General features: G+C 46.3%; 1 pseudogene and 1 gene segment (V, D, J or C); both read left to right on the top strand.

Moving 5' to 3' along the window:
• Positions 1-16,728: 16,728 nt before the first annotated feature.
• On the top strand, positions 16,729-68,905 carry LOC124963123 (immunoglobulin kappa variable 2-30-like). The segment is given in 5 exon segments: positions 16,729-16,781; positions 17,166-17,469; positions 61,801-61,809; positions 65,573-65,610; positions 68,448-68,905. Coding segments are annotated over 5 exon segments (723 nt in total).
• Positions 21,112-22,547, top strand: LOC124963121 (Krueppel-like factor 4; annotated as a pseudogene).
• Positions 68,906-72,089: the final 3,184 nt, after the last annotated feature.

Below are 72,089 nucleotides of genomic sequence, written 5' to 3'. Positions count from 1 at the left end.
CTTGTATTTCTCCAGGTAACAGCAGACACCAGAAGCTCTGCATCTTCCTCAACCTCATACTGTGGCTAAGAGAAAACTCAGAAGATCCATAGTTCTGAGTTGGGACAGGTCTCCTTGACTCCTTAGCTGGGAGGGAACCAGCAGGGTGGCCACTCTCTTCCCTGAGGCTGACCTGCAGGCAAACTCTATATATTTGACTCTGTGCTGTCTCAGGGGGCAGGCCCTGGACACCATGACCCCCCACATACACAGGCTTCCATGAAGTCCACACTACAGGCAGCTGGGGCTGTTCTACTGTATTTGTTTAAAATATACAACACACTTGATGTCCCTAGCCTTACAAGGCAGCCCCACCTTCCCTCACTCTCTCCACCCCACCACCCACCAGGGCATTTGCATGCTGCCCCTGGGGAGGACCTGCCTGCAAGGCTGACATAAAAGCTCAGCTCTAACCTGGCCTTCACTCACCAGGACTCCTCAGCTCACCTTCTCAAAATGAGGCTCCCTGCTCAGCTCCTGGGGCTGCTGATGCTCTGGATCCCTGGTGAGGACAGAGGGGATGAGGAAGTTGAAGGGGGAGGGAGGTGAGCCCTGGACCCCCATTCTACCATCTGTGCTCTGTCCATGTGAGATTAGATAAACAGGCCTTGTTGTCCAGGATGGGGCAGGTGAGATTGATTAATGTGAGAGAAAAGATTCCAGAAGAGGCAAGCGAATAGGCTCTGATGGATAAAGTCACTTAACTACAGGGGAATGTGGTAGGTGAATTCTACAGAGGATCTTATAGCTTAAAAAAATTGATTACTTTAAAAGTATGAATATTTTTACTATATACATCAAAATCATGAAAATCATTTAGCCTAAAATAAGCAAAGAAGGACAAATACAAGTATTATACTTAAAGTTTATACATAACTTTGCATTGCTCTGTGATTATTTCAGGATCCAGTGGGGATATTGTGCTGACCCAGACTCCTCTCTCAGAGCCCATCACCCCTGGACAGCCAGCCTCCATCTCCTGCAGGTCCAGTCAGAGCCTCCTACACAGTAATGGAAACACTTATTTGGATTGGTTTGTACAAAAGCCAGGCCAGTCTCCACGGGGCTTAATATATAGGTTTCCAATCGGTACACTGGGGTCCCAGACAGGTTCAGTGGCAGTGGGTCAGGGACAGACTTCACACTGAAAATCAGCAGGGTGGAGGCTGAGGATGCTGGAGTCTATTACTGCATGCAAGGTACACAACTTCCTCCCACAGTGGTGCAGCCCCGAACAAAAACCTCCTGCCTGGGTGGCCCAGCTGCCACATGTGCTGCTGGTCTGGCAGCAGCTCAGCAGATGCTCTGAGTGTGTGAGAGGAAGATGCTGGGGACTCAGGGAACAGGGTGCAGCTGAGGGCTGTGGACCATGACTGCCTCAGCCACAGCTCAGGCCAAACCCATTCATGGCCCTGTCAGCTGCAGCAGCCTGGCCTGGCACATGGAGGACAGGAGCAGAGGGGTCCAGGCACCTTCTGATGAACAGACAGGATGAGCCTGGACACTGCCCATTGAGCAGGACCTGGGCCATGGGGGAGACTCTGGCACAGGGGGCGATGGTTCAAGGAACACTTATGGCTTCTCCATGCTTGGTAAAGCTTTTCTTTGTGAAATTGGGATTCAAACATATTTACAGACACCAACAATGTTTGCAGTAATTAATAAAAGGAAAGTTATGAAAATGGCTTTTAGCTTGGTACTCAAACTTGCATTTCTCTTACTATTGCAGGATTCAGCTCAGAGACAGTGATACAGGTTCCAGCCTGTTGTCTGTCACCTCTGGACTGCCTGCCTCCTTGGGAAGGATCAGAGTTGGAAAAGTGACTCAGCCTTTTAGAAGAGGGACGGTCGTCCCTGGTGCTGAACGTGATTTGTAGATAATAGGGCATCTGGTGAATGCAATGAAAGTCCAAGGTAGTGATTTTATTCAGGTTTAATTTTATATAAGAATATTTATTAATGTGGAGCAAAAAGTATTCACAATTTTTTCAATTTGAAAAGAAATCTGGGGTAAGTCCTTTTTAAAATATTTGGAATCCCAGGTGAAGGAAGACATTGTGGCAGAGGAAGACTGATTGAAAGCAGGCAGCTGGATGTCCCTGCTCTATGGAGGAAACACTGAGGACCTGCTCACAGAGAGGCCACCCTGATGGAGACACGGAGGGGTTTAAAAGGTGGACATGGGAAGGCACCCATCAGTGGGAGCACGTGAATCAGTGCTGACTGCTCAAACAATGGGTTAGTACCTTGTGCAGATGGAGATGAACAGAGACCTGGAGAGCTTGAAAAACTGTGTTAGAGAAGAAGCAGAATAAGTGTAATTAAAGGATGACACTGTTTCATAAAGTGGAAAAATTCATCCCTATGACTCTGGGAGGGAACCCGAGTTTGTGCCCACGAGGCACCTTCTCCACCACTGACCACCATCCCACGACACCCTCAAGACAAACCTGACCAGGACCACCTGAGGATGTACTAATTTCCCACTCATGGAAAGGTATTGGGGGAAACAAAGTCTAATAGCTTAGATGCTGGTTGCGGCAAAATTCTACACAAACATGCAGAGTGCATGCAGAGAAAAAGTAAGAAGTAAGAAAAAAAAACAGTGATGGCAAAGTTGTAGTGCCTACGGGCTGTGTGAAGCAACGCAGGTTCCCTGGGTGAACACACACAGTCAGGTACCTTACCTAATATTAGCATCATAAAAAATTGAGGATTTAACAGTTCCTGCAATGTCCATGAAGTGTAAGTGTGCTCATGCATATGAGTTATTTCTGGAAAAATAAAGAGTTGTTCTTTTGTTTTCTCTCTTCAGTGTTTGCCCTGGTAAAGTGTGGTTTGTGAAGAATCCAGTTTTCTGTAAGAGGTAAAAACAGTCTTCAGTACATCACCTGCTTTCCAGGCCTCCTTTCCAGCAGCAGCAGCTCAAGGCCATGGGCTCCACATGGTGCACACACAAGGGCACAGAGCCTCCCCAGCCTGGGCTCCTGCCTGCCTGTGTGCAGCAGCCCCTGCCTGGCCCTGGAGGACACAGCCTATGCAAGATTCTCTGGTGGATCTCTGACATGTGGGCAGAGGTGACCTCCTCACACCCTGAGTGCAATGAAGGCACAAAGGAAAACCTGAGTGGTTGCAGGGAGAGACCACGGTGTCCTCTTCACTTCCCATAATGCTGCTGTCTTACCAGGTAAAACTGTAAAACTACATTCATGCTTAAAACAGATCAGCTGTTCAAAGTCTGAGGAGTTGGTGAGGATTTTGCAGGTTCATGTTGCCCACTTGTGGTCAAGAAGTGAGACATCTTAGCACAGAATTGAGTGAAAGGAACCTGAAGGTGAACCATTTGAGGGTCCACAGGATCCTGTGCCCTCTGTTCTCCACACTGATGTTCTACATCACCAAGAGGACAGCTCACCCACCTGTCCATCTTGATGACACAGACACTCCAACCCAGAGAGGAGCTCAGAAACCAGCTGTCGTGCTTGGGAACCAGGGAAGAGGCCAGAGCAGAAATGTCTAGCCAGGTCACTCACTGAGTTCAGGAGAGCTGAGGCCAAAACCAGGAGTCAGTTGCTAATCTCCTGCCCCATCCTCCTTCTCCAGTCAAGTAGCCAGAAACACAGAAGGATAAAATACATCCAGGATAAACATGTAAAAATACTCTCAATTTATTTAACAAGATACGTTAAGATGAGGCTTCTTTTCTCCTCTAATATCAGTGTTAAGTAAGTAAACTCCTCCCTTTCACCACTCTTGTCTCTTGGACAAGTTTGAAAGTAAACTTGTAAAATAGTCTTTTTCTCATAACAAATAACGAAATTTGTGCCCTTTATTCTGAATGTGTGTGTAAACTTAACATAACACTTCCTCCATGAGACATTCAAGTGAAAGGTCACTCCAGAAAGATGCTGCATGAGGTTGCAAAGCTTCTCAGTGCCTAGTCTCTCCAACTTATGTGCTACAGCTTTACCCGCCCCAACTTCCCAAGAGCAATGAAGAAACCTCCCACTAGTGGCAGCATGAGGAGCAAGACCAGAGTCTGCAGCAGCATCCAGACTCCACCAGGAGCAATGCCTGGTGTGCCCTGCACTCTCCAGCTCAGGAGCATGGTCCAGACACCTTTCCATGCAGGTCAGAGCTCCCAAACAGCTGCAGGATCTGAAGGGAACTGTCAAAGGCCAGTGCTCACTGCTGCCACCTGCTGGGAAGGTCCCACACTGCATGTTCTCCAAAATGTCCCTCCTTCTTCCAGGAAGGTTGCCTTCCTTCTCCTGAGGTCCTCCTGTGATGCTGAGCCAAGCTGCAGAGCTGCTTCAGCATCTCAGGGTGTTGAGCTATGCAGAGCCCCACCCCTCACCAGTCCTTTGTCTTCATCTTCATGTAGGAAATGGGCTCACACAGAACTTGTGGCAGGGCTTGGTCCATCCTATGGGATTCCTAGTGCTCTGCCCTCATGGGAGACACACTCCTCAGAGCCCAGGGCAGATAGCGCCACACACTGGTTGCTCTGTGCACTGCAGCAGCTTGCTGTCTGCTGCTGAGATGGTCTTTAGCTACCAGCTGACCACTCTTCCCTCACCTTCCATGTCTGGCTGGTGATAGTAAAAAGAAAATGCACAGATGGAAGAAGTATCTTTTAAAACCACAATGCCATGGTCCACACCATCCCTTATTGATATGTCTGTATGCACAATATAGATCCTGTGTTTCTCATAATTCTCACTTTTTAATATTGAAATCATTTTGAATTCTTTTTAAATTTTTCAATATTGCATTAACATATATTTCATACAAATACACATTTAGGGGTCCTCCTAAAATTGACCTCCAAGGCAAATACCTCCCTGGCCTCAGCCTGTTCTGCAGCATGAGCTAGGATGCCAAGAGCACAGGTGCATTCTAAACACCAGACCCCTCCTTTCCTGATGAGGAGACTAGTCTGGTAGCAGGTCCCCCCTCATGGAAGATGCAGGGCTGCAGCTCCCCCTGGGAGGGACTGTGCTGTGTGCTCAGGTTCTGCCTTCTTATGCCACTGAGCTCCTCCTGACCTGTCCACAGCACACAATCCAAACTGAACTCATGTCCAGAAAGAAGAATGAAATGATGGCATTTGCTGGTGAATGGACAGAACTGGAGAGCATCATACTAACTGAAATAAGCCAGACTCAGAAAGTCAAGGATCCAATGTTGTCTCCCCTATGCAAATGCCAGAGCAAAGGAAGGGCAAAAAGCAGGGAATCTGATGTCATAAGGACAGAGGGAAGAACAGTGGAGAAGGAGACAGAGATGGAGGGATATTAGAGAACAAGCAAGGGAGGAAATGTGGAATGGATGTGACCACATCACACCTTGTGCATGGACACAGACATTAGTACTGACAGTCATAATCTGCCATGGCCTCAGCCTGGAGGTGCTGATGGTGAGAGTGAATGGTGTCCCTGACCCACTGCCACTGACCCTCAGTGGAACCCAGGCTGCCTGTGGGATGCCCAGGAGATGATCAGCTTAGGAGCCTGTCCTGGCTTCTGCTGGTACCAGGCCAAGTCGTCCTTATGATCAGAATCCCATAAGAGACTCTGGCTGGACTTGCAGCTGATGGTGACCCTCTCTCCTGCAGACACAGCCAGGGAGCCTGGAGTCTGAGTCATCATCGATGTCCCCACATACACCTGAAATTAGGATGGAACATAATCAAACAAGCACACACCATCATACACCATATCATAGGCTACTTAGAATGTGCTTTCTAATGATAATTCATGATACAATTAGACTCATATCTAGACATTGTTTCACACTAAGTCATAGTCTTTAAATAACATTATAAGTTATTGAAATAATTTTTATACCACAACGCATTTTCTGATCACATGGTGACACTTTTAAATTCCTCACCAGAGGCCCAGAGCACAGGAACATGCACACCTGGGTCTGGGACACCATCCTCCTGTCCCTGCCTTCCTGATGAGCTCAGGCCACATGCAATGTCTGCATTTATACAATGTGGGCAGCTGGGTGGGGCCTGCAGCAACCTGTGCAAAGCAGTCAGCACACAGGGGAGGGAATGGCCTGGACTGTGCAGGGGAAGGATCTGATGTCAATCAAGAGCCAAATGACCAGAAAGTGTCGAGAGGGGAGCAGAAAACATGGAACTCAATGTAGAAGATGAAAGAGAAACATGATAGATGTGTGAAGGAACAGAGTAGTTTGAATCAATATGTGTCTTTCTGCATTGAGTTCCACAGAACTGAGAGGCACTTACCTCACATCAACCATCTGGTGAAATGATAAAACATGCCAGAAAAACCGCAAATCACACAAAACAGCAAGATGAAGCGAGGGAGGGAGGAAGATGGAGGAAAAGGTAAAGAAGGAAGGGGACAAAGAGAAGTGATAACCTTGGGGCCAGTTTCCATCACCCGTGACCAGGACAGGCCTGGGCTGTGGGCACCTTGTCCCTGAGGCTCTGAGCAGCACTGCCCACACCAGAGCTCCAGGACCTGGCTCTGCAGCCACAGCCAGAAGGCTGCCCACCACCCACTCCTGGGGAGACCTGCAGGACCCCCTTCAGGCCAGGGGTCAGGCTCTCAGCTAGACTCAGTGAGAACAGGACACTGCACACCACCCTCCCAGGACTGCCAGGAGGGCAGCAGGCTCTGAGTAACTGGGAGATGGAGAGGGAGCAGCAGGACTTCCCTGGGCAATGGGGGCTGCCCCCACCCTGCCAAGGGTGCTCTTCCAAAGAGCTGATGGACAGGGGAAGGGCCCCAACCTGCCTCAGTCCAGCCTCACTGCTGAGCAGCCTCAGGGACCCTCTGAGGAGGCAGGGCCACCCCAGCCTCTCCAGTCCTCACACGTGGTTCTGGAAGGCCCCAGAGACCACAGAGTCAGAGCTTCCTGCCTCCAAACTCAGAGGATAACTTGAGTGGGAATGAAAACAACAGAAACAAGACAGTGGAGAGTCCTGCCAGGTGTCAGATTTGGATCTGTGAAAGCATATTGAAAAAGAAATTATAAAATGACATGATGGGCCAGGACATGAAACTAAAAATTAAAAAGCATTAATCAACTAAATATTATTGACACCTGGGGCATTCCCATACCAAAGCAAATTATTTAATTTGCTGTGAAATTTTACCAATAAAGAAGAAAAATTTATAGAGTTGTTGAAATTTGTCCATATATCTGTTGATTGCTTGTAGAAGTTTCTTCTCATTGTCCAAATGCAAATCAAAACTACCCTAAGATTTCATCTCACCCCAATTAGAATGTCTAATATCAAGGATACAAGCAACAATAGGTGTTGGCGAGAATCTGGGGAAAAATGTACAGTCATACATTGCTGGTGGGATTGCAAGTTGGTGCAGCCACTCTGGAAAGCAGTATGGAGATTCCTTAGAAAACTTGGAATGGAACCACCATTTGACCCTGCTATCCCACTCCTTGGCCTATACCCAAAGGACTTAAAATGAGTATACTACAATAATGCAGCTACATCAATGGTTATAACAGCTCAATTCACGATAGCTATGTTGTGGAACCAACCTAGAAGTCGGTCAATAAATGAATGGATAAAGATACTGTGGTGTATATACACAATTGAATATTATTCAGCTATAAAGAAGAAGAAAATTATGGCATTTGCAGGTAAATGGATGGAGTTGGAGAATATCATTTGCAGGTAAATGGAGGTGGTGAAATAAGCAATCCCACCCCCCAAAAAAAGACCAAATGATTTCTCTGATGATTGTACATAATGGTGGGTAGAAGGGAGGTAAGAATTGAAGAAGGATGGATTGTATAGAGGAAAATATGGAGTTTGGAGGGTGTGGGGGAAGGAAAAATAATAGAATGAGAAGAACATCATTACCCTATGTACATGTATGATTACACAAATGGTATGACTCTACTTCATGTACAACCAGAGAAACAAGGTGTACCCCATTTGTGTACAATGAATTAAAATTTTAAAAGCAGAAATAATATTGGGAACCAAATAAGTTTTAATTTTCTCATTTAGTCAATGTGATCTCCCATTTTTTTTACCCATTAGGATAGTATGGTAACATCACTTCTCAGTTATAAAGATGAAAATAAATACTATACTTTGACTCACACCTCTGGGACTGCTTGGTACTCCAACATGAGACCACACAGTCCCAGGCTAGAGGAAGTTCCTAATTTTCCAGAGAAATGAGGTGAAAGATCAGCTATTCTCCTTTACCCACTTCCAACCAAGCTGTCCTGCCCTCTGGACCTTGTCAAACTCTAAACTTTTGCTATCTTCCTCCAAAAATCAGCTCCAACCCATTTTCTTTCATTTCATTTACTTCTGCTCACTAAGAAGAGGCAGATGGAGAACCGTGTCTCCAGAATCCAGAAAGCCACCTTGCAAACATGGCTGCTCCTCACAGGGCTTGGAGGGAGCTGCACACTCAGGACAGGACAGCCACAGAGGTGTATTCAGACCAAGGTAGACCATGGCAGGGGCCTAAGCTGGTCAGGACCCACAATCTATGTTCCACACTGTGCAGAGGGTGTGTCAGATGACCTGGGCTTGGGAAAAGCAGCACATATTGTTGACAGAACAGCACAGGCTCACGCTCTACCAGCTAGGGAGGAGGAAGTGTGAAACCAACGTCCCTGTGCAGTTGATCTAGAACCCTGTCCCCAGTGAACCACTGCAAGGCCAGGAGAATGTCAGGGCAGATGGAATCACCCTGACAGAAGAGGAGCCTGGAATGATCCTCTTTTACCAAGGAAATCCTGGAATCATCCTCTTTTAGCAAGAAATCTCCTGTTAAACCAGGACTGTGACACCTGCTGCCCAGGGTCTCAGACAAAAAGCAGCAAAGGGAGAAATACATTCTCTCTCATCAAAGAGAAAGAACTAACAGAATCCTCCCTTGTCCACTCTGTCCAGTAGCCTCAAGGGGTTCTTCTATTGGGAAATATTCTGATAATTTTGTGTTACACACATGGAGATGACCAGGACTGGATGTCCTACAGTATACAGACCCAGCCCCTGTAATTTCACACTCTTTGCCTCAGCTGGACATGTCCCTTCTCCTCTGGCCTTGGGTAGGTCTGCTGGATCTGCAGCTGAAACACAGGTTTCTTTCCCACCTGCTTCTTTTGACCCCTGTGGTCTTCATTCATTCATGAGGTCAGGAAAGGTGATGTCTAACACCATCCCTGACATTCTTGTATTTCTCCAGGTAACAGCAGACACCAGAAGCTCTGCATCTTCCTCAACCTCATACTGTGGCTAAGAGAAAACTCAGAAGATCCATAGTTCTGAGTTGGGACAGGTCTCCTTGACTCCTTAGCTGGGAGGGAGCCAGCAGGGTGGCCACTCTCCTCCCTGAGGCTGACCTGCAGGCAAAATCATATATTTGAGTCTGTGCTGTCTCAGGGGGCAGGCCCTGGACACCATGACACCCCACATACGCAGGCTTCCATGAAGTCCACACTACAGGCAGCTGGGGCTGTGCTACTGTATTGGTTTAAAGTATTCAACATACTTGATGTCCCTGGGCTCACAAGGCAGCCCCCACCCTCCCTCACTTTCTCCACCCAGCACCCACCAGGGCATTTGCATGCTGCTCCCTGGGGAGGACCTGCCTGCAAGGCTGACATAAAAGCTCAGCTCTAACCTGGCCTTCACTCACCAGGACTCCTCAGCTCACCTTCTCAAAATGAGGCTCTCAGCTCAGCTCCTGGGGCTGCTGATGCTCTGGATCCCTGGTGAGGACACAGGGGATGAGGAAGGAGAAGGGGGAGGGAGGTGAGCCCTGTGACCCCTGATCTTTCCATGTGTGCTCTGTCCACATGAGAGATGAGCAGGTCTGCCCTCCAGGATGGGGCAGGTGATTTTGGTTAATATGAGATAGAAGAGAGAAGGCTGGGGTCTCAGTGAGTGATCCATTCCTCTGTAGGAGGTGACTTCACAAGCTTCATTTGGATAGGATGAATCTGTGCAGGGAGTCCATCCACCTTTATGGCCGTCAGGTGGTCAAGATGATGGAGGATCCTCTGCAGCTGAGTGTCTGTCCTTCCTTTTGGAATCCTTTGATGTCTCCTGGCTGGAACGAGTGTTGGAAACCAGTGGATCCACTGAATTTGTTCTCAAGAAGGAATTTACAAGACTTATTTGTATCTGCTGGAGAGACTTAAGGTAGTTCACCAGAGACAGCTGGCTGACTTCAGCCACATGAACATCAGACACCCAGGGGAGCAAAGGGGTGGCCTCCCACACAGGATTTCAAAGGAGAAAGACTTGCCTTGTAAGGGGTGTATTGGGTCCACAAAAGAGCAACTGGCAAAAGCATTAGTCACCTAGCACTGGTCTCTTTCAGACAGAAAGTCAGTAAATTTCTTCTTTCCCCAATGGGAAAGGTTTTCCTAAAACTTGGGGTATCCTTAGTCTGGAGTCAGGCAGGATCCACCAGCCTTCTGACTTTTCTCCCACTTTTCTTTATCCTTCTCCTCTTCTTGTCAATAGTGTGGGAGGGAAGGAAGGCTGGTGTTGGGATGTGGAGCAAAGGCAGCATGGTGGCTGGTTCTGGTTTGGAGTCCAGGGCCACTTGTTGACCTGTCCCATCAGCAAAATTATTGCCTCTGATGATCAGAGTCTGTTTGGTGACCCCAGGGGTGTATGACAGCCACCTGCTTAGGTCACCAAATCACCTCAAGGAGGGCTGATCTTTCCTCTTTGTTGTTGTGGACTTTCCCTCAGCAGTTAGTGGTCCCCTCCCCATCAATGGCTCCATGCACATGTAGGGTAGCAAAAGCACACCTGCTGTTGGCAGTGCTTGAGCCCAAATGACTTGTTTCCCTTGTGACCACAGCTCCCGTCTTCTGAGCCCTGTTTGTGACTTGGCTGCTGCCATCTGTGAACAGGATGGCTTCAGCCTCAGTCAAAGAACATGGGTCAGTCAGGCCTCCCTGAGCTCACCTGGTCAGGCATATCCTCACAGTCCTGGAGGGGCCAGTGTGGATGCTCTTGGGCTTCAGCCAGGCCTGTGTTGAGGGCCCTGTGGGGACAAAGGTGAGTCTAGGTGGTCAAGCAGCACTCTGACATTGAATAATGTGACTAGCCTTCCATCTACCTAGTGCTCCATTTAGGAGGGTCTCTGCACAGGGTGGGGTTGTCACTGAGAGGGAGTGTCCCAAGGTTAACTCATCCCCTCTCAGACCATAAGGGCAGTGGCCACTATGATACCTAAGTGGGAAGGCCATCCAGAGGCCACTGGGTTTAATCTTTTGGAAGAGATCACCATAGGCCTTTTAGGCCCTGGATCATTGGTGACAAACCCCTTGACAACTTTGATGTATTTTAGTTTTTGCTTTATTTTCCACAAACAAATTGAAGGACTTAATAATACCTGTTTGAAGTTGAATTGTGTATCTTTTTAATGTCATTTTATAAAGTTTACATATATTGTTTCCTGAGTCTATGTGAATGTTAGTTAACATAACATTATATTTAAAGTATGAATTAAAGAAATGTTGAGAGAGATGTTAAGATTCTTTTGTGAGTGTGAGTGCAAAACTGGCACAAAGTTTCCTTGGTTTATATTATAAACATTTAAGTTGAGCAGGCTCTCATTATCATTTACAAATACATTTACATTTTTACCCAATGTAAAAGGTAACATAAGGTTTAGCATTTGTTACAGAACATTAAATGATATAAATGAAAGTTTTTAAAAATTGTTATCCTTATAAGTCTAAAATCAATATTATAGACCACTTTAGTATGGAGAACACCAGCTTGATAAAATGTTTCCTTAGCCTTTTATGTTGAAGGTTTCTATGCATGGGAGAAATGAACATATTTAATATGCAAAGAAGAATAATAGCACCACAGTTACATTGATGTCTTTATACTAAGCAGGCTGAGTTTCTAAAGGAAAATTTAGACTTTGTAATAGAGCACAATACTCTAAAATAAAAGTTGTTGTTTAACCAGAATTGTACAAACCCTAATTTTTAAGACTACTATTTCAAGAAGGTAAAACAACACACACAATGTTAAGAGTAAATTAGTTTTAAGAAATCCTTATCATTTTAACATATAGATTTAACTGTCATTTATGTCAGTACATTAATATTTGACATTAGGGAAAAACCTTGAGTAGCTTTAACTGATTGTGATCCTTATATATAACTAACTTAGTTATGTGCAAACTATTTATCACTTAATTAAACCCTCTTGTTGTTTACCATTACTTTACCAGGTAAAAGACTTTCTTACCTAGGAATGTTTTCCTTTTTTTTTTTACTAAATATATTTTATATGTAGAACTCTTTATTTTTTTTATACCTTTGGCAACCTTCATTACCTTAGGGTCAGAATCTTGGCTGACTTGAGTTGTATCCTTAATACACTTTCACAACCATTTTGTAGGGTTCAAAACTACATCCAGCCATTGGACCCCATATGGGAAATGATCAGGATGGCCAGGCCCACCAGCTGCCGTATTTCACACCTTCTGGCTATTCAGAGGTCCCCAGTCCCCCATTTGGCCATCCCACATTGATGTGGGTCATTCTAATTCACATAGGGTTTGGAGGCCTCCCGGTGTTAAAGGCACCCCATAATCTACATGGAACTCTGATGAGAATGTGTTAACATACATTCCAGAGGGTCAGATGCCCAGCGAGACTGGTTAGATCCCATGGTAAGACTAAGTGTTAGAGCAAAGGTAGAAATGGGGTAAACTCACAGACAAAAATGTAACCAGACAGTGAGACAGCGAGTCACTGATGGGTCCCACCTGTCAGGGAGAGGAGAAGGTTTTCTCTCTGAAGCAACAATGAGGGAGCACCGACTCAGACAACAAGACAAACACGTGATCAACTAAAGACAATTTTCCAAGAAAAACAGAGACTCTCTCCTCCCATTCCAGTCTCCAGACCATCATCATCACCTATTTATCAGAGGGCCTGTGCCAAGATGGCCTCGTGTCAGAAAAGCAACTAACTGAAACACCTACAAGGCTTTACCATCAACCTAGTTGACACACCTCTGACTCTCCATTCACTGGAGATGAAACACCACAGAAGATTTAGCACCAACCTAGTTGAGACACCTCTGGGCTTTACATTCACACCAAATGGAGAGAATAAATAAGGAACCTCCCAGCACGTAGTCTCATCTGTCTCCTCTTCATGCCCTGGGTTCAAATCAGTCACCATGTCTGATCCAAACCACAGCAAAACCACAGTGGATGGCACTCCTCTCTGTGTGTGGGGTGAGGGTCCTGGGTTGCTAATAGCCACAACCTGAACTCTGGTTTATATCTTGACGTGACCTCCAAATCTTAAGGTGACTTTCCAATAACTTAAATAAAACTCTGGGTCCTTTTGAAATAAAGAACAAAGAATATATTTTGGTCGGGGTCAGGGAAGCAGAAAGCAAATAGTTCTGCAGTCCCCAACACCCCCATGGGGGTCAACTGCCCCTTATAAACTGGAAAACCACAAAGAAGTGAGGAGGGGGTGAAGTTAGAACCACAGGTTACATGAAACATCATTTCTCAGAAATCCTCAGCACATGTTCAGAAGGGCAAGCTCACGTTCCATAAGTCAAGGGAATGTGGGGACAGGAAGTGGTAGCTTCCATGGGAGGGGGCTCACAAGGAAAGGGGGATTGTTTCACACAGGATGACTTGTCTGAACAAGATAGGGCCAGTTTAGCCTAATGTTCAAATGAACCCATAACAAGCTTCTATTGTAATTCAAAAATAACTTGAAAAGGACTCAGTACCCAAATGGTGAAGCTTACATTATTAATACTAATCAATTAATAAAACATGCTGGAAAAAACAAAGTATGTAAAGAGAAGAAGAGAAAGAAGGAGGGAGAGAGGGAGACAGTTGAGGAAGAGGAACAGAAACAATGTTTGAAAATACTAAAAAGCAATTTTCAACCTAAAATCCTGTAGCCAGAAAATTGAGGTTTCAAAGTAAATGCAGAAACCTTTTCACACAAAACCTGGAGAACACATCCTTGGTCTTTGCATAGCACAGGAAATGACCCCATGACTCTTCCAAGCACAGGCAGGTGGCAGCACAGCAAGGCCTCCATTGCACAGAGGAGGAAAAAAATAAGGAAAGATTGACAAAACTGCCTTTTCTTATCTAAATGTCTTTAATATTCAGTCGACTGTGTGCTCACAACTGTACCAGGGCAGCATGGGGTGTGTAGCAGTCAAGAGTCAAACACCTGAAAACAGCACAATTGAAACCCCTTTCCTGCAGAATCATGGGGCAGAGAATGCTGAGAGGAAGCTCCAGGCAGGAGGCCTCCAGGGGAGAGTCAGGAACAGGCTCAGCCTCCCAGAGGCCCAGCACCCTGCCTCCCGAGTCCACTCCAGCTGTTCAACACTCTCCCTCCACACAGGACAGGGCTGGCCTGTTCCCAAACCAGTGCCAGAAAGTATCTGTGAGTGACCTGAAAGGCCAGGACACTGAGACTCTTGCCTGCTGACCACTCTGGGAGGGGGAACTGCTCCAGGGGAAGCCAGAGGACACCTGGTGAGGACCCCCAGGCAGCCCAGGGCAGGGCACAGTGAGAACCCCAGGCCCTGGCCAATGGCAGCATCCACTGGCCAATGTAGGGGAGGCCCCTGGAGATCCAGCAGAGAAGTCTCTCCATGCTGCACCTGTGGCTCACGTCCCACACACCTGAAGTCACACCTGGAGCCAGAACCATCCAGGAAGCCACTCCTGATTCCTCACTCCGAGAAACAGGGGGAGAGTGAAAAACTATGGTTTAAGCTACTGGTTGGGGCAATGTTTTACACAGAAACACACAGTGCATGCAGAGGAACAGAAAGAAGTTCCACAAAGTATTGACAACAGTGCTTCACTGGACTGACAAATGGTAGAAGGTATGAGAACCTTACGTAGGTTAGATTATATGAGTTTTTCTGACAACATCCAGAGTTGTTCTTTGTTATCTAGTCTACTGTTTGTCTTGTTAAACTGTGATTTTTTTTTAAGAGAAGGGTTTTCCTCACAGGTAAAACTCTTCTTCAATAATCACTCACTTTCCTCCAGCCACAGCGAAGGCCATGGTCTCCACATGGTGCAAACACAAGGGGACACAGGCTCCCCATCCTGAGTCCCTGCATGACAGTTTAAAGCAGCCCCTGTGTGACCCCGAGGACACAGCCTAGGTAAGATTAGTTGATGTCAACTGTGACACGTGGGACAGTGGTGACCTCCTCACTCCCTGAGTGCTATGAAGGCACAAAAGAAAACCTGAGTGGCTACAGGGAGAGACCAGGGTGTCCTCTTCACTTCCTATAATGCTGCTGTCTTACCAGGTAAACATGTACAACTACACTCATGCTTGAAACACATCAGCCTTTCAAGGGCTGAGGCCTTGGTGAGGATTTTTTGCATGTTCATGTCGCCCTCTTGTGGGCAAAAGTGAGACATCTTAACACAGAATTAAGTGAGAAGAACCTGAAGGTGAGCCCCCTGTGTCCACAGGATCCTGTGCCCTCTGCTCTCCACACTGATGTTCTACAGCTCCAAGAGGACAGCTAACCCACCTGTCCATCTCGATGACACAGACACTCCAACCCAGAGAGGAGCTCAGAAACCAGTTGTCATGCCTGGGAACCAGGGAAGAGGCCAGAGCAGAAATGTCTAACCAGGTCACTCACTGAGTTCAGGAGAGCTGAGGCCAAAACTAGGTGTCAAGTCCTAATCATGTGTCCATCCTCCTCCAGTCCCACGTCCAGAAAAGCAGAAGTGCAGAAGACGTTCAATGTGACTTGTGGCACCTGTGGTCCAGGGTCTCTGACAAGGAACAGCAGAGGGAGGAAGGAATTGTCTCTCATCTATAAGAAGAACTAACATAGAAACTTCCCTTGTCCACTCTCTCCAGTGGCCTCAAGGTGTTCTTCTCTTGGGAAGTGGTCAGATGGCTCTGAGTGTCACAGATGGAGATGACTAGGACAGGCTGTCCACCAACTTATAGACCCAGCTCCCAGGAATTTCACACTCACTGCCCCAGGTGGACATGTCCCTTCTCCTCTGAACTTGGGCAGGGCTCCTGGGTCTCCAGGTGAAGCACAGGTTTCTTTCCACCAGCTCCCTTTGACCCTTGTGCTCCAGTTTCATTCACTAGGACAGGAAAAGATGATGGCTAACACTGCCCCTGACATTCTTGTATTTCTCAGGTGACAGCAGACACCAGAAGCTCTGCAACTCCCAGAACTCCATGTTGTGGGCAGAAGAACTTCAGAAAATCAATACCTGTGAGGTGGGACTTGCCAGCCTGTCTCCTTAGCTGGGAGGGAGCCAGCAGCATGGCCATTCCCTCTGAAGGACTGTCCTGCAGGCAACATCCATATTCCTGGATCTGTGCTGTCTTAGGGTGGCAGGTCTAGGGCAAGATGAACCCCACAGAGCCAGGCCTCCATGATGGGCCTCCTGTCCACACCACAGGCAGCCTGGGCAGTTTCTGTACTGTATTTTCTCCAAATGTAGAGACATTATATGTCCCCTGGGCTCACAAGGCAGGACCCCACCCTCCCTCACTCTCTCCACCCAGCACCCACCAGGGCATTTGCATGCTGCTCCCTGGGGAGGACCTGCCTGCAAGGCTGACATAAAAGCTCAGCTCTAACCTGGCCTTCACTCACCAGGACTCCTCAGCTCACCTTCTCAAAATGAGGCTCCCTGCTCAGCTCCTGGGGCTGCTGATGCTCTGGATCCCTGGTGAGGACAGAGGGGATGAGGAAGGAGAAGGGGGAGGGAGGTGAGCCCTGTGGCCCCCAATCTTTCTATGTGTGCTCTGTTCACATGAGAGATGAGCAGGTCTTCCCTCCAGGATGGGCAGGTGATTTTGATTAATATGAGGTAGAAGAAGAAGGATCAAGGAACCTGCCTCTGATCAAGATTGTCACAATGAAAGAGAAAGATGCTGCAGAAAAATTAAAAAGAGTGTGTCATACTTACAAAACTGAAGTCCTTTTAAAAATTGATACTTGTGTTATATAACTCATATTAAAATTAACTCATTGGGAAAAAAGAAAGAAAGACAAATCTAATATGACTCATTATGAGACTACATAACCTTGAATTTCTCTGTCATTATTTCAGGATCCAGTGGAGACATTGTGCTGACCCAGTCTCCCCTCTCGCTGCCTGTCACCCCTGGACAGCCAGCCTCCATCTCCTGCAGGTCCAGTCAGAGCCTCCTACACAGTAATGGAAAAACCTATTTGCACTGGGTTGTACACAAGCCAGGCCAGTCTCCACGGAGACTTATATATCAGGTTTCCAACCTGGACACAGGGGTCCCAGACAGGTTCAGTGGCAGTGGGTCAGGGACAGACTTCACACTGAAAATCAGCAGGGTGGAGGCTGAGGATGCTGGAGTCTATTACTGCATGCAAGGTACACAATATCCTAACACTGTGATACAGCCCAGAACAAAAACCTCCTGCCTGGGTGGCCCAGCTGCCACATGTCCTGCTGGTCTGGCAGCAGCTCAGCAGATGCTCTGAGTGTGTGAGAGGAAGATGCTGGGGACTCAGGGAACAGGGTGCAGCTGAGGGCTGTGGACCATGACTGCCTCAGCCATAGCTCAGGCCAAACCCATTCATGGCCCTGTCAGCTGCAGCAGCCTGGCCTGGCACATGGAGGACAGGAGCAGAGGGGTCCAGGCACCTCTGATGAACAGACAGGATGAGTATGAACACTGCCCATTGAGCAGGACCTGTGTCCTGGGCAAAAATCTGGCACAGGGGGCGATGGTGTAGGGAATTCTTATGGTCCCTCCATGCTTGGAAAATCTATTCTTTGTGAAATTGGGATTCAAATCTAATTACAGACACCAACAAATTTCTAGAGACATATGCTCCTCCCAAACTGAACCAGGAGGACATACACAATTTAAACAGATCAATACCAAGCAATGAAATAGAAGAAGCTATTAAAAACTTACCTACCAAGAAAAGCCCAGGACCAGATGGATTCTTGGCCGAGATCTACAAGACCTTCAAAGAAGAACTCATTCCAATACTTCTCAAAGTATTCCAGGAAATGGAAAAGGAGGGTACCCTATCAAACTCAATCTATGAAGCTAATATCACCCTCATACCCAAACCAGGCAAAGACGCATCAAGGAAAGAAAATTTTAGACCAATATCCTTGATGAATATAGATGCAAAGATCCTTAACAAAATATTGACAAACCATATCCAAAAACATATTAAGAAAATCGTGCACCACGATCAAGTGGGGTTCATCCCTGGAATTCAAGGATGGTTTAACATCTGTAAATCAATAAACATAATCCATCATGTCAATAGACTTAAGGGTAAGAATCATTTGGTTATTTCAATTGATACAGAAAAAGCATTCAACAAAATACAACACCCCTTCATGCTCAAAACACTACAAAAAATAGGGATAGCTGGAACATACCTGAACATTGTAAAGGCTATTTATGCTAAGCCCATGGCCAACATCATTCTTAATGGAGAAAAACTGAAACCATTCCCTTTAAAAATGGGAACAAGACAGGGATGCCCTCTTTAACCACTTCTATTCAACATCATCCTTGAAATACTAGCCAGAGCAAATAGTCAGACTAAAGAAATTAAAGGGATATGAATAGGAAAAGAGGAACTTAAGCTGTCACTATTTGCTGATGACATGATTCTCTACTTAGAGGATCCAAAAAACTCCTTCAGAAAACTTCTAGACCTCACAAATGAATTCAGCAAAATAGCAGGCTATAAAATCAACACGCATAAATCTAAAGCATTTTCATACATAAGTGATGAAACATCTGAAAGGGAAATGAGGGAAACAATTCCATTTGCAATAGCCTCAAAAAAATAAAATATTGGGAATCAATCTAACCAAAGAGGTGAAAGGCCTCTACAATGAAAACTACAAAACATTGAAGAAAGAAATTTAGGAAGACCTTAGAAGAAGGAAAGATCTCCCATGTTCTTGCATAGGCAGAATTAATCTTATCAAAATGGCCATACTTCCAAAGGTGCTATACAGATTTAACGCAATTTCAATTAAAATCCCTATGACATTTCTCATAGAAACAGAAAAAGCAATCATGAAATTCATCTGGAAGAACAAAAGACCCAGAATAGTCAAAGCAGTCCTGGGCAGGAAGAGTGATGCAGGGGTATCACTATACCAGACCTTAATCTCTACTATAGAGCAATAGTAACCAAAACGGCATGGTATTGGCACCAAAATAGACAGGTAGACCAATGGTACAGGATAGAAGACAAAGAGACATACCCACATAAGTACAGTTATCTCATACTAGACAAGGGTGCCAAAAACTTACAATGGAGAAAAGATAGCCTGTTCAACAAATGGTGCTGGGAAATCTGGAAATCCATATGCAGTAAAATGAAACTAAACTCCTATCTCTCACCCTGTGCAAAACTTAACTCAAAATGGATCAAGGATCTAGGAATTAGACCTGAGACCCTTCACCAAATAGAAGAAAAAGTAGGCCTGAATCTCCATGATGTTGGCTTAGGACCAGACTTCCTTAACAAGACCCCCATAGCACAAGAAATAAAAGCAAGAATCAATGAATGGGATACATTCAAACTAAAAAGTTTTTCCTCAGCACAGGAAACAATCACCAATGTGAAAAGAGAGTCTACAGAGTGGGAGGAAAATCTTTTCCACACACACTTCAGGCAGAGCACTCATCTCCAAAGTTTATAAAGAACTTAAAAAACTTTATACCCAAAATACAAAGAACCCAATCAATAAATGGGCTAAGGAAATGGGCAGACACTTCACAGAAGAAAATACACAGGTGATCAACAAATACATGACAAAGTGCTCATCATCCCTAGTAATTAGAGAAATGCAAATTAAAACCACCCTAAGATTTCATCTAACTCCAATTAGAATGGCTATCATCAAGAACACAAGCAATAATAAGTGTCGGCTGGGATGTGGGGGAAAGGCACACGCATACATTGCTGGTGGAGTTGCAAACTGGTACAGCCACTCTGGAAAGCAGTGTGGAGATCATTCAGAAAGCTTGGAATGGACCCACCATTTGACCCAGCTATCCCACTCCTTGATTTATACCCAAAGGACTTAAAATCAGCATACTACAGTGATGCAGGCACATCAATGTTCATAGCAGCTGAATTCACAATAGCTAGATTGTGGAACCAACCTAGATGCCCTTCAATTGACCAATGGATAAAGAAACTATGGTATATATACACAATGGAATATGACTCAGCCATAAAGAAGAATAAAATTATGGCATTTGCTGGTAAATCAATGAAGTTGGAAAATACCATGCTAAGTGAAATAGGCCAAGCCCAAAAAACCAAAGGCTGAATGTTTTCTCTGATAAGTGCATGACAATATATAATGACAGGGGGTTGCGAGGGGAAGAAAAAAATTAAAAAATAAAAATAAATACAAGGGCAGTTCCCGGGCCCCAGAGATCGAGCGCGGCTGCGGGCGCACGGGGAACAGAGGCGGTGGCGGGCAGCGGCGGCACCGGAGCCGCTGAGTGCCCCTCCCCGCCCCTCTGGGCCCCGCCCGCCCGTGGCCTGCGCCCCTGGGCCCGCGCTCCGAGCAACCCCCAGGACTCCGCGCCCTGTGCCTCCGCCCAGCTCGCAGCTCCGCGCCACCGGCCATTCTCACCTGGCCGCGCCGCCCGCCCACCGCCCCGCCACAGCCCCTGCGCCCAGGACGACAGCCGCAGGACCGCGACGGCGGAGGGGGACGCTGCTGAGTCGAAGAGAACTCAGCCCGCCACCGGACCCACTTACTCGCCTTGCCGATTGTCTATTTTTATAAGAGTTTACTTTTCTAAAACTTTTGTATACAAAGGAACTTTTTAAAGAAAGACGTCTTCAATATACATTTAATCCAAAGAAGGATCTCGGACAATTTTGGGTTTTGTTTGTTTGTTTTTTGTTTGGTTTTTGGCTTTGGCTCCGTTTCTAAGCTTTCCCCCCCTCCTGGTTTTGGGGTTCGGATACCCCTGCTGCTTCGGGCTGCCGAGGACCCTCTGGGCCCCACAATAATGAGGCCGCCGCCTGGCGAGTCCGACACGGCTGTCAGCGACGCGCTGCTCCCGTCCTTCTCCACGTTCGCGTCTGGCTCCGCGGGAAGGGAGAGGACACTGTGTCCAGCAGGTGCCCCAAACAACCGCTGGCGGGAGGAGCTCTCCCGCGTGAAGCGACTTCCCCCGGTGCTTCCCGGTCGCGCCTACGACCTGGCGGCGGCGGCCGTGGCCACAGACCTGGAGAGTGGCGGAGCCAGCGCTGCGTGCGTGGTAGCAACGGCCCTTCTACCCCGAAGGGAGACGGAGGAGTCAACGACCTCCTGGACCCAGACTTCATTCTCTCCCACTCACTGTCCATCAGGAGTCGGTGGCCCCCACCGCGTCCTCGTGGGCGTCGGTCTCAGCCTCTTCTTTCCCGTCCAGTAGCGGCCCTGCCAGCGCGCCCTCCACCTGCTGCTTCAGCTGTCGGTTCCCGGCCGGGGCGACCCGGGCGTGACGCCAGGCGGCACCAGCGGCGGCCTCCTCTATGGCCGGGAGTCTGCACCCCCTCCCCGGCTCCCTTCAACCTGGCGGACATCAAGGATGTGAGCCCTTCAGGCGGCTTCTGGCCGAGCTCCTGCGGCCGAATTGGACCCAGTGTACATTCCGCCGCAGCAGCCGCAGCCGCCAGGGGGCGGGCTGATGGGCCACTTTGTGCTGAAGGCATCGCTGAGCGCGCCTGGCAGCGAGTCCGGCAGCCCGTCGGGCATCGGTGTTGCAAAGGCAGCCCTGACGGCAGCCACCCGGTGGTGGTGGCGCCCTGCAGCGGCGGGCCGCCTCGCATGTGCCCCAAGATCAAGCAGGAGGCGGTTTCCTCGTGCACGGTCGGTCGACCCCTAGCGCACTTGGGCGCTGGACCCCAGCTCAGCAATGGGCACCGGCCTAGCGCACGCGATTTCCCCTGGGGCGGCAGCTCCCCAGCAGGACTACCCCGACTGGGTCCCGAGGAACTGCTGAGCAGCCGGGCCTGTCACTCTGCCCAGCCGCTTCCCCCAGGATTCCATCCCCATCCGGGACCCAACTATCCAGCCTTCCTGCCCGACCAGATGCAGCCACAGGTCCCGCCGCTCCACCACCAAGAGCTCATGCCACCTGGTTCCTGCCTGCGTGAGGAGCCCAAGTCAAAGAGGGGAAGAAGGTCGTGGCCCCGGAGAAGGACTGCCACTCACGCTTGCGACTATGCGGCTGCGGCAAAACCTATACCAAGAGTTGTCATCTCAAGGCACACCTGCGAACCCACACAGGTGAGAAACCCTACCACTGTGACTGGGACGGCTGCCGGTGGAAATCTGCGCGCTCTGAAGAACTGACCAGGCACTACCGCGAACACACAGGGCACCGCCGGTGCCAGAAGTGCGACCCGGCCTTTTCCAGGTGGGACCCACCTGGCCTTACACATGAAGAGGCACTTTTAAATCCCAAATAGTGGATATGACTCACACTGCCAGAGGAGAATTCAGTATTTTTTTCTTTTTTTAACCTTTCACACCGTCTTCCCACGGGGAAGGAGCCCAGCTGGCAAGCACTACGATCATGGCCAAGTTCCCAACGAGTCAGCTTGTGAACGAAGCGATAACCAGTAGAAAGGAGGAATGCAAAAGACAAATCAAAGAACAGATGAGGTCTGTGACTGGATCTTCTATATTTCCAATTCTAAATCCAACTTGAACATGCCTGGACTTACAAAATGCCAAGGGGGTGACTGGAAGTTTGGATATCAGGGTATAAATTAGATCTGAGAGTTGGGGGTGGGGGAGGGAAGACCAGAATTCCCTTGAATTGTGTTTCCATGCAACATTAAGCATAAAGATCACCTTGTATTCTCCTTGCCTTCTAAAAGCCATTATTATGATGTTAGAAGAAGAGGAAGAAATTCAGGTACAGAAAATGTGTTTTAACAGCCTATAGCAATGGTGCTTGGTGAGTCTTGGTTCTAAAGGTACCAAATGAGGAAGCCAAAGCTCTCAAACTGCTGCATAGTTGACAAGGAAAATCTATTTTTGTCTTCCGATCTACATGCATGACCTAAGTCAGGTAAATACACCTGGTTTACTTTTATATTTTTATGCAGTCTGTTATGCACTGTGGTTTCAGATGTACAATAATTTGTACAATGGTTTATTCCCAAGTATGCCTTAAGCAGAACAAATGTGTTTTTTTTCTATATAGTTCCTTGCCTTAATAAATATGTAATATAAATTTAAGCAAACTTCTATTTTGTATATTTGTAAACTACAAAGTAAAAAAAATGAACATTTTGTGGAGTTTGTATTTTGCATACTCAAGGTGAGTTTGTATTTTGCATACTCAAGTTTACTGTTTTAAGTAAACCTATAATATTTTATCTGAAAATAAAAAATAAAAATTAAGGTAAATAAGGAAGATGTTAATATTTCTCCAGGGGAGGATGAGTTCACCCTTTCCTTTTGTATTTGAGTTCTCAAAGACTGATTTGCACGTTCTATGATTGTCTTTCCTAGCAGGTTATGAGGGATACCAGTAGGATGACAAATGTTCCATGATTCACAAAATTGTTTAAATCGAGTACTAACAAAACATGGCCCATTATCTGTCTTCAAGGACCAAGGTATTCCCATTATCAAGAATGCTTGCTTTAATGCCTGAATGGCATGTTTTGTTTTCTCACCACTGAAAGCAGTAGCATGAGTGTAACTTGACTATGTATCTATAATTACATGAACAAATTTTAATTTCCCAAAAGAAGGTATGTGAGTGACGTCCATTTGCTGTAACTTATTTGGTTGTAGACCTCTAGGATTTACACCTTGAGATTGAAGAGGTCCTAAAGGCAACAAGGGTGCACATTTAGCACATGTCCGGATCAAATATTTGCATCAGGAAATAGTTAGATCTGGATACAAACGATGTAGAGACTGAGCAGACATGTGAAATCTAGCATGTGGCTCATGTTCAAATCAACCCAAACACATCTTATTTCACCCACCACATTTGCAATTCCATTTTTATTTGATGGTTCAGGGTTGTTTATCCCAAAGGTAGAATGACCTTCCCTTTATCTTTATATCGGACTCCCCTTATTTTGCTCTGGCTTCCACATACGAGAGGAAACATTTGACCCTTGACTCTTTAAGTCTGGCTTGTTGCACTCAGCATGATGTTCTCCAGTTCCATCCAGTTACCAGCAAATGGCATCATTTCACTCTTCTTTATGGCTGAGTAAAACTCCATTGTGTATGTGTACCACGTTTGCTTGATCCATTCACTTATGGAAGGGCGTCTAGGTTGGTTCCATGACTTTACTTGTGAGTTGCACTGCTCTCTACATTGAAGTGCATGGTATGCAGGAGCGTCTCTATCAAGGAACTGGAGAGCTGGGCATGTGGTGGATTCATCCCCAGATTTTTTGAGAAACCTTCATGCTGCCTTCCAGAGTGGTTGCACTGATTTGCAGTCCCCCCAACCATGTATGAGTGTGGCTTTTCCCCCACGTCCTCCCCAGAATTTATTAATATATTATTATTTGCATTCTCAATGACTGCCATTCTGACTGGTGTGAGATAAAATCGTATCATAGTCTTGATTTGCATTTCTCCAATTGCCAGGAATGTTGAACATTTTCAAATATTTGTTGACCATTTGTGTTTCTTCCTTTGAGGTAAGTCTCTTTAGTTCTTTTGCCCATTTATCGATTAGGTTATTATTTCTTTTAATTTTTTAATATTTTGTGTGTGTCAAGTGTTTTGAGTTCTTTATATATTCTGGATGTTGGTCCCTTGTCAGAGCAGCAACTGGCAAAGATTTTCTCCCATTCTGTAGACTCTTTTCATGTTCTTAATCACTTCTTGGCTGTGCAGAAGCTTTTTTATTTGATGATATCCCATTTATTGATTTCTGTTGTTGTTGTTGTTGTTTTTAATTTTAGGGATCTTGTTAGGGCTGTTTGTGCCTGTGCCAATATTATGGAGTGCTGACCCGGTTTTCTTCCAGCTGTTGCGAGGTTTGTGGTCTGACTTCTAGGTCATTGGTCCATTTTGATTTGACCTGTATGCAGTGCGAGAGACAGGAATCTAGTTTCATTCTTCTGCATGTGGAGGTCCAGAGTTCCCAGCACCATTTGTTAAAAAGGCTGTCTTTTCTCCAAGCTGTGTTTTTGGCTTCTTCGTCAAGTGTCAGATGGCTGTAAGCATGTGTGCTGGTCTCTGAGTCTTCCTTTTGCTCCCCTGCTCTTCCTGTCTGTTTGACGCCTGCGCCGTGCTGCTTGGTCACTACGGCTCTGAGCATGACTGGACCTGGGGTGTTGTGACGCCCTGCATCACTCTTCCTGCTCAGTGTTGCTTTGGCTCTTCCAGGTCTCCCGTTCTTCCACATGAACTTTCAGAACTGTTTTCTCTAGTTCTGTGAAAAGTGTCATTGGCATTTTGATGGGATTGCATTGACTCTGTACATTGCTTTTGGTCAAGTGGCCATTGTGACATTATTAAATCTGCCTATCTAGAGCATGGTAAGTCTTCCCATTTTCTAAGATCCTCTTCAATTTTTTCCTTCAGTAGTCTATAGATTTTATGGTATAGATCTTTCACCTCCTTGGTTAGATTATTCCAAGTATTTTAGTTTCTTTTTTTTTTTTTTTTTTTGAGGTTGTTGTAAATGGATGGTTTTCCTGATTTCTTCCTCAGCAGAATCACTCTTGGAGTATAGGAGGCTAGTGATTTATTGGTATTGATCTTGTATCCTACTACTTTGCTGAATTTTCACCCCATCAAAGTCGAACTAAGGCTAGATAATAAATGAGCAAAGAAGAGAGCAATTAAAATGAAAAAATTCCGTATTTGTGTGTATGCATATTTATATTTGTATATTATAATCCATGCACACAGAGCATGTGCACACAAAGACCTATGTGCACACATATATAATCATGCAGAATGGACAAAAGTAAAACAAAATAATAAAAATTTTAAAATATAAGCACTAAAAAGCAGCATAAAATAAAATATCATAATAAAACAGAAGGAAGAAGGAGATTGGGGAAGAGTTCTCAAAGAGACACACACTGGGCTGGATTCCACAGAGGTGGTAGAAGTGTTGGCAAGGACGGATTTCATTCTCTTCATCTGGTTTGGGGCCCTGTGACCCTTGGTTGAGGGCTGGGGCTGCCAAGTCCAGCATCTTCGGTGCCTCCCCAAGCTGCCAGCCACTGTGGCCAGGATTTGTGCTGGCTGTGGTCACTGGGCCTCCGTCTCCCAGCGCAGGACAGGGGGGCTGGCGGCTGGGTGGTGTGCACAAGTTCTCTCGTGGGGTCCGTCCTGGCCGATGCTCGGGACTCGGTTGGTGGGCGAGGTCCGACCCATACCCCCTGTGGCTGGGGCTGGGGCCAGTCTTTGCTGGACGCTCCGGCCACAGGGCCTCCTGCAGCTACCCCTGCTAGACTGAGGGGTCTAACCCTGACAGGCTTCCCATCGCCCACCTCATCCTGTCACCCAGGACCAGACCTGGAGTGGGGGCCAGTCGTCTGACGGGTTCCTGGCGCCTTCCCAGAGCCCGAATGGGACAGCAGCACCAAAGGGGCTCTCTCCTCGCGTCCCCAGCCTGTACCACCTGGGCACGGTCCTCCCTGCTCCTTTGCAGTCACCCTGGTCCAGGCACGCTCTGGACCCCAGGCCAGGTGGCAGCTTCCTTCCTGAGTCCCCAGCCTCCAGCCTCTGCTCTCTGCTGTCCCCACCCTGGGACTGTGACTCCAGTCAAACTCTGCCCCAGGCCAGCGATTCTCACTGCTTTTCACTCAGCCACTCCCACCACCATCTCTGGGTCCCTCCCTATTCCACAGGTTCCTCCAAGCCAGGTTTTACTTCTTTATTTATTTTGTACCAGGGGTTGAACCCAGGGGCACTCAACCACTGAGCCACACCCCAGCCCTTGTTTTATTTTGAGACAGGGTCTCTCTGAGTTGCTTAGGGCCTTGCTAAGTTGCTGAGGCTGGCCTTGAACTTGTGATCCTCCTGTCTCAGCCTCCCGAGCTGCTGGGATTACAGGTGTGCACCACTGTGCCTGGCTGCAAGCCAGTTTTAGTCACCTGCTTCCCGTCTGCCTGTGCTCCCCTCCCCTCAGCAGTGGGCTGGTGGCATGGATCCTGTTATTCCTAATATGATCAACGTGTCTGGCTTTCTGTGTTTTCAGGATTAGTTTGCTGTCCGGGGTTGAGTTCCAGTGATTTCCCTGAGTCGCCGCCTTGCTGAGGGGCAGTCTTCCTGCTTTCTAAGTCTTGAGCTGAGGACCTGGGGTGTAGTGACTGAATCTTCCATGTTCTCAACCTGTTTCTCCTTTGCTATCAAATAATAAAACCTGTGTCTTCTTCTCAAAACCTTGTCCTTGCTGTGGGAGTGGCAGCGGAGACAGGGACCAAGCCTTTGGGATCACAGCAGTGCTTGCAGCAGAATATTTAATTATTAAGAAGCTGATGCTGCATGAAGAATAGCAGTTTGGGGTCACCCAATGCCACCCAGGGCTCCTCAGGAGGATCCTGTCCACCAGGAGGCCCAGGCTGGGCTGCTGCTTCTGGACTCTGCCCCCGAGTGACCGGGGGCTGAGCTCCTGGGAAGGGAGTCCTGCTTTCTGCTCAGACACCCATGGGTGCTCAGTAAATATAGGGTGCCATCAGCTTTTGCTATGGAAATAGAGAAACTTGAACGTGTGAAGCCCCTCGCTGCTCTGGTGTCCTCACTGGTTAGCCACACTTAGAAGTGTGTCCTTGGACCACTGACTTTCTGCCTGCTGGCCATGCTCCTTGCTGGTCTTCTGTAGCTGCCCACTCCTCCCATAGTGGAGCATCAGGCAGGCAGCAAACACGGGGGCTCCAGGAAGTGGGGGGTCAGACCAGTGAGGACACAGGGAACCATGGGGCCGAAGGCGTCTCAGTGCTGGGGAGGTGGCCACCCAGGAACACCCTGGGCACAGACCAGAAGCCCAGCACGAGTGGTTCTCTGCCCAGAGACATGGAACGGCAACTGGGAAAATGGGAAGCTTTTAGACGGGGACTGTGTCAGTCCAACCCCGTGGATACCCATGGTGGGGACCCCAGGCTGTGGCAGAGAGCCAATCCCTCTGTGGGCTGGCAGAGGGGCGGCGGGTAGTATCCTGGGCTGTGAGGAGGCCTGTGTCCTGTCCCTGTGCCCTGCAGAGTCAGGGACCATGTGGGCGGCCAGGACCTCCACCATCCTGTGCTGACAGGGTGCCCCCTTCTGCAGGGGTGGTGGTGGAGGAGGCTGGGAGGAGGGTCAGGGCCCTGCCCACTGGCCAGGAGGCCAGCCCACCTTGGTGCCAGTGAAGCCCCGCAGGAAGTAGCAGTGCACCCCTGCCTTCTGCACTGAGGAGTGGCCAGCAGAGGCCTCTTGGGAGTTGGATGTTCACCTCTACCCAGCAGTACAGAGCAGCCTCCTGTGCACCCGGACTCCTGTCCCTACCTGGTGGCACAGGGTGGTACCCTGACTTCTCTGAGCAGAGCCTGGCAGGAGGAAGCACACTGACAAGGTTAGATAAGTCCAGGGTCTCCTGAGGCTCCAGGTGTCCAGATGTCAACTGGGAATCTCTCATCACACCCAGAACTAGGAAATCCTCCACTTCCATGAGGCAGTTAGCAGACGAGGTTGTGACGTGACAGATGTCAGGATTCCCCGACGAGGATCTTATGGCCACTTGGAGGAGCTCCTGCCGTTCACCAGAACCATCCCCCACTAAGACCATAAACCAACATTCCTGCAACACTGCTGTGATCAACAGCAGAATGTGCCTATGGGACATACGCTGACATTATATTCAAAGGATCCAAACCACGCAGAATGTGTTCTCTGACCACCAGGGGTCAAACTGTGATGGGCTGACAGATCTGACTCCATGAGAGTGTTATAGGCCAGACTCTAAGGGAAATGACTAAACAGACTCCATTTTGCTCTGAGACTCCATGTTATGTAGGAAAGAAGCTTCTCTCATGGGAACACCCCGCCTCTGTGCCCATCATCAGTTACGTGGTGTGACATGTTTAATAATAAACAATGGCAACTCCTATGTAGTAAAGAATTGCTCTCTTTTGATCCTATTGCTCCTAAACAATGTACCATGTGAACAGTGATTGTGTGGATGTTAGCAACCATTCTTTAGTTTGTACCTAGGTAAGGGTCATTTGGACCCACTTCCCCCTCTGTCGATGATCTCATGATGTTAATGTGTAATTTTGAATCATAGCAACAGACACTTATGATTAATGTGATTTTTGGTATAAGAACCCCTACAACCCTGTGGTCAGGGGCTGTTCTCCCAATAGCCATTTTTTGAGGCATTGTGTGAGACAGTCAGTTGGCCAGCTTAATAAAGACTCTCAAATTTGGACTTCTCAGTGGTGATCGGTCTGTTCTTAAGTTGCGCCCCATAACATTTGGAGGCCCCAGCGAGATGCTCGCTGCCTGGTGAGCAATCACGGCTCACCACTGACCTGGAAACTCCTGCGGAGGGGAGAGGCCACAGCGTTGCTCCTAGGGGAAGTCCTCTGAGGGACGTTCCTCAGCCCCAGGCTGCATGGTCTGTGGAGCCCCGACCCAGGACTGAACTAAATTCTCCGAGAGAGTCACCTGTTTCTGCACCCCTGGGGGACCGGTAAGTCTGTTTCTGGTGGATCCACATCTGGGGACTCTGAGGAAGGATGGACACAGCATTACTTCCCGAGTCCGGGACTGGCAAGACGTTGCTCAGTCCCTCTGGTCTGGAATCTGGAGTGGCCACTTGTCTGTGTCTTTGGTGTTTTATCTGTTCTGTGTTTGTTTGTCCTTTTCTGGTTTTTTGTTGCCTTTAAGTGTAAGCATGGGTCAGTCTCCCCCATGTCAGTCATGTACTCCCCTCCAGTGCATGTTAACTAATTTCCAGGAATTCCAGAAGAGAGCCAGTGACTATGGAACCCGCTGCGATGTCTTTTCTCTCTCTAAATTCTGTGAGAGAGAATGACCAACTTTCGAGGTCAGATGGCCCCCTCAGGGGACCACCAAATTATCTTTGGGCAACCTGAACATCCTGATCAAATGTTTGATAGTCAAATTTGGGTTAAAAAAATGGTTAAAAATGGTTGTAGCCATGTTCGCTGAAGCTTACATTAAAATGTAAACTGCTGCCAATAGGAACTTCCAACTATTGGAGTTGGTCCACCAAGATGCCAGGCTAAAATTTTAATGGCTGCTATCCAAGAGACCAGGAAAACCAGTTTAGAACAAGACCCCAACCTGAGGGGGCTCTCCCAAGGAGACCAATGGAAGCAGGTTCCCTTGCTGTCTCTTCGGGAAACTCCTTCAGGGAGTTTAATTAATTAATTAATTCCTTTTCATCTCTGATGAGAGGGACCACATCAGGATGGAGGCCAAAAAGACTTTAAAATTCTATCTTTTTGAGTTCATAATTTCGATCTGGTGTGCCTAGGTTAATTTTTGATCAGACCTATTTTATCCAATTATAAAGTTTTCTTAATGCTCTGTTTCATTCAGAGGCCAGTTTACAAGGGTTAACTCTCAATCTAATGGGTTTTAAAAAATAAGCTATAAGGTCTTTGTCCTTCTTTTATGTCATGTATATATACACTGGTGTACTGTCATGTCTACATATATTTGGTACCAAAATTGACATGTGAGCTCCTAAATTAAAATTTAAAAAATTGATCCAAACATTTTTGATTTACATAATTTAAAAGGTTTTAAAATGGGTAAACAAAAATATGGCTTTCAAGTTACTAAAACAGTTTTGTTTCTAGGTGGTCAAAAATAAATAAAACGTTAATTTTATAAAATATCTAATATTCATTGTTTCTAAGTTTTTCTTCAACAGGAAAGAAATGACTGGTATGGCTCAATACAATTCTCTGATATCTTGGTTTTTAAAAAAAATAACTAAATTAGATTTAACATATATGGGGTTGATCATGGATGTGTTTGTTAGAGACATCTGATTGGTTTAAAAAGTTAAAATGCTAACTGTTAAATATAACATCAAGTACTCTTAACTCCTTAAATTTCACAGGGTAACATACTTAAAACATTTTTGGTGTTTTCATAAATTGGTAAATTAAAAAAAAAGATTTAAATTTACTTTATGTTAAAAAGGGGATCAACAGATTAAAACATTACAAGGTTTTAGATATAAAAATATATTTAATAAAAATGTTTCTAGATAAAAAAGTCTATGTGCTAAAATAAGGCTGTAATATGTCTAAGTAAACAAGAGTGTCTAATTAAGTGATTAAAAACATTAATTAAGAGCAAATTTTAAAAGGTTTATGTGTGTATGTAAGTAACACAACAGTTAAAACTATTCAAGGTTTTTCCTAAGGTCAAATATTAATGTACTGATATAAACAAAAGTTCAGTCTATATGCTGAAATGACTAATAATTCTTAAAACATTAATTTACTCTTAACATTGTATCTGTTAAGTTTTATTCTCTAGAACAACTAGTCTTAAAAATTGGGGGTTTGTACAATTCTGGTTAAACAGCAACTGTTATTTTAGAGTATTGTACTACATTACAAAGTCTAAATTTTCTTTACTCTTTTTTATATATTAAATGTGTTCATATCTTCCAGGTATACAAGTCTTTAAAAGGTTTAAAAGAACATTTTATCAAGCTGGTGTTCTCCAACCTAATGGTAATTTTAAACTTATCAGAATAAGAAATTTTATTAGGGATTTATTTATATCATTTAGTGTTCTGTAACTGGACCTGAACCTTATGTTACCTTCTGCACTGGGATAAAAATGTAAATGTATTTCTAAAAGATAAGGAGAGCCTGATATGTTTAAAAGTTAATATCATGAAACAGGAAAAACATTTTACTTTACTAAACAAAAGGAAAGTTAAAAGCTCTCTCAGCTTTCTTTGATTCATGTTTTAGGTGTAATATCATACTGTGTTCACTAACATTCATATGGACTTGGGAAACAATATATGTAAACTTTATAAAATGATATTTTTAAAAAATACAAAGATCGGCTTCAGAACTAGACCACTTACCTAAGATTTATGAAGAGCCCTGCCTTACCTGAGATAAGGTTCTGCCTCCCACCTTACTACATGTTACAGTGGCTCCAAAATAAGTCAGACTTCAGTTCACTTAAAGTTATATTCAAAAGATTGTTTTTTTGTAGTAAAATTACTGTAATCTCAAACAGGGCATATAATATATAGCTCAGTCAAAATTTAAGATAGCTATTACACAACTAATTAAGTTTTTACTGTTAATTCCATTTTGTATTTTCCTTGTAAACTCTGTAACTGTTGACTGATTAATGTTTTACAGAGGTACTGCTTCAAGAACAATCTAAATTAATTTAAGGTAATCAGTCAAATAACTATAAAGTCATAGACATTAAAGTTAAAACCCAGTACTCTTACTGTATGACTGGTGAAACTGACTTGCTCGATGTTTAAGAGCAAAACTTAAAGATTGAGATTAAAATAAAGGAGCCAAAAAATCAGTATTTGACTCTTGCTCTCAGAGTCGGCCTGAAAACAGGAAACAAGAGAACTTCTCTAAGGAGCTTTGCAACTCTGGACCACACAACTTTCTGCTCAGGGAGATTGATGAGACCACTAGAGGATGAAGAGTCAATCACTGCACCTGCTGCAGAGGAGGGTCCTTGGGAAAGGGAGCCATCCCTAATGCTTCCAAAGGAAGCCACCTCATCAAGGAGACCCTACCAGGTGAATGGCACTAAAAGAGCTAAGAAGCTGCTCTCAGGTTCCCCAAGAGTGACCTCTGTGGGAAGTCAGCTGACTCTTAACAGCAGATAAGAACAAAGTCATTTTGACCAGCTTGATCTTAAACACCTAGCAAAAACAGTTAAAACTAAAACACAGTCATTCCTGGACATTTTAAGTAAAACTAGAGGTAGCAAAAAATATTCATAGACAAAAATGCCTGATAACTATCAAAAGAAACTTTTAGAGTTATAAGTTTTTAATCAGTTTAAGGCCTACAGATCATCCTAACCTCCTGTACAGGTAGACTTAATCAATGTTTGCTAGTATGATTCTCTAACCCTAAGTAATAAAAATAAAGGGATTTCTACTAAACAAAAAGATCATGCCAGTAAAAAGATATTTTATAAAAATCTGGTGACATTAAGTAACTTAACTAAGTGTTGTGCTTACATTCCTGATAACTCCAACAGTGTTAAAGACTTACAATTCAGGCCTTATCCTCTCCAACCTTGTTAGGCTTTGTTAGGCCTTTATATGGGAACAACCTCTCAGCTCTTCCACTTCCTGGTAAGAGATTATTGATTTCTATCAGCTTCATGAAATTCATTGACATTTTCCAGATGCTATTTATTTTGTACTCATGGTTTTTTGTTTCTTTCATAGAACAAGACTTTTACCCCTAGAAAGGAACTTTTTACTGCTTGCCCCACCCCACATCGCCCCCTCTCAGCTCGAAGCAGCAAGAGCAGTCATCGTCCTTTTTCCTTACAGCAGTTAAAAAGTCCCTAAAATTAGAGGGGTAATAATAAAAAATTTTAAAAAGACAGTCAATATAGATAGGTAAATTGGGTTAAATCACAAAAATAAGGGCCAGTTTTGGTCCAGAAAGTTGGAGGCAAATGACCTCTGAGAGATTAAAATGTTAATGCTTCCAGAGCCCTTCCTCCACCCTTACCAAGAACCTGCTCCTGTTCTAACCTGTTGTTAAGTCTCTCTCAACAGGTTCAACTTATGAGAGAACCAGCCCCAAGAACCACTGATTTCCAACACCCATTTCAGTCAGAAGACTATGTCTACGTCAAATGGTTTCAAAAAGGACTAATGCCCCCTAAAATGGAAGGGACCTTACTCACAACATGGACTCATCACATCTGAGTCAAGACAACAGAAAAATGGACAGCCCTCAGAGACCCCAACCACCATCTAAAGATAAGACTGAAAAAATGTTAAACATGTTTTTTCTCTTGCTTGGACTATGTCAGGAATAACTCCATGCTTAACCGTTCAACTTTTTGAGATTGCCAAATGGGATGAATTTTGTATTACTGTTCACATCATTCCCCAGGTGTACGATTATGATAGGGAGGGAGGGAGAGAACATATGGGACTAAGATCTAAACAGGCCCCTGTCCTAATTCCCCTCCAAGTGGGAATAGGTATAGCCGGCTCCACAGCTGTAGGAACCACTGCCCTGATTACTGGAAACCAGAATTTCAAAACTTTAAGTAGACTAATAGATTTGGACTTAAATATGTTAGAGATAGAATCCAGTCTGTTAAGCTAATGGTGTTGCACACTCACTACAATCACCTATACACTACTAATGAATCGATGATTTGATTATGTACATAAAACCAGTGGGGAATGTGATGAGCTGACAGATCTGACTCCATGAGAATGTTCTAGGCCAGACTCTAAGGGAAATGACTAAACAGACTCCATTTTGCTCTGAGACTCCATGTTATGTAGGAAAGAAGCTTCTCCCATGGGAACACCCCGCCTCTGTGCCCATCATCAGTTACGTGGTGTGACATGTTTAATAATAAACAATGGCAACTCCTATGTAGTAAAGAATTGCTCTCTTTTGATCCCTATTGCTCCTAAACAATGTACCATGTGAACAGTGATTGTGTGGATGTTAGCAACCATTCTTTAGTTTGTACCTAGGTAAGGGTCATTTGGACCCACTTCCCCCTCTGTCGATGATCTCATGATGTTAGTTTGTAATTTTGAATCATAGCAACAGACACTTATGATTAATGTGATTTTTGGTATAAGAACCCCTACAACCCTGTGGTCGGGGCTGTTCTCCCAATAGTCATTTTTTGGGGCATTGTGTGAGACAGTCAGTTGGCCAGCTTAATAAAAACTCTCAAATTTGGACTTCTCAGTGGTGATCGGTCTGTTCTTAAGTTGCACCCCATAACAAAACTAGAAATCAAACGTGCAGAAACATTTGGAAGAATCCCCAGCCCTGGAAACGAAACTGCAGACATTTAAATGATCTATGGGAAGTTTCACAAAAAGGAGAAATTGCATATTGAAAGTAATAAGACTGAAAATGCACCTATCAAAATGTGTAGGGCACAGCTAGAGCCCAGAGACACACAACTCATCCCAGAGGAGTGAAAACTCATGTCCACACAAAACCACACACACCATTGTGCACAGCAGTTTTACTCGTATAACAAAGACGTGGAAGCAGCTAAAACATCCAACAGTAGGCTGCACAAGAAATGGTGGCCCAGGCATAGTATGAAGTGTCACTCAGGATTAAAAATCAACAAGACTGGAGCTACACACAGCAACGTGGGCGATCTCAGAGGCGCTGTGCTGAGCAGCCAGCATGCAAATGCACAATTCCATGTATAAAGTGATTTTGCCATTTCAAAAATATTGCAAGTTATAACATTTCTTAATTTTAATAAAATTAGAATTCGGGGTTAGGAGCGGGGGCCAGAGAAATGTGTGTGATGTCACTGCTGGTTGGCCTTGCTGGCCAAGTTCATGCAAGGTGACTGCACCTCACTCCTGCTGAGCTCCTCTGTGGTGGCCATGGCTGAATGTCTTGCAGGTGGAGAGACCTGGGTGTCTCCCGGCCGTGCCTGGGTAGAAGGGGGCTCTGGGTGGCAGGCTGAGGGCGTCTTGAGTCCTACAGACTCTCCTCACTTTGCTGTGTCACTTTGCTCACGTCCACCAGCCCCTGGGGCTCCTGTTGAGAATGGCCTGCTCATGAGATCTCCCCACATCTCCCTGACCTGCTCACTTTTCTCTTGCTTCCTGGGGGCTCCTCTTGTTTCTCTCTCCCTCTGACTCCTCAATAGTAGGACCTCAATTTTGTGAAGGGCAACAGAATCCCACTTCCTAGCGGTCAGGGCGAATGGCCTCATCTGAAGTCTGCCGTGAACTCCTGGAGGAATCCTGCTCTTAGAGGCCACCACGGCTCGTTCCTCCTTTGTCTTCTCTCTGCCTTTTCTGTATGGAAGTGGGTAGAGGAGACATCTCATCACAACTGGGATGAAAGTCCCAAAATGGGGTGGACGGGCAGGAGGGAGACGGAGCCTGGGTCCAGGGCAGCTGCCTGAGCTCTGAACCCCCCACCTGACTCCACGTTGTGCGAGAAAAAAGCTTCCTCTTGCTCATTAGATTTCAGCTTTGTGCAGCTGGATGAAATGACTAAAGACACTGTCCTCATATTTTCTCTTAGAGTTTCCTATTGAGGTTTTCAAACCCTTTTAAACAGGGTTGGTCATGACTCCTTTCTTCATTTTGGTCTTTATTTTATTTTTTGGTAGCCAGGGTGCTTAACTACTGAGTCACATTCCCAGCCCTTTTTACTAGTTTATTTAGAGACAGGGTCTCATTGAGTTACTTAGAGCCTCGCTAAATTACTGAGGCTGACTCTGAGCTCGTGATCCTCCTGCCTCAGCCTCCCCAGCCACTGGCATTAAAGGCATGAACCCTGTGCCATCATGTTCTTTGATTTGGATTCAATGATCCTGCTCCTGTGACATGGTTTGTTTCTGAGTCCTAGAAACATTTTTTTCTTAAATATACTTATTTTGGTAAAACTTAAGCACATGTGTATTTGAACTCAGGCCTTGATTTAAGCAAACTTACTATAAAAACATCCTTAGGAGACATCAGGAAGTTGGAATGAAAAATTAGATTTTATTAGCTATTAGGGGATTACTGTGAAATCTGTACATGTCATAATGGCATGGTGATTATTTTAAACAGTCCTCTAACTTAGCAAAGTGTTAATAATTGGCTTAGAAAGACCTGTGTGTGTTGGGGGGACAGGCTTCCGAGGGGAGCTTGAGAGGTAGGTGAAACAAGTTTGGGAAGAGTTGATTTGTGAAACTTGGGGTTAATTATACTATTTGTGTGTGTTAGTGGATGTTGAGCGTTTCTGTAAACACTAATTGTTAGAAAAGTTAAAAAGAAACCATCTCAGAGGGGACGTGGGGGAAGGGGAAGGGCTGGGGATTGGGAGGACAGGGGCTGAATCACTTTCCTACGCTCACATAGGAACAGGCCACCCGTGTGACTCCACGTCGTGTGCGACCACAAGAGGGGAAAGTCATACTCCACGTGTGTGTGGTATGTCAGAATACACTACTGTAATGGGTGACGACAAAGAACGAATAAAAAATCAAAGAACCCCAAAAAAGAAATCATCTGACGTCGCTTCCAAATGCCTGGTGGGCTGGCTGGGAAGACAGGTGCAGTGCCAAGCGCTGCGGCAGATGGCGGTGTTATCCAAGCCACGCGCCTACACAGGCCGAAGGGCCGCTAGGGTGGGCGGAGGCCAGAACAGCACGTGGTCATCTTAAAAGTGTGATGTCCAATCGCCACCCAGAGAAGTTGGGTGGAAAAGTAAAATAACACCCCTCAAACCTACGAACTTATTACACCTGTAAAAGCACTTGGCATCTTGGTATAATTTGCCATGATACTTGTTGATAAAATATACATACACGTATCTACCTCACTGTTTTTGACCAGTTATTTTTAAGCATGTATATATTTTCTGCAGAATATTATCGATTTATGAATGAAAATGACTTGGGGGTTTGCTTTAAAAGTTATACCACAAACTTTCCCCTATATCCTTCTGCAGTTCTCTTCCTTCCCCCTTGGGGTTGGCATGATTCAGTCCATAGAAGTCCATAGAAGGAATCGCCTATTTTAAGAGATTTTCTGATGATAACAATAGGCAACAATTCATAGATGACAGAATATCTCACCCACCAATGACGCCATGCTTTAATTCAGGTGGTCTAAATAGCTTTAGGGGGTGGCTGTGGAATTTGACGTGGGGATAATGGTACAGGATCTGCCCCTGGAACCCCCACCATAGAATTCTTTCTCGTGTGATTGTGGAGAAATCACTTGTTCTTTGTGATCCCCAGTTTGGGTATTCTTTAAAATCCTGTAATATGCGCAGCCTTGTAAACTAAGGAAGTCTGATATTGGGCAATCAGTGCACAAGAGATGGTTTCTTTTCTGAGCAGGACAGGATGCCTTGGGAATCTGTGCCTGTGTCAGAACTTTTGCAGTCCTGCTCAGTACCCAGGACCCTGTGGAGTCCACATCTGCAGGTGCTCGTTTCTTATGCAAAATGGCGTGGAATTCGCATGCACCAGTGCACATCCTCCTGTACACCCCAAACCACCTCCCATTACTCATGACACCAGGGACTGTCAGTGCCCTGCAGAGGGGTGAGGCTGGAAGGTCTTGGGGACAAGGACAAGGAAGAATTGTGTACACGATCAGGACAGAGGCAGGTGCTTTGACTATTTTTGATCTGAAGCTGATTGCATCTGCATACGTGGAACAATCAGATGCAGAGAGCCAACTGACCTCTGTGCCTCTTTTCCCTGAAATATTTGAATTTAATTAAAAATGCATGATGAAATTGAAAAAATACAAGTGTAAAGAGACAAACTAAAGTGAGATAAAACAACAATGCTAATCGTAAGGATCAATACAAGTGTGGCATGATCCCAAAAGGAAAAGGAATAAAGGCAAATTGGACTCCACCAAAATTAAACTTCTGCATTTTGAAAGACACAGTTAAGAACACGAAGAGTCAGGCCTGTAATCCCAGCAGCTCAGGAGGCTGAAGCAGGAGGATTGCAGGTCAAGGCAGCTCAACAAGACCCTGTCTCTAAACAAAAAACAAGAAGGGCTGGGAATGTGGCTCAGTGGTTAAGCACCCCTGGGGTCAATCCCTGATACCAAACAACAACAACAACAACAAACAGAAATGAAATAAAAAAGAAGAGAGAAGTCATACAAGTCACACTCTGGGAGAAAATCCCCACAAAACACAAATGCAAGAAAGGAATTGTGTGCAGAATTCAACAGTCAATGATAAGCAAGATGGGGGTTGGGTGCAGGGGCCCTGCACAGCACTGGTGGGAAACACAAGGGCACGTGGCTTCTTTGATCCATTTTAGGTTGATTTTTGTGCAGGGTGGGAGATAAGGGCCTGGACTCATTCTTCCACACATACAATAACCAGTTTTCCCAGCACTATTTATTAAAAGGGCTGTCGTTTCTTCAGTGTATGTTTTTGAACTCTTTGTCAAGGATCTGACGACTCTATCTGTGCCTTCTAGATGGTCTGTGTGTCCTCTATTCTGTTTCATGGGTCCATGTGTCTGTTTCTATGATAGGAGCACTAACTAAAAAGCTGCTTCTGCACATCACAGAAAGCAGTGAGGAATGTGAGGAGAACGTACAGGATGGGAGACAACCCTTGCTAGACACTCTTCTGACAGAGGATTGCTATGCAGAACATACAAAGAAATAAACTGAATGACAAAGGATGACCCAATTAGCGAATGGGCAAATGCATTAAATGACACTTCTCAAAAGAAGAACTGCAAATAGCTGACAAATATATGAAAGATGGTGGTTCCATTCCTGGTTTCTTGGGGAATCTCCATCCTGCTTTCCAGAGTGGTCGCACCATTTTGCAGTCCCACCAGCAATGTATGAGTGTACCTTTTCCCCACATCCTCGCCAACACTTATTGCTGCTTGTATTCTTGGTAATTCCATTCTCTAAAGTGAGATGAAATTTTAATGTGATTTTGATTTGCATTTCCCCAGTTGCTAAGAATGTTGAACATTATTTCATATGTTCTTTGGTCACTTGTGCTTCATCTTTTGAGAAATGTCGGTTTAGTACTTTTGCCCATTTATTGATTGAATTTTATTTGTTTGAGGTCAAGTTTCTTGAGTTCTTTGTATATTTTGGACATTGATCCCCTGTCAGAGAAGCAGCTGGCAAAGATCTTCTGCCATTCCGTAGGCTCTGTCTTCACACTTGTTTCCTTTGCTGTGCAGAAGCTTTTAATGTGAGGGCAATTCACTTACTGATTCTTGGTTTTATTTCTTGAGCATCAGGAAATAATGGCAGTAGGAAGGGATCGGCATCTTATTAAGAAAGTCGGTGCCAGCACCAATGGGATGAAATGCAAGGGTCCTGAGTTTTCTCTCCCATGTGGAAGCTAGAGAGGGAAAAGGAAAAGAAAGGTGGAGGGGGTCTCATGAAAATTGAAGGGAGATCAATAGACTAGACGAGGGGCCTGGGGAGGGGGTGGGAAGAGGAGAGGGAGGGGGAGTACTGCGGAGTGGCGCTGGCTGGATCCTATGGTCACACTGTGTGCACGGACAAAGATTCAACAACATTCTACCGTCATGTACGAATGTAATGAACCATGAAAGAAATATGGAAAAGGAAATATGAAATCCCAAGTTGGAAACAGGCAAGGACCTTGAACTGGTAACGACAGGGTCTGCTTCAGGCTTTGAAGGCAGCGCCTGCTGCTCTGCTACTGTGGTTCATGTCGGAGCTGACGGGGTTCTTCCCCTTTCTTTTTCCTCTCCTCCTCACTAACCCTGGGGAAGAAGCAAATGCCCTTCTTCCCGTTCTAGGCCAGGTTATCTGTCCTTGAGCACACACACCCGAGCACGGAGTAACTCAGACTTTGTCATGGTGCCGGAAGACCTAAGACATGGGGCTTCTCAAGGCTACACGTGAATCATAACCCTGACAGGTCACAGCTGGAGTGTGGCCTTTGACTGCCCTCTTTAAAAGCCCTTGGCTCCCCTGATGGTGAGAATTCAGCCTCTGGGACAGGAGTCCCTGTGTTTCTCTTTTGCTAGCAAAACAACAAAATCCCTTTTCTTTCTCTTAACACATTGTCCTCATTATTGGACTAGCATCAGGGACAAGGATGAATCTCTTGGTCCCAGCAGCTAGATGAGGACACTGGTTTGTCTGAGAGTGGAGACTCAGCAGTGATGGAGAGTGAACTCCTGAGAGGACACAACACAGCACGCTCTCAGTGCACAGGGCTGAGTGGACAGAGAGCCAGGCTCAGATGCCCCCTGGTAGGGCATCCAGGAAGAGGCAAGCTGCAGGGTCAGGAAAGAAATCAGTGGTTGCCAGGGGCGGGGGTGAGGCCCGGTTGATTTTCCAGGGCCCCAGGGAGCTTCCGAGGGAGCTGGGTCTGTCCGAATCTGGCTGTGGGATTCTTGTCTGTGCTTTTGGCAAACTCGTAGAAATATTTACTAAAGATTGTGACCCTTTGTAATGTAACTTGTACTTCAGCAAACCTCATCTAAAATTAAAAAAAAGTTTTGGAATGCAGTGTAGAACCTTTATCTGAGTTTCTTGGAAGCAATAAAAACAAAACATGGTCTTGGTTGCATACCTATCCCTAGGAGGAAAATTCCAGTTCCCCAGTGAAGGTTTTTCCTGGTAGAAAAGTTGAAGAACTTCTCTCTTGGATATTGCAGAGCAGCGGCGAGGTGGTGAGCTGGGTAACATTATAAATAGCAGAGCAAATGTGAGAACACAGTTCACGTGACCCTTCCTGGGAAGGTGGAGGGTGTGCACAGAGAGCACCAGCTGCAGAGGCTGGTGTGCAGCCGGGGAATCAGCTGGACAAGCCACGCAGTGGCCGCCCAGGCTGGCCTCCCGGGCCTCAGTCGTGGTGAATCCACCTGTGGATTCCCACCACAGACTGGCAGGCTCACAGCCTCTCGGTGCCATAAACCAGGCCCTAGCTTTCCTGGAGGCTGCCCGGTGGCCTCCTCTGGCCAGCAGGTTTCTTCCCAGCTGGAGAAGGCACGACGTGGTGGGTGCCACATCCACCCAGAGAGGATTAGGATCCTGACTGTGCGTCTTCAGCATTGTGCGTGACATTAGGTAACTTTCCCCAAGCCTCAGTTTCTCTTCTGAAATATGGGATTCCTGAGGGGTAATTAAAATGGCAGATGTGAATTGTGTGGTGCGGTCCCTGGGCATGCAACACATTCCTAGTAAGCACTACTTTTTGTTGATGGATCCAGTTTCATGGAAACAAACTGACAGAGAGCAGTGGGTCATCAACAGGTTTCTCCCTCATTGTCCTTCACAAAGTCACCAGAGTCATCTTAACAAACAGAGAAACAAAACAAAACAAAAAGCAGCCAGGCTAGGATGTGCACACCTATAATCCCTGCTACTCAGGAGGCTGAGATGGAAGGATCACAGGTTCAAGACCAGCCAGGGAACTTAGTGAGATCCTGTCTCAAAATAAAAACAAATAAATAAATGAATAAAGATGGAAGGAAGGAAGGACTGGGAAGGAAGCTCGTGGTAGAGAGCCCCGGGTTCAATTCCCAAAACTACAGCCAATCAACCAACCACAAGACAAAACCCCCACAGCGAACTTTATGGCTTCCCTGTGAGGACTCTTGGAGGGTTTCCCATTTCCCTTGGAAGCTCATCGTCCTGTTCCGAGGTCCACATCTGCAGTTCCCACCGTGGTCTCTGGGTTCAGAAGCCAGTGGAGACCTCTGAAGACTCCTGATGACTGGACCTGGGCCAGAGGGCCAGAGAAGACTGATCTGGGTGCAGGTGGCCACGGGATTTTATTTTTCTTTTTTTGTGGAGCTGGGAATGAAACCCAGAGTCTCCCACATGCTAAGCAGGCCTCACCCCTGAGCTCAGTTTCAGAACTCGGATGCTGGTGAGCTCTGCAGGAGGTGGCAGTGGTCAGCCCTGACCCCTGCTGCTGCCTGGGGGTTTCTTAGCAGGCCACTGTCCCTGGAGCTTCTGCCTGGGCCTCTGCCTGACCTTCCAGTGTGCTGAGTTCTCTCCCCTCTCAGGACCTCGGCCTCCTCCTGCAGAGTCAGGTGCAACTTCCCCTTCCCTCTGTTCCCTGTCGTTCTGGCCCTGCTCAGAGCCCTGGAGCTCTCTGCCGAGGAGTCTGGGTTGAGGGCTTCGACATCAGAATCTCCCCTGGGGAGCTGGAAGCCCTGCCTCTTCCCTGTGGAGGCAGCTGGTCCAGTCCCCTCTTCATGGAGACCCGTGCTCCAGGCATCCTGGTACGTGCTTCCACAAGCCTGAGACCAGGGAGGCATCTGGCTTGAGGGCAGGCTTAAGGAGATCCCCAATGTGGGTATTTCCATGAAATGCATATTAATGATATATTTAAAAACTTAAAATTTATGCAAAGACGTTTCTATATAAAAAAGTCAAAATTTTAAAAAATACAGAATCTAATCCCATGAATAAAGATATGTCAATAGGGGCTGGTTTGTAGTATGGCAACTTGGTGTTTCAAAGTCCTTCGGTCTGTGAATTTTCCGTATCTGTCACCAGGTGGAGTGCGGGAGTTGGGGAATGAGGCAAAGGGGTTGGAGCAGCATCATAGGCTTGCGGCTGAGACCCTCTCAGTCCCAGGCAGCAGGCTGCTGCAGTGCACAGAGCAGCCTGTGTGTGGCGCTGTCTGCCCTGGGCTGTCAGGGTGTGTCTCCCACGAGGGCAGAGCACTCGGAATCCCGTAGGATGGACCAAGCCCATCCCAGGCACACACATGTTGTGTGCGAGCCTGCTCCTACATGTAGGATGAACACAAAGGACAGGCAAGGGTTGGGCTTGCCAACACCCTGAGATGCTGAGGCAGCTCTGCAGCTTGGCTCAGGAGCATAGGAAGGACCTCAAAAAGAGGGAAGGCTTCTAGGGGGACCTTGTGGGGATTGTGCAGTGTGTCACCCTGACGGGCAGAGGGCAGCAGTGAGCACCACTGCTTCAAGGTCACTTTCAGATCCAACAGCTGCTCAGAGAACTCTCTGACCCTGCATGGAAAGGTGTCAGCACGGTGCCTAGATCATGCTCCTGAGCTGGAGAGTGCAGGGGACACCAGGCATTTGGAGGACTCTGGATGCTGCTGCAGACTCTGGACTTATGGCTCATGCTGCCATTAGGGGCAGGTTTCTTCATTGCTCTTCACAAGTGAGAATGGGTACAGCTGTGCACACTAGGTGGTGTGAGCCTGGGCCCCGGGAAGCCACTTGATCTCATGGCACATTGCTCTGGAGTGACCTCTTCTCTCACGGAAGAAGTGTCATGTTTAGTTCACACATACAGGATGAAAGGCACAAGTTGCGGTATTTGTTAATTAAAAGACAAAGTTCACAAGATAAGCTTCAAACACCTCCAATAGCTGTGGGGAGGGGAAGGTGTGTATTCACTTTACACTGAGCTCAGGCAAAGAAACGAGAAGCCCCGACTTAAAACATCTAGTAAAATAATTGAGTCTTTATAATAGTTCATTCATTTCAGCCCTCTTTTGTCCTGCTGTTTTTCTGGACTTGGTAATGGAGAAGGAGGCTGTCCTCTTGGAGCTGTAGAATATCAGTGTGGTGAGCAGAGGGCACAGGATCCTGTGGACACAGAGGGGCCTCACCTTCAGATTCCTCTCACTTGATTCTGTGCTAAGATGTCACACTTCTTGACCACAAGAGGGCAACATGAAGCTGCAAAATCCTCACCAAGGCCTCAGGCCTGGAAAAGCTGATCTATTTTACAAATATAAATCTAATTTTATGTTTTTAAATGGTAAGACAGCAACATTATGAGAAATTAATAGGGCACAGTTTTCTCTCACTATTACTCAGGCTTTTTTTAGTTTTAGAGGCTAAACTCAGAACTCCCAGTCCAGGCAATTTGCTTCCCTATTTGCTGATGGCTTTGCATAGAACCAGACCCAGCCCAGCTGCAAACATTTTATAAAGGAGGATGCAGTTATTTGAAAAGAAAGTCCCACTGGGGGTGAGGATGGCGATGTCTCCCAGTGAACACAGACATCAGAGACCAGGCTCGAAAGGCAAAGATCTCATTTTTCTTTTGATTGTACAAGACATATATAAGCACATTATCCAATCAGGTTAAGATGCTTGTTAAAACATAGCAGAACCAACCTATAGGTAAGGTATACATAGTCCTGATGTAAACAAACCAAGTATCCCTAAGTGATTCTGTCTCACAACAAGTCTGAGACAAAGGACTGGGGGAAGGTGAGCTCCAGCACACAGCATGAGGTGAGGCAGAGTGGGTGAGCTCACTCCACAGCTTGCTGTGATGCCTGCTGAGGGAGGCTTTCCCTCAGCTCATAGCTCAGCCTCAGTAACTGCAAAGGACTTCAATCCATGGTGAGTCTTTATCATTTCCTCAGTTTCTCCATCCAGACTGTTAGGTTTATTTAAACCATGATGTCAGTGACTGCTATCAAATAATCCTGAGGAATGTTCCCTAAATTTCCCCCTTCTTTACTAATTGAAGAAGCAGGGTCTTTACAAATACTTGTGATTTGGCGTGGTAAGCTAATCACTTAGAAAGAACATCGAATATACAATGAAACCCACATTGTTTATGCATAAGAGTATGACAATTATAAGTATGAGTGCAGTTACAAAAAGTTGCTTTAACCAAGACAAGTCTGGTAACCAAGAAGTCAGTCAGTCTAGCAAGTCTATATTTCCAGGTTCTTGACAAATGTTATTAACAATATCCTTTAAATGACTTAGCTCTTTGGGAATAGAATTACCATGATCAGTTAAGTTAAAAGACACATATTATTAAGTTCCTTACAGCCCTTATGGTGTAACAGCAACAAATAATGAAGGACAACTCTATTATCAAGGATAGCTTGATGCTGCTGCCTTTGTTCTCGTTGAGCATTGCAATAGCCATAGAGGAATGATTAATATTTTTTATGATGTCACAGGCTAATTTCATGACTCCTTTATATGCCCCTACAGCCGTTGCTGGAATTCCTACTAAAGAAAATGTGAAGGCATCATACTCTACGTTAGATAACAAAGTTACAGATTCATCACCACCTTCTTCAAGAGGAATGACTCACTAATTGATTCTCTGAGAGGGATGGCATCCTAAAAGATCACGAATTGAGGGTAGTAGTACAGTAAGTCTGCTAAGACCACAACATAGTACTGTGTGACATATTAGCTGCAATATAATTAAATGGGTAAGCTCCACAGGAAAAGAACCAGTCAGAAGGCAAAGGAACATGTGCATAACTAATTGGTTCAGTAGAACTACAATTAAAGAAGGACTTCCTACATCCCTACATTTCCCACTACAATTTTGAATTTCAGTACATGTAACTGTTTGATTAAAGGCCACAATGGGAGTCAGGAATTCCATAGCATTAGAGAGCTTTTTAATTGAAGGCATACCCCAATTATAGCAGTCTTTATAGGAAATAATCTTGTTGAAGGCTGAAAACATTGTCGTATTCTTTTTCTTTAGGACAGGATGACAAACAGGTAAAAGACAAGATCCTAGTACCATGTTCATATGTGTATCTTGATGGATACAAATTTCAGAGGAATTAATAATTTCTGCCAAACAATCCCAAGTATTATAATGAGTATGACTGGTCAAATAGAAGATGATAGGACAGAGGCATGAGCATTGGAATTAGCAGTGGTTATAGCACACATTAATAGGAATAATGTCCCTGGATCTGGATTGGCCTCTGGTGACATCTGCTCCACTTGATGCATCAGATTCTTCATATGTCCCCATGTTATGGCATGATGTCTTCTGGAGCTTGGGCATCTCATTCATCCTACTGGTCCTGGTGTGGACTGAGCATCTTCATCCTCAATCTTCAACTGTGCCATCTGCCTTGTTGGTGGTGTCATCTGCTTTTGTTGTGGCTGGTCTGACATTTCTTGCTGGCACCTAGATGGGCAATGTTGCTGATTCTGGAAAGACACAAGCAAAACCTCAACCTTGGGTTAGAAGAGGATGAGGAACGTTCCATTCATTTGTCAAGGAATCCTTCCATATAACCAATGGTAATGGTGATGGAGATGATAGAAGTGATCCCCAGTGTTTATAGGCAGGGGTATCCCATGAAATCAAAAGTTAAAAAATCTAAGGATATTTAAAGATATAGTGACAAATTCTGCTCAGGCTACATATAGGGGACACACCCTATAATGGCACCTGCACCCTCATGGCGACCCCCTCCTCATTCGTGACACTGCCTGACTCACCAACAGTTTACTCGGACTTCCTTGCACTGCCGCCCTCCCCTGAGACCTGGGAGGTATGTTCTTACCCAGCAACCAGTTGTGTGTAACTCCCTGGTTGGCCTGCTTATCTCCACCCCCTACTGTCAGGGATTGGTTAGTAGCAGTTCTGCAAACGGGATCAACTCGTGCTTGCCATATAGTCCTATGGAACTCTCCCCTGCATGAATCCCCCGGGCCTTGTTAATTTTTAAGCTAATTAGCTCCCACCTAGCCCCCATCCTACATAAAACCTGTGTAACCTCCTCAATAAACGAGTTCCTGCTTCGCCACGTGCGCTGACAGACCTCCCGGCTCTGGTGTGGTTCCTTAGCCGCAGACACTCATCATCCTGCTCAGCCCCATATTCTCCTTTGGGTGGGCCCTAAGGAGATACATCGGACCTTGTTGCTCAACAGGGAGCAACAACTGGTGCCCCGTGTGAGGAAACGAAACCGCCGACAGGCCAATCGGACCGCAGGTGAGTATACTCCCGTAAGATATGGGACAGTCCAATTCCAAGCAAGACCCCTCCCTTGACTCCCTTCGGGTTCTCCTCAGAAGCAGAGGATTAGAGCTCTCGGATAGCCAGGCGTTCCAAACCTGGAAAGCCCTTATCAAAACAGTCCCCTGGCTGCCAGAGGCCAACCTGTTTGGGAAACCTGGGACAGAATTGAGCAACTTCTCCGTAAGGCTCAAGTCAATAAAGGAGATATCCCCCCTCTCGGGGCTTTCCCCACTATCGCAGCTCTTAAAAGCTGTTTCCCACCGCGTCCTACCCACAACCCAGATAAAGATAGGGGCCTCCCCAAAGGCGCTGGCTCTCCAAAGGACCGTTCTGAGGTCCTCCCACGCAAGGGTCAAGAGGAACTATCACAAGAGACAGAAACAGGCCCCCCTCTTGATCCCCTTGACGCAGCTCCATGGCCACCTAGGGAGGGAACACCCGTGTCCTTGAAGCCGTCCTCCCCCAAGTCCACTCCCTCTTCTCACCCTTTCTGGGCTTCTTCAGTCCCTCCTCCACCCTATCTGGATACAAAACTTATCTTGAGCACAGGGTCACTCCCTGCCCCTGCCTGGCCTTGCTGAAGCCTGCATTGGAATGTAAACTGCAGCAGGCTCAGCGGGGGAGCAACCTGAGACTTAAACTCCTGGACTGCTACACAGAACTAACTCATTTTCCAGGATTCTTGTTTTGTTTTGTTTTTCTTTAATACTGTATTTTTGAGCTCATGACTTCTTTTTGATCAGTTCTATTTTTATCCAACTCTACAGTTATTTTTGAACATCTGTTACTTGCAATGGAGATTCACCTATAAAGTTACAAGGCCTTTGATTGATTTTGTGTTATTTGTATGTCATGCTGTCTGATGTCATGTTTTGTCTGTATCAAAACTGAGCACTCCTAAAATTAAAATTTAAAAATGGATCCAAATATTTTTAATTCACGTGATTTGAAAAGGTTCAATTTAAATTGTGTAAACTAATCAAAGTGAAATGTCTTTAGAAATAACTCGCAAGTCTCTAAATGGTCAGACTAATAAAATATTGATGTTAAACAATGTCTAATATCAATTGTTTCTAGGACTTTTCTTCAACAGGAAAGAGATGGCAAATACTGTTCAGGACACTTGTCTGATATCTTGTTTTTTTTCAAAATAAGTAAATTAAATTTAACATATATGGGCTCTAGAAATGGAACTATATTTAGTGAAGAACACAATCTTTCTGGATAAGAAAGTGTTTATATGATGAAATACATGAGGGTCTAAGTAAGTGCTAAGAAACTCTGTGTGTAAGTGAAGGGCAAATTTCAATAAGTTTGCATGTAACTAAGTTGGTTACAAGTATGTGAGACAATCAGTTAAAGCCATTTAAGATTCTTCTTAAAGTCAAATGCTAGTGTACTGGTACAAACCAAAGTTTAATTTATATGTTAAATTGACAAGGATTTCTTACAGACATTAATTTACTCTTAACATTATATCTGTTAAGTTTCACTCTTTAGGACAATTAGTCTTGAAAACTGAGGTTTATACAATTATGGTCAAACAACTGTTAGAGTATTATACTACGTTAGAGTCTAAATTTTTCTTTAAAAACTAAATTGGGTAATATAAAAGTGTTAAGGTAATTGTGAAACGGTCACTCTTTGTATATTAAATGTGTTCATATTTTCCAGGTATACAAGTTTTAAAGCAGGGAACTTATCAAGCTGCTATTCTCCAAACTAAACTTGTCTGTAATAGTAATTATAAAGAGTAAATTTTATTGGGGATTTATTTCTATCATTTAATATTCTATTATAGGACCTGTTATCAATAGGGTATATGTAAAATTTGTTATTTTTTACACCAAGATTGTTTTTACCTGAGGCTAATCCTTCCTTTCTCGTGGTGTTCTCGGATGGGGAAAAGGACTTTAAATGTCTAACTGATACTGGGGCAGATCAGACAGTTCTAAGGAAGGAAGAGATCCCTCCCCAGTGGAGACTTTTGCCCAGCCCTCCTCTATTAGGAGTCGGTGGGCTAACAGTCTTTTCAGACAGCTGACTGGCTCCCCTGGAAGGACCCGGATGGTAATGGTGGGGAAGCCCGCCCCCTGGTGGCCTCAGGATTAACCGCCAATCTCCTTAGGCAGGATATAGTAGGTGAGGCAGAGGCCTATATTACTACCAACCATAAAGCCTTTATGAGGATCTGTTAGAAGGGGAAGAATATCAACAACAGTTTAAGGAGGAACAAACCTGTCATCCTAACTGCAGAGATGACCCTTCCTTGGAAGCAATAAGGAGAGGGGAACCCAGCTTTTCTGTCTGGCCGCACCCCCAATCCTAAAGGCCACTGCTCACCCGGAGCCTCTGAAAATCAAATGGCTCCCAGGACCCCCTGTTTGGGTAGAGCAGTGGCCACTCCCTCAACACAAACTGCAGCAACTCCACCTGCTCATGCAACAGCAGTTAAAGGCAGGTCATCTTAAACCGTCTATCAGTCCATGGAACTCCCCAGTTTTTGTTATCCAAAGGGCTAATGGGAAATGGCGGCTCCTACATGACCTGAGAAAAATAAATGAAAGGATGTTACCCTTTGGCATCCCTCAGAGGGGGCTTCCTTGGATTCCAGCCATACCTAAGCATTATCACCTCATAGTTATTGACATCAAGGACTGTTTCTTTTCTATTCCCTTAAGCCCCGAAGACTCTGAGAAGTTTGCCTTCTCTATTCCATCCCTTAATTTTGAAGGCCCTGATCAAAGGTTTGAGTGAACAGTCTTACCCCAAGGGATGACCAATAGTCCTCCCATATGCCAATATTTCATGTCCAGGATCCTTGCCCCCCTTAAGTAAAAGAATCATCTACTTTATGTCTATATGGATGATATTATCCTTGGGGCGACACAAAGTGACCAGTTAGATCAATTTTTTGAGTCCTGTCTGCAATTACTTACTGAGCATGGATTCCAGATTGCACCCGAGAAAGTTCGACGGCTCCCCCCATTCAGGGTCTTAGGATCCATCCTGGAGCTGGATGTGGTTTCTCCTGTTAGGCCCCAGCTCCAAATACAGGAAAGTTATTCCTTACCCCAGTTACAGAAGCTTCTTGGGAAGATTAACTGGATGAGGCCCTGGATCTCCATTAGCACAGAGGAGCTCACCCCCCTGTTCGATCTACTCAGAGGACCAAACCTATCCACAACAATCATTTTGGTGCCCATTCATATGAATGTTCTCCTTAAAGTTCAACAGGCCATTGACCATTCCTGTTTGAGGAGATATAACCCTTCCTTGCCTCTAACCCTCTACATCTTCAGGGGAAAATCCCTTCTCACGGGCCTCCTGGCGCAAGAAGGGGAACCCATCCATTGGATTCACTTGGCAGTTGGGGGAATACCCCGGGTCTATGCCAGTTTAGATCAACTTGCAGATTGCATTATGAAAGGCAGAGACCTATCTCTCCGCCTTTTTGGCCATCAGTCACATGCACTTATTGTCCCTTTTTGGCTACCTGATTTCACCTGGCTACAAAAAAACAACCGCATTGCAATCGCCATGGAGGGATTCTTTGGACGGGTCGATTGCCACTATGGCCCCTATAAATGGATGAGCTCTTTTTCACAATTGGATTGGGCACCACCCAGACAGTTTTTACTGGAAGCTAACCCCTCCTATCCCACCGTTTTCTCAGATGGAGGAAAAGGAGGAGCAGCAATAGTCATTTTTCCACCTTTCACGCAGGGCAGTGAGAATCCCAACACAATCATCCATGAGATACAAGGTTCAGCGCAAGTCAAGGAGTTCTATGCTATCATCCTAGCCCTCAGTGAAATATAAGAGGCATTCAACTTATTTACTGATAGCCTCTATGTTGCTAACCTACTCCCCAATCTTCCCTGGTCTTATATTAAACTTGATGATAATCCCATTACTCCTTTAATGATTCAAGCAAGGAACCTATTAAAACTAAGCACCAAACCTATATTCCTACAACACCTTCAGGGACACCAATGTCTTCCTGGCATCCTATCTAAAGCTAATGCCCTTGCTGACTCCTTAGCATCCACCCTTCAGACTTATGCTGTCCGGGAGGAAGCTACCGCCTTTCATGAACTTACTCATGTTAACTGGCGAGGCTTACACCACAGATATCCTCAGGTACCCATTAAGGAACTCAAAAAGATTATCCGAACATGTAAATCTTGTTAACCTTTTCTACAAATACCTCCCTTGCAAGAAGCCGGAGTCAATCCCCGTGGATTAGCACCTAACCATTTGTGGCAAACAGATGTCACTCATTATACTCCCTTTGGAAAGCTCAAATACATCTTTGTAACTATTAATACCTTCTCACATGCCTGCTGGGCCTCAGCCCATGCTGGAGAAAAGACAAAACATGCTATACGCTATTTGCTACAATGTTTTGCCATTCTTGGTCTCCCTAAACAACTCAAGACTGATAATGGCCCTTGCTTTGCCAGTAAATCATTCTCTGCATTTATAGAGCGCTGGAGCATCCAGCATAATACAGGAATACCCTATAATCCCACTGGTCAAGCAATTGTTGAATGACAGAACAGAACCTTAAAAACCCAACTAACGAAACAAAAAGGGGGGAATATCATCCCCCCGCGATCAATTACGGATGGCACTATGTACTTTAAATATTTTAAATTTTTCCAAAAATGATCACCTCTCTCCATTCCAAAAGCATTGGACAGCCACAATAAAATATCACACCATTAAAGTCCGATGGAAGGACCCTCTCACAGGGGCCTGGAGAGGTCCTGACCCTCTCCTGACTGTTGGAAGGGGGTTTGGATGTGTATTTCCTGTTGACAAGGACAAGCCCATTTGGGTCCCTGCAAAGAACATCAAATATCACCCCCTCCAAATGATGCCCTCCCCTCACAGAATAATAATACGGATCCAAGGAGCTCCGCCTCTTGAGGTGTGGTATTCTCTTGTCTTAACAGGTATGCAAAGACCTTGGTGTGCTCTGCCTCATCATCACCGGATTGCTCATCATCTCTCTGTTGGTGTTCATTAGTGTGACCATCATCCAAGCTTTCTTGGAGCGCCTGGAGTTATACCATAAGAATCAAAACTATACTAAATCCTAAATCCCTCAGCTTACAATGGGACCTTTACTTCCCCTTATGATCCTCGTGATCGCATATGAGCCCCTAATTCAAGCTAGTCATCTCTATCGTATTAGAGATCCATGTCAGGAGTGCGTAATTGTTCCCTCCCTACCTACTCGTTGCTATACATCGAAAAGGTCCTGCCAACCTTATTCTCAGTTCCCTCACGGTAGATGGGCTGCCACTGTTCTTCGATCGGGGTGTCTCAATCTTGAACCAGGTGAACATGCCTGCTGGGCTAAGCCGGCTCCCCTTCCCCTTTGACCTTCAGGGCCCCCATCTTGTCCTATAGCATGTACCACTTACTACACCTACATGCCAGCCCATTGCTATACAGAGGCTCGACAATGTAAGCACTCATCAGGCATGACACTTTGGACTGGTGTAAACTCTTACTCGTCTGATGCAGGCCTTACAACATGCCCCGGCAAAAATTTCCAAACCGTGTGCTGGACCCTCCTCCCTCAAGTAGGAATGAGTGATGGGGAAAGAGTGCAAAACTGGGCACAAACCCAACACATTCAAAAGGTCATTCAAAAGTTAGTGGGTCCCAGTCCTTTCCCTATCTATCACCCCTTAGCCCTGCCCGAGTTGAAGGGAGAACTTGGTCTTGACCCGGGAACTCAAAACCTTCTGCAAGCCACTTTTTCGCTCTTGAACCTCACCAATCCTCCTCTTGCTGATGACTGCTGGCTGTGCCTTTGTAATGGGCCCCTTCAAGCCACTGCTCTCTTGGTAAACGGATCCTCAGACTTTACATCTAATTGCTATATCTTCCTCCCTAACCCACAGGTATTTCTTCCTTTCCTTAATAAGTCTCAGGTGAACTGTTACCTACCCGCATCTCACTCTAATACATCTGAAATATGGGAACCCTTCACCCCTTGGTGTGTGCACAAATCATTACCATTGAGCACTCAGAAAAGCCTCTATGTGCCCCAAATGGAACAATCTTTTTCTGTGGAGGCCTTGCCTATAATGTCCTCCCCAGTAACTGGACGGGACTATGTGCATTTGCACTCTTATTTCCAGACATCAATATCCTCCCCAACAATCAATCTTTACCTATACCACTAATGGAACACTTCAATCCTCGACCCAAAAGGGCTATTCAAGCCCTCCCCTTGCTCCTTGGGATAGGAGTAGCCACTGGAGTCGGAGCCGGAGTTTCCGGCCTAGGCACCTCTCTTACCCTATATAATAAACTTTCACAACAATTAATAGATGACATGCAATCAGTGGCTAGTACAATCTTAGACCTCCAGGCACAATTAGATTCCCTTGCAGCAGTGGTCCTACAACATGGAAGAGGATTAGATTTACTAACTGCCAGGGAAGGAGGGCTTTACTTGTTTCTTCAGGAGGAATGCTGCTTTTATGCCAACCGGTCTGGAATCGTCCACGACAAGGTCAAACAACTGCAAGAAAATCTGGAAAAACGGCGTACCGAGCTTCAATCTAGCTTCTTCTGGACGGGCTTACATGGCTGGCTCCCTTACTTACTTCCCCTGCTTGGCCCCCTTTTCCTTTTCCTTATGGCACTTACCTTTGGCCCCTGCGTTTTCAATAAGGTCATACAGTTCATACAGAAACGTTTGGAGTCAGTGCAGTTAATGAATGTCCAAGTACAATACCAACGGCTAGCCACTGGTTATGAGGAGGCATATGATGGTGATGCAAGGTTGACCCCAGAGAGCCCTTGAGCCAATGACGGGTAAGACCCCGGATTTCTGGGACAACCTAAGACAGGCTCATGATGAGGTCCCCCTGCCCAGAGCTGTTGAAGTGCTGTGGAGTATTCAATGACGGGTAAGATCCCAGATTTGCTGGGACAACCTAAGACAGAAGCTCCACCTTCCGGCTGGCTCCAGGGGGGGTTAACAAAACAAAAAGGGTAAATTATAGGGGATGCACCCTATAATGGCACCTGCACCCTCATGGCGACCCCCTCCTCATTCGTGACACTGCCTGACTCACCAACAGTTTACTCGGACTTCCTTGCACTGCCGCCCTCTCCTGAAACCTGGGAGGTATGTTCTTACCCAGCAACCAGTTGTGTGTAACTCCCTGGTTGGCCTGCTTATCTCCACCCCCTACTGTCAGGGATTGGTTAGTAGCAGTTCTGCAAACGGGATCAACTCGTGCTTGCCATATAGTCCTATGGAACTCTCCCCTGCATGAATCCCCCGGGCCTTGTTAATTTTTAAGCTAATTAGCTCCCACCTAGCCCCTATCCTACATAAAACCTGTGTAACCTCCTCAATAAACGAGTTCCTGCTTCGCCACGTGCGCTGACAGACCTCCCGGCTCGTGTGGTTCCTTAGCCGCAGACACTCATCATCCTGCTCAGCCCCGTATTCTCCTTTGGGCGGGCCCTAAGGAGATACATCGGACCTTGTTGCTCAACAGGGAGCAACAGCTACAGTGTTAGCAGAAGCATTAGCTGCTTTCTTAAAATTAAAGGGAGGGATTCAAGAGAAAGGTTCAAATACATGTTGGGCTTGTGTAGGAAGAGGACACTTTTCAAGAGAGGGTCCATCTAAAATCCCTAAACAAGGACAATCATAAAAGACTCCTCCTTCTAAATGCCCAAAATGTCATAAAGGTTTTCACTGGGCTAGAGACTGTAGATCAAAATCAGATAATACAGAGAAGCCTTTAAACTGGAAAAGGGGCAGCCCTCAGCCCCGCGACCAAGAGGGACAAATAATCCGAAAGTAACGTGGACAATTCTAGTGCAAACGAATAAAACTAGAATGCAAGTTAAGCTCGATGGAATAACATTTAAGGGTATAGTAGAAACAGGAGCTGATGTAACATTATTAAGAGTGGAGGAAGTTGACAATTTAGTATGGAGAACAGAACAAGGACCTAATGTTCCGGGGATAACCTTCCTGAAAACTTAAACATCCCATAATTTGGGAAGACATGGATGGGAAGGCTCAATTACTCCTTTAGTTGTGGAAGGATTACACAACAAATGATTTGGCAGAGATTTATTGGAAGGAATGGATGCAGTGAACACAACAGATGACAAACCACCTATGATGATATAATTATTCATGACAAAACAGGTCAAAGTGGGAGGCAACGCCAACTCTAAAGGCCACTGTTCTGCTTTTTAAACCAGACCCCATAAAATTGCAATGGGACACTACAGCCCCAGATGGGTGCAACAGTGGCCATTAACTCAGGAAAAGTTGAATCATTTAAATTAGTTGAAGAACAATTGAAAGCTGGTCATGTTGAATCTTCTGTTGGTCCTCACAATACTCCTATATTCATTATTCAAAAAAGAGATAAAAATAAATGGAGATTATTACATGATTTGAGAGTCATTACTGCTCACATGAAAAAGTGGGAACTTTTCAACCAGGACTGCCACATCGGTCCTGTATACCAAAAAATGGTCATATTATAATAGTAGATATCAAAGACTTTCGTTTTGATCCCCCTGCATCCGGAAAATAAACCATATTTTGCATTTACTGTTCCCACCGTTAATCATAGTCTGCCCTCAAAGAGATTTCCATGGACAGTTTTACCTCAAGGGATGAAAAATAGCCCTACATTGTGTAAACATTATGTGGCACGTGTGACAAGGCCACTACAGGGTTTATGATACCTAATTCATTACATGGACAATATCCTAATAGCTCATCAAGTTGCAGATATATTAAGTAAGTTATTCAACCCTACATTTATTAGATTTGGGCCTTAATATTGCTTCTAATGAAGTTGAAAATGTGCCACCTTACTCATTTCTGGGGTATGTTTTGTCACACAAAGTGCGCCCTCTAGTGCCGAAGTTACAGATTGCAAACTCTTATTTGGCTGAATTATTACAGCAATTATGTGGGAACATTAATTGGATTTGTACAGCCTTGCCAATCACTACAAATCACTTACAACCATTATTTACACTTTTGGAAGGCTCATCTGATCCTAATAGCACTAGAATTATGACTGAAGAAGCTAAGGAGACTATAAAATTGATAAATTAAGCAAATTCAATCATTGAGCTTAGGACAATATGATTCCCTCAGACCACTTCTGGGTATAGTCCTATCTACAAGATCTAATCCTACAGGGTTAATTTATCAATCAGAACTTTTATATTGGGTACATTTGACTAGAAGTAAATTATCTAAGACACACTCATGGGTGGATACACTGTTACTCTTAGCTCAAAAATTATGAAATATAATATGGACGAGAATCTGATACTATAATTCTTCCTTTTTCATGTGACCAATTTGCTTCATTACTAGCTAACAATTTAAATTGTCAAATATTAATGGAAGGATTTACTGGAGAAATAGATAATCATTTGCCTAAAGACAAACTTCTTCAAACTTTGAACATTTTACTATTGATACTCAACAAGTTTTTCCTCAGTCTAGACCCTTGCCAGAAGCCACAGTAATTTTTATTCATGTGAATAGAACTTGTTGGGGGATATTAATCATATCACCTACAAAAAAACAAAGAATAATAAAGGAAAACTTTAATGGATCACCACAATTAGGAGAGTTAATAGCAATAATTAAGGCTTTTGAGGTTTGCCCGAAATCTTTTGATCCCTTTTCCGACAGTGCTTATGCAACTCAAGTAGCAAAAAATTTCCCATACTCTACTTTTAGACCTTCATTTTGCCTGCTAGATCACGCGATGGACACATTAAAGCTTCTAATAGAAAATCGAACTATTCCTTGGTTTATTCAACATATAAGATTTTGTACTAACTTACCAGGACCTTTAACTAAAGGCAATGAAACTATTGATAAATGGATAATGTAAAATGCTGGGGAGGACGTGGGGGAAAAGCCACACTCATACATGGTTGGGGAGACTGCAAATTAATGCAACCACTCTGGAAGGCAGCATGAAGATTTCTCAAAAAATCTAGGGATGGATCCACCACACGCCCAGCTCTCCTGCTCCTTGATAGAGACGCTCCTGCACACCATGCACTTCAACGTAGAGAGCAGTGCAACTCACAAGTAAAGTAATGGAACCAACCTAGACGCCCTTCCATAAGTGAGTGGATCAAGCAAACGTGGTACACATACACATTGGAGTTTTACTCAGCCATAAAGAAGAGTGAAATGATGCCACTTGCTGGTAACTGGATGCAACTGGAGAACATCATGCTGAGTGCAACAAGCCAGACTTAAGAGTCAAGGGTCAAATGTTTCCTCTCATATGTGGAAGCCAGAGCAAAATAAGGGAAATCCGATATAAAGATATAGGGAAGATCATTCTAGCTTTGGGATAAACAACCCTGAACCACCAAATAAAAATGGAATTGCGAATGTGGTGGGTGAAATAAGATGTGTTTGGCTTGATTTGAAATATATATATATATATGGAGCATTAGTGGAGTAGAAAAGGTAGATCAAGAGGGAGGGAAGAGGGACAGGAAAGGGGAGGAAATGCAGAGTAAATCTAACAAAACCACAGTGTGTGCACACATAGATGTACCACAGTGAATGCCACCTTTATGTCCATGGAGAAAGCACTGATCAAAAATAAGTGAATAGGGGCTGGGGCCAGCGGGAGAGCACTTGCCTGGCATGTGTGAGGCACTGGGTTTGATTCTCAGCACTGCATACAAATAAATGAATAAAGGTCCCTCAACAACTCATACAAATTTTTTTAAAAAAGTAAATAAATGAAAGAAAGATCTGTGGAGCAGAGAAAGGGAAATGGGGAGAGGGAGGGAAGGGGAAAGGGGAACAGGGACTGAAATGGAGTAGACTAAATTCCCTGCCTGTATGATTTTGTCAAAATGAACCCAACTATTATGTACAACTCTAATTCACTAAGAGAAAAGGGGGAGGATTCAGGTGACTGATTCCGCCTGGGGGAACACAGAGCTTGTAAAGAGGAATGTCAGGGTTGGGGTCCAAACCCTACCAGGAGGTAGACTTAATTAGTGTCCGTCAGTGTCCTCGAGCGAGCTGGCTGCCGCCCCCGTTCCCAGGCCTGGGGTTTCCTAATCCTCCCGGGGTGGCCCACTGCCAGGCAGTGAAGGACATGACGGTTTACCCTGGGACAGGAAAATGTCAGGCTTGCTCCTGGCTGTTCGGGAAGAGGAGAGGGGAGACGAAGAAAAGGAAACCCTGTCAGCTTCCACGTAAGCAGCTAGGTTTGGGGTCAAGGCATGTCCTTACTGTCCATTTCTACCATTTCCACAGAAAAATGGGTAGCAATATCTTCCCGCTGCTTCCTGCTGAAACTGGGCAATGAAGAAGACATCGTGCAAGGTTTTTGCCATTCTTCTTGGATTTTACCAGAAGGATTGGACAGGTGAGTCCAGCCTTGGTGGGACCTGGAAGAAGCCCACCAGGGACAGCAGTTAAGACTTGACGGATTGCTGCACCCTCTGGTTTGACCTAGCGTCTGTCCTCTGCTCTCCCCCGAGGCCCAGGAAGGGTTTCCCAGGCGCTGCTGTCTAGGAGTGCAACCCAGCCACCTGCTCCCAGAAGAGAGCAGTTGGCAACACCTCATCGCTGGCATTACCGCACCTGCAACACCTCAGCTCTCAGCTGCGGTTCTATTTCCACAGCCTATCTGCTGCCATTGTCCATGAATCTGTCCCCATCTGTGAAGAGGGCCAGCGGGCTCTGAGACCGGTCGATCAGACAAGTCCAACCCACCAGTGTGACCTGTCTCTAAGGCCTCCAGGAGGTCACACTGTGTTGCCCCAATATCAGCTGGCAGCAGGCTTCTGGGCTGGGGTGGACAGAGATTTCAGGCTGACCTGTGGCTGTCTAGGAGATGGCCTCGTGTCTCCCCATCCTCCCGGCCGTCAGCCATAAACCCTCGGTTCTGTGGGCCCAAGGCTTGGTGGGGAACCACAGCAAGGGCTGGTTCTAGAGCAAGTGTCTCAGCCTCCTGTGGCAAATCACAGGAAGGTGGGCTCAGGCTTTTGTGTTGTGGTCCAGCTGCTGTAACATGTGGGCTGCTCTTTTGACCACCCAACAATGAGGAAGAAAGCGAAGTCTTGTTGATTTGTTGGCAAAGGAGAAACACAGGGGACTCCTGTTCCAGAGGCCATGCCAGGGGCCACACAGGGCTTGTCAAAGGGGAGCACAGGGGCTGGCATCCAGATCCTGTCCTTAGACAGTGTTGATTCGTGCCCATCAGGTGTCCTTGAGAGAGCTGTCACTCCAGGGCCCGGGTCTGGAGGCTGGGCCCTGACACTCTTCTGGGCAGTGACGGACACGACAGGCTAGCCTGGGACAGGAAACGTGTTCGTCTTGTTTCCCCTGCTGCTAGGGAGAAGGTGAAGGGAAAGAAGAAGCGGGGTGTGGGGCTCCATTTTGAGGTGAGCCACCTGCAGGTGCACCAGGTTTGCACACAGTGCATGAAGTGCACCCATTACACTTGCTGTATACCTCCAAAACAACAGGGCGGCCTGTGTCCCGAGTGCCCCAAGCTTCAGGCTGAGATTGACCTGGTGAAAAATGGAGAGCTGCAAACACCCCTCACTCCAGGGGTGACAGACCCCACCCTGAGGCTTCCATCTGGGCTCCCAGGGCCCGTAGCTAGAGACCAGCCTCTGCCTGCTGAGCTCGTGGGCTCACGCACAGCACCTCCAAACTCAACGGCCACCACTCTCCCTTCCCCTCGAATATTCTATCCAGGGGCGTCGGTCCAAATGGAAGGAATGCACGCCAGGTTCCACTGACCTGGGACAACGCTAGGATGATGAAAGCAACCGTACACAACATGCCACCAGCAGGCGGGAGGGACAGAGCGCTGCAGGACAGGGCCTGAAGGGCGCCGCTGTCACTCATGTTAAAGGGCCAGAAACCACAGCAAGCAATATGTAAATCTCCCCTGCAAGGGCAGTCGACCCTGACCCAGGGGCTGCTGTTTTCTCTTCCACCCAAGGAAGTCAAGAACTGCCAGTCGCTCTGACGTCCTCCTGGGAGCAAGAGGAGCGCTGCCGGCCCAGGTCTTTAGGGCACATGAGTTTGCACATGGCCAGGAAAGGATGCTGCTTCTGCCAGCATGCCCTCCTTCAGGAATGAGAGGGGACGGACGTGAAGAAGCAGAGAAAGACCTCTGTCTTCAGCAGCCTGTCTCCCTCCTTCCATCCAACGGGCCAGCCCTGCGTCCTAGGGAGCCGGGACCCATATCCACTTGTGCCGCTCTAGCCAGAAGAATGAGATGGATCCAGTGCTGAGCAGCACTGCATGTGGACCCCTCCTTTCCTGGTGGACAGCCGAGGCCCAGCAAAAACGAGACCCAGGTGCAGCCACACCGAAGGAACGGAAATCGCCCACCGTGGACTCCACCTTGTCGGGCAAGCTGGAGATAAAATACTGAACCAGACTTCAAGGTGGACGCCAGACGGGAATCCTCCAGGTCCAGGTAGGGAAGACACCGTCCCCAAATCTGGCAGAGGACAAGACAGTGCCAGGTGTTACTGACACACTGGTGATTTCCTGAGTGCCACTGATGTAAGGGGAACCTCCCCAAATAAAAACCAGGGTGAGACCTGAGCGGCGTTGGCAGGTAACTCACCAGTGGTGTCCAAGGGGATCTACTGATGTGCATTTAGTCCCTGCCTGTGTCTCTCCCTCACCCTACCCAGCCCAAGCCCCCACCATCTTAGAACTTATTCTGAGAATCTGACCTCGCTGGGTCAGAGAGAAGCAGCTTCATGAGGTTGCTGGGACTGTTTCCCAAGAGGTTCTACTCCATCACCCCTGCCTTACATCCAAGAGCTGCCCACACCCTCTTGTTGACTCTGGGCCTGTCTTCAGTAAGTCCATCTTATCAATGACCATCATGGTTGACTCTGGGCCTGTCTTCAGGAAGTCCATCTTATCAATGACCATCATGGGCACTTTGTAGGATCATAGATCCTGGCAGAGGCTCACAGGTACTTCTGAGACAATCTTTGTCTCAAAGATTGAACCCTACACACATATGTTAAGGATTTTAACCACTTCTCAGGGATCCATTATATATATCTATATCCATATATTTATCATAATTATTATTTTGGTACTGGGGATTAAACCCAGAGGTGCTTTCCACTGAGCCACATCCCCAGCCCTTTTTATTTTTTATTTGAGGTAGTGCCTGGCTAAGTGGCTGAGGCTGGCTTTGAACTCGTGATCCTCCTGCCTGAGCCTCCTGAGCTGCTGGGATCACAGGCGAGCCTCACTGTGCTGGGCTGATACATTTTCTATTGTAACGCAAGCACCATTCCTAGCGAACACCACTGTGTGGGATCAGACGCGCTTTACAGTAGCCGGATGTGGGCCTGGGCCACCTCAGATCTGCGGGACGTGTGCCTGGGTGGTGGGGCACCTTTTCCACTCCCGGGCTGCAGCCTCGCCTTCTGCACGTGTAAGTTCACCTCTATGTAGAATCAGGGACACTCCCACCTTTTTTTCACTCTCAGTTTTAAAAATCACAGGAAAAGATTTAACTGACAGAAAACAAAAGCCCATGCATGTGTTTCTGAAATTCTGTCTCTGCTTTGCATTAATATTGAGAATGCTCTCTTGCAGTCCCAGAGTTCAATTTTTTTTGGTTCCAGGAATTGAACCCAGGAGCGCTTAACCATTAAGCCCCATTCCAGCCCCTTTTTATATTTTCATTAGAGACAGGGTCTCGCTGAATTGCTTTAGGGCCTTGCTAAGTTGCTGAGGCTGGCTTTGAACTTGTGATCCTCCTGCCTCAGCCTCCTGAGCCTCTGGGATCGCAGGCATGTGCCACCGCACCCAGCTAGAATTCACCTTTGCTTTCGGTGGTGCAGCTTCATTGTTTCCAAAGACCACAAGATGAAGGCATGAACACCTCCACACCATTTCTAAAGAGCAAATCGCCTGTGACATACAAGAGTAGAAAGAGAAAGCATCATCACTCCCTAAGCCTCAGGGATAACTGAGCGCAGTCTGTGCAGCTGAAACATGTACCTGCATCCCGAGGCCACTCGTGTGAGTGGACCACGACACCACACCACTGGGACTCCTCAGTGGCCTGCATCCTCACCAGACTCTCCCTGCAACTGCCTGGAAACCCTCTTACTGGCTACCCCGTGATCCATCATGAAGCTCCACCAAAACTGGCTTAGCCAAACTGTGGACTGAGATTTCAGCTACATTCCATCTTTTTTTTTTTTTTTTTTTTTTTTTCCTTTTGAACAACATTTCAAGGCACAGTCTTGTGTTCCTGACCGGGCGCACTCACGCACTCATCTCCAACCCTGGGTTAGTCTAAGGAGTCTTCCTCCTCCTCCCCTAGACTCTCTGCTGTGCAGGCTGACTCCATGCAGCGACGTCACCCCCAGGGTCTGCTCTGCAGTATGTGTGGTGAAGCCTGCGAGCTGCCAGTCCAGACCTCAGCTCTGCCCCAGCTCTGCCCCGGCTCTGCCCCAGCTCTGCCCCGGCTCTGCCCCGGCCAGCAACTCGACCTCCCTACACTCAAGCTTTTCCACCATCAAAATAGGAAGTGATATTAATTTGTAGCTCACAGAGTCTTGGGGATGATTAAATATGGCAATCCATGTTCCATGTCCTGATACTTTGCAAATGCTCGATGATTATCAACCTTTATGATTGATATTGTTTGTATCTCTGCAAAGAAAATCAATTTCTGGCCTCTTTAGGACCCATGTTGGTTGTGTCCTCATTGAATATTTTGCACACTTAATTCCAACTTGCCAATTTCTCTCTTCTATGTCCAAATTGATTCCTGTTTTTCCTCATCTTCTGGGGAGACCCATTACTGATTCTGCTATTCAAAGCAACTAGCAAGTCCCCCAGCAACAGAATCAAAGAGACCTACCTCCAATCTCTGAATTGCACCTATAATGTCTCCTGTAAAACTTAACTACTGTAGTGGTTAATCTTTGCCTATTGTAATGGATCATCTCTGATCTCCAGTATTTTCATTTATTCTGTGAATGTTTGTTGAGCATTTGCCAAGTGAAGATATGACACCAGGCCTCCCAAATACAAGGAAAATAAAAGAGCCAACAGCTTACAAGCCAGTAGGGAAGAGCAAATCTGACAGCAGGCAGGGCCGACAGGCATCCCAGGCTTGGGACCTCCCTCCGTCCTCTGCAACGACAGATCGCCTACTAGGGGATGGATAATCTGATGGTCTCTCTCGAGTTGAATCTCAAAAAATGACTAGCTGTCTGTCAGCTGACCAGGTGGGCAAAGGTGTCTCCAAGCAGGGGGGATGTTTTGTGAAAGCTGGAGAACTGTAAGCACTTTGGGGTGAGGGGAGCAGTGGGCAGTGGGGAGCGGGGGACTGGAAGTTGAGAGGGAAGCAAGACTGTCAGAAGTCTTCCATAACTTCAAGGCAGGCCATGGGGACACGACCGGACGCCAGGACCCCTGCAGCCCCACCAGGTCCAATGCCCGGTTAGCTCAATGAGGCCTGCGCCCTGCCTGTTCTGTGACAGTGGCCAGTCCACCAAGTGAGGTCCACAGCTCCACTCTTCCTGATCAGTTTGCCTCACACATCATCTGCAGCTCGATTCCAAAAGACACTTCAAAGATATGGGCCTTTATTGGATGTACTTAGTCTACCTGTTTTGAAACAGCATCATAGCAAAGACAAAAAAAGAATGCATTCTTTAATTATCATTAGCCAAGAGAAGACAATGCATTCCATAATTACAACAGAATGAAGTTTATCATTCCCACCCCAGGAGAAAATATAAAGAAATGGCTACTTTTAAAAATTTGCTTGTTTTTCTTTACAGTTTACATGCAACCTATTTTTTAAATGCATAAATAATAAGCAGTTCAGATGTGGTTGGTTGCTAAAGAAAGGCATCGTTCATCCACAGAATAAAATGCATTGTCTTCTAGGATTTGAGATCTCACCTAAGAAAGCAAGCATCTGTCAGAGGAGCCCCGGGCTTCCACACCTGCAGAAAGGGGTCAGGCATCAGCGGCTGGCTCAGTTACCCTTGGGCGAGGAGGGTTTTTGTACGTCGAGCCAGTGGAGGGCTATCACTGTGGTGGACGTTCGGTTCTGGGACCAAGCTGGAAATAAGACGTAAGTGGATCCCTGGTTTCCTTCTCCTGTTGTCCATGGTCTCTTGTGGTCTCTGTGTCTGTGAACTGAGTCTTTGAAACCAGGTTCTGGCATCCTCCGGGGAAAGGTGACTATGGAATCTGTAAGTATTGAGTGAGAAAAACTAGGTGAAAGCCTCAGACATGCACAGGGGAGCATGCTGGAAGGTTCCAGCACCTCACGCAGTTGTCAGAGAGGGAGGCTTAGTTTTTGTACAGGAGGGAAATTCAGAGCAATCACTGTGTGTACACGTTTGGCGGAGGCACCAAGGTGGAGATCAGACGTAAGTATTTTTTCCAGCTGATTCTTCTTGTCTGTCTAATTGTCTTGCTCTTTGTTCCTTTTTGTGCATTTTGGTTAGTGGGTTGTTGTGGACGTAAGGTTCAGAGCAGGGGTGATTGCTCCACAGGAGGCTGACTGATAGTTAATTTCTAGGATTTCTAAGTCAAAATAACTAAATTGGGGAAGAAGGGTGGCTGCCCTTCCCAGCGGGTTTTTGTAGGGGGAGAAGCCAAAGCGAATCACTGTGATTCACTTTCGGCGGAGGGACCAAACTGGAAATCAAACGTGAGTACATTTTTGCTCAACTATTCGTGAAGTCTTAGTCCTGTTGTAACATTTGTGTGAGTTTGTGATATTCTGAAAGGAACCATTCCTGGTGACCCAAAACTCAATCAAAGAACACCAGAAAATAGCCAATTTAAAAGCAAATCTATCAGTGGCCAGGTTTGGGAGGAGAAGAGTTTTTGGAGGGAGAACAGGAAAGAGGAGGCTGGATTCCTCTGAGAACCAGCGGTCTGGTGTGGGTGGCCGCCCAGGCAGGTTTTCGTAGGGGGCAGTGTGCGGGAGCCGGCACTGTGGCTCACGTTCGGTGCCGGGACCAGGCTCGAGCTGAAACGTAAGTGCGTTTTTTTACTCTTTTTTCTCATGGCATTGTAAAATCTGGGGGTTTTCGTGTTTGGGGTGTGAGTGGAGGTCGGTTGTGAGTAGAACAGGTTTCTTTCAGTGGAGTCAGGGACTGAGTCAGTTAACCTCAGGGAAGAGGGGTTTTCGATGAGGGGACTGTGATCCAGCTGATGCTGTGGATCACCTTCGGCCAGGGGACTCGCCTGGAGATGAAACGTAAGTGATCTCTCTGTTGCCTTCTGGAATGTGGGTGCGATTTCCACTTGTAGAAGCTGAAGTAGGGGTTGTCGTTGTCTGCAAAGTTAAACTCCGCTCCAAAAGTGGATTTGGAAACAGAAATATTAAACTGGGCTAAAACGAATGATTCAAGGCAGGGGTAAAACAGTGTAGATTTAAAAGGAATGCTTGGGGCTCCAAAGAGCAAAAGTAATTCCTTTTTATTGAACTTTGTCAGATACTATGTTGATTTCTTTCATTACACGTCGTGATATGGAAAAGTTAAGAAATGTACTTCTAAGTCTGTCTTTTCTTTTGCCTGATGAATTATTGGATAAGACAACTATAAAATGAGTAGCTTGCACAAAAAAGTTGGTCAAGTTAGGAAAGTAAGCCTGTTTGCCATGTAGCAGAGGTGGCTCACTTGAGAATCGTCAGCAATGTCATTGTAGAGTGTAATCCGAGTGCTAAAGTCCAAAATGAGAGATTCTGCAGAAATCAGATCTTGGCAGATCTTACTGAAAACTCCTTTTTCAAAATTTAATTTCTATATTAAATTAGAGATGATCTCTTATCATAATGGTGGAAAGACAACTGACCCCTAAAACTGTTTTAAAGAAATGTATTTAAATGAAGGAAAATAATAATTACATTTTTAAAATTTCCATGGTTTATAGGAAATATTTTAAAGAACATGTAATTTTACTCCCCTAGTTATTCCTTGTCCACGTTCTCACATGGCGTGGCCTTGCGGGCCCGCGGCTGCCTTTCCACCACTAGTCCTCCCGTGGCCGCTCACCGCGTGAGCCGGGTGGCCACTTTTTTGGGTACACGGTGATGCAGACAATGCCACTAACAGAAGGCAGGAAGGTGATGGGCATGACGCCGGTGTGGAAAAACCAGGAGAAAACTGATTTATCAGGAATTTCAGTAGTAAAGTTATATAAAAATCCATTATTATAGCCTCTCAATGAGGTTGTAAAAAAAAAAAAATTTTCCAATCATATGTCATTTTTTTTGTTGTTGAATTAAATAACAAAAGCTCCATCCAAAAGAAAGAAATAGAGCCTGTGTAACTTTTTCAGGGTAAGATCCACAGGAGAAAAAAACCAACTTTGCCAACAGTCTGCCCATTCAGAACTTAATCAATTTTATTCTCCTAAGTTCGTAGAAATACCATTGCATTTTATTAACTGGTAAAAAATAAGTTTGTGACATGTTTTAATTTTTAAAAATGTAACTGCTTTGGATGATATTTGAGTGGTACAAAATAACTAATTTTATATCAATGTGATTGACAAAAAAGTTAATATAAACATTTTCCAATACGTTAATGCTGTCATAGAAAAAAATTTTAATCTAGCTATTTTAATCCCATAACCTCTAAAACATTTCAATGACTTGATTTTGTGTTGGTGCTGTTATTTAGCCCCACTGATTTCAAAACTGATGCTTAAGGATTATTTTGGTCTATGCAGGACTATTTTAGGGCCCTTTTAAAACTTTTGAAACCATAGAACTATTTAAATTAAGTATTTTAAGTTACTTTGAAAGGGTTTGGGGGCCTTTTAAAAGCTCTTTAAAAGTTTCTAAACTCTAATGCAAAATCTTGAAATAATTTCCACATCAAATATAGTAATAATTAAATGTTTCAAAGCCAGATGGAAATTTTGAACTTGCCCAGATAGGAGGCTCTCCACAGAATGTTTTCCTCTGCTTATTTTTCAGAGATCACATTATTTTGCCACCAAGGCTCTCTTATACAGTTATTTGGGGAGAAAATAGCCATGAAAGTTTAAAAAGGAAAAAAAAAAAAAAAAGGATTAAGAGTTCATTTATCTTATGTTGGAGTGCTTGGTTAGCCTTGAGGGTACATTTACTGAAAAAAAGAAAACAACTTCGCAGATCTGTTGACTTCTCCCGCTAAGAACTCCTGATTTTCATTTTTATTTTCACTGTTACTCTCCCACCCACGATTTTTGTCCCCACTGAGGGGATTTCCAGGAGGACATCTGGCAGCTGCTGCAAAACTGAAGGTGGCCGGCTCCCCCGGGCAGGTGGCCAGGGTGGCAGTTGACACTTCCTGGTCTGGCTAAGGACTGCTTCCTGTGGTTGCAGACCCTCAGGCCAGGGCCCAGTTGCACTTTCAGGCCTTCACGAGGGATGGGAGAGCTGCTTGCAGGTCTCCAGAGGGACAGGCCACCCAGCTGACACCCACCCGGCCCCAGATGCAGCCTGGGCTGCCGCGGGGTCTCCTTCCACGTGGAGGGACCAAGTCTCGCCCTGCTGACTGCCGCACTCAGGGGTCAGATGAGGCGCCCTGTTTTCTTGGCCTGGAGTCCTGAGCCCTTTGCAGGTGGCAGGGGACACTGTTGAAAAGAAAGGCCTCAGAATGGCTTCAAAGAGCTCAAACACAATTTAGCACTTTTTAAGGGGGTAGTGGGGAGCAAGGAAGTGACTCCGACCTTTGACACCACACGGTGCTTCTTGGCCCCGCCGCAAGGGTGCTGACAGGTGCTGCTCTGCGTGCCCGCCTCTCGGTGGCCACCCTCCAACACGTGCCTAGGACGAGGCCTTCCTGCGACTCACCCAGCTCTGTGCTTCCTTCCGCAGGGGATGTGGCTAAGCCAACTGTCTCCATCTTCCCACCGTCTTCGGAGCAGTTAGCAACTGGAGGTGCCACGCTCGTGTGCTTTGTGAATAGCTTCTACCCCAAGGACATCAACGTCAAGTGGAAGGTGGACGGCACCGAGCGCACCAGCAACGTCCAGAACAGCCTCACGGAGCAGGACAGCCAGGACAGCACCTACAGCCTCAGCAGCACCCTCTCGCTGACCAGCAGCGAGTACAACAGCCACAACGAATTCACCTGCGAGGTCAACCACCAGAGCCTGTCCTCCGCCATCGTCAAGAGTGTCAGCCGGAACGAGTGTTAGAGCCAGCAGCCGTGCCCTCGCGCCAGGGCCTACCCCGTGGCAGTCCTCCTCCCGCCTCCTGCCTCCTCCCTCCCCCTTGGCTGGAGTCACGCTGGCCGTGGGGAAACAACAAATAAAATCCATCTTTGCACCTGAGACCTTGCTCTCCCTCCTCATTGAATGTTTTAGGCACTGTCCTCCCATTTACCCAGTTTCTCCTTTAAGGGACTCAATGTCGAGCTGCCCTAAAATGCACCACCCTGTATAAAACCATCCTGCATTCCACCCCGCACAGACCCAGCTCCCCCAGACCCATAGGCCACCTGTTCATGCCCCCTCCCCAGGGCCTGGCCGAGAGCTGCTCCCTGGATCTCCCCTCCTCAGCAAGCCTCCCAAGGGGTGATGGTCCTTGCAGTCCGCATCCCTGGATCCCACCCAAGCTTCCCTGACAACTTAGCAGAGCAAATGTGTCAAAAGAAGAAAACAGTCGGCTGGGAGTGGGGGGTGTGGCTCAGTGGTGAGCACATGCAGGCCCTGTGTGCCATCCCCACCACTGGAAAAAGAAAGAGCTCTGAGTCAGTCATTGCAACATGGCATGAGATAATGAAAGGACACAGACAGCCAGAATGAGCAAGCAGCAGGCTGCCGTCCCAGTCCGTCACACACTGGGGCACACAGGCAAGATGCTGTGCCTTCGTTACATTTGTAGATGTGTTTTTAGGGACCACTTCTGTCAGCCAAGAACAGTCGCGGGCACTTCCCGCAGCTGACTTTCACCCCACTGCCCTGCCAGAGTGCACGCTGGCTTCAGGCACAGGACGGGCAGGCTCTGGAAAGCGGAGGGAAATTTTCTGTAACTCAGCAGTCGCGCTCTTTGAAGGATATGATATGTCCCTGTCCACCAAAAAACACCCTGTACACAAAAATGTTCACAGCAGCTTCATTCATAAAAGCCCAGAACTGGAAATAATGCAAACGTCCACCCGCAGTAGATTGGGTCATGAGACTGCGGTATGTTTGCAACCGAACTCCTGCTGGGTGAGGAGAATGGCGGACAGCAACCCTGCCTCCTAACAGATGACTGGAAAGCACGATGGTTAGCCCAAGAAGCCAGACTCCAGAGAGCAGTCTGTACGTCCCATCCAAATAAAGTCCAAGTTCAGGGGAAATAAAACTAGAAGCTGGAGCGGGGCATCTCGGCTGGGGTGGGGTGCGCCCGCGGGGACGCTGGGGTTTGTGTGTTCCGATCCTCCCGTGGGATGCGCCCGTTCATGAGAGTGTCCTGAGTTTTAGGATTAGGAACCAGGCACTTTCCTGCATGTCTTATCTTCAAAATAAGTTTGCACACAGCGCGGCCTCACTCCCGGCTCACAGAGAAGAGATGGGAGGGGTAGGCGGAGGTGAACGCGGCTCAGCCTGTGAGCAGGTCCTGGGGTAGATCTCTAAGCCCCCTCTGCTCTCTTGAGCCCTGCGCTCCTCTGCCTTTCCGAGCTCACGGTGCTGTGCAGATGTGGGTCAGACAACATGCCATCTCCCTGGGGTCTTCTCCTACACCCACCCGACCAGGAGCACCAACAAGAAAAATTGAATGGACCTGAACATCAGCAAGGGGACAAAGGATGGAAGGGAACCACTTCCACATGTTGGGAACCACTTATGGTAGGTTTGGGAAGTGGAGAGGGGCGTGAAGAATGTCAATTTCCTCTACACACCCTCTGCGGTGTGGCCTTGGGCTGCCGCTGCCAACCACTCACCCACAGGACATACTCCGGGAGCACCTTCTCCAGCCTGCAGAGTCGGGGTGCAGAGCAGCTCAGACTGCCCCCATGTGAAGCCACAACCCAGTCTCCCCACTGTGCTCCTCTCCCCTCTCAGTGCTGGAGCAGTGAACACACACACCACCCTGCCAGGGACACACCTTGCCTTTCTGTCTCTGGACAGTGTTCATAACTATCACATCTTTGAAACTTTGGAGATCTGAGTTCAGAAAGACTCAACAATGTCCCTTTAAATGATACGAACTTGTTCACCCATCTCTGGGGACCAAACTGAATAGCCAAGGGACTTCTAATCTGGCTACAAATCCAAAGCAAGCTCTTCCAAGAAGGGAAAGCCCTGAAGCCAGGCCACCATGACTCAAGTGGGGAGACACTGTGGGGTTTCACACTGTGTTCCTCAGAAGGACACATCAGCTCCCAGCCCCAGGTACCTGTGACTGTGACCTTACCTAGAAAGTGGGTCTCCACAGAGGTCATCAAGTCAAAACGGGATCATACGGGATGTTGATGAAGATGAGGTGACACTGGATTCTTTATACATTGCTGGTGGGAATGGAAAACGATACAGCCACTCAAGAATGATGTGTCCATTTGTTGAAAAACTCAGTAGAATACACCCACCATATGACCTAGCAATTGCATTCGGCATTTAACCCCAAGAAATAAAAACTTATGCCCACACAAAAACCTGTACATGATTGTTCATAGTGGTTTTATTTGTGAACAGCCAAAACCTGGAAATAACCTACGGCCCTCAACAGGTGCCCCGTCGTAGGTGACTGGTCAAATGGGACCAACATGTCCCTCAGCAGGTGACTGACAGGTCGCGCCGTGGAATCCTGTGAGGGATGGGAGTGAGGACACACCACCCCATGGGTGATTCTGAAGGGCATCACACTGAGTGAAGACGCCCAGTCTGGAAGGGTCACAGACCCCAGGACTCCTTTCATGTAACAGGCTTGAGGTGACAGCTGTGGAGAGGTTGCTGGTCATGGGGGAAGAGGGTGGGGGAGGAGAGTGATGTCACCACCCAGGGGACATTGCACAGGGGACTCTGTGGTCAGTGGTGGTTCTGCATCCCAGCGGCCGTGGTGGTGACCCATGACACCATGACATGGACCTGTGCTCCCTGCGCCAGTGTCCAATTCTTGGTTTCGAGGTTATGCCCTGCAGGAAGCCACCATGAGGGGAAACAGTGGGGCTCACACAGACCCCGCCTCTCGGTTCTGTCTCTGCGACTTCCTGCAGGTCTCTCATTGCACTCTCTCAAGATAAAATGTTTCCAAAACTAAGATGACGTCAGACTGGATCAGGGAGATCCTTGAACCAGTGGCTGGCCTCTGTGTGTGGAGGAGCCTGGAGAAGCTGGGACACAGGGAGAGCACCCGTGGCCGGGGAGGCAGGGGCTGAAGAGGCGGCCGTGAATGCTGAGCGGGCCCAGGAGCCGCCAGGAGCGGGGAAGAGCGGTGGTGTGGTCTGTCCCTCGGGCTCTTCAGAAGAAGCCAGGCTCACCGGCTCCTTGATTCCAGAACTGAGAGAATAAGTGACGAAGGTTAAATCCC

This window comes from Sciurus carolinensis, chromosome 13 (genome assembly GCF_902686445.1).
Source record: "Sciurus carolinensis chromosome 13, mSciCar1.2, whole genome shotgun sequence".
Lineage (NCBI taxonomy): Eukaryota > Metazoa > Chordata > Mammalia > Rodentia > Sciuridae > Sciurus > Sciurus carolinensis.
The sequence above is the reverse complement of the archived record's forward strand: the minus strand, read 5'-3'. Positions and strand labels throughout refer to the sequence as shown.